Raw genomic sequence first — 72,089 nt, forward strand, 5'->3', positions numbered from 1 at the left:
CAATTTACAAGTCTTTTGTCTGTCCTTATTTTTCATCTGCCTTCTTCCCTTCAACATTATTTGAACCACAGCGTTTTCATTAGCATGAAGATCCTGAAAACTGCTTGAAGGCTTCCCTAAGGAGTACTGAACTATCTACTTAGATATTTTAAGGTGCTTTTAATTGGAGAACAGTGGTCTCTGGGTACCTGCCATATGTCATGTGGATTGGTGAAATTCAATCAGCTCAGGATTAACCTGAAATAATAATAATGATAATAATAGCAGTGGTAGTAACAATAATGCTAGTAATGATAGTAGTAGTAATAATTTACATATATTGTCTCACTGAATTCCTTTGACAACCTATACAAGAGCCCTTTTAAAAGATAAAGAAACTGGCTCATATTTTCTAAACCATACAGCTAACACGTGGTAAAGACAGGATTGAACCCAGGCCCAGCTGGCTCCAAAGTCCATGCTCCTAACTACTTCTTTATGTTGTTCCTAGAGAGACTGAGATCACACTCATTTGCATCCTGCACAAGTGCTAGGCTGAAACCACTGGACCAAGACTATTGGTGGCTTTACCTACAGATGGTCGAGCCATGGTTCATAGGGAAGCAACAGTACACAGGGCAGGCCAAAGCACTGATCGCAAAGAACCACACACCCCTGTGAAGCAGCGCCATGCAGCTTAGATCCCACCTCGTCAGGAAGACACATTGGAGAGCGTATGTGATAACTCGAGATAGACTGGCTCTGAGCAGAAAGCATTGGACAACTACTAGAGCAAAGGAGCAGAGCACAATGACAGGTGACATGCAGCAGATGGCATAGGTGTTATTAAGAATGTGGCACAGAGAGGTCAGGTGCTGCACTCATGGCTTTGGGCATTATCAGCAATCAGATAATTGTAAATAACACCCCTAATGTGTTAGCTTCTAGTTGATTTCACACAGATATTCTACATGCAATTGTAATAATGAATATTTGTTGTGCACAGGGCAGGTGGCTGTGTAGAACACAGAATAACCAATCTTTTAAAATTATTTAAATTAAACAATTTCTGCATGCTTTGTGTTAGATTCAATATGTTTCAGCCACTAGCCCCTGACTTTCAAGACGGTAGGATCTAGTGGGAGGATAAGCACATAAAAAGCCATTGGAATCTATTTAAAAACGTGTAAAAATTTTTTTTACTTCTTTAAGTAGAAAAAATGTTAGAAGTACTGTAGTGGAATTGTTTTTAAAAACAATTGTGTTAGGATTGACATACAAATAGCTGTACATATTTAATGGCTACAGCTTGATGAGTTAATGATAACTATACTATGCAGTCCTGAAACCATCACCAAATTCTAGCCACAAACCTATCTAGAACCTCCAAAAGTTTTTCCAAATACTTGTAATATCAGGCCCCTATTGATAGATTGGGAACTATATTTATTATTGGGGAGCACAAAGTACCAACCACAGCCCAGGGTAAACTTGCATTTATTCATTTATTTATTCAGCCGATATTTCTCAATGTCTCTATTAAATGGCAGGTACTATGTTAATCACTGGCATATACTTAAGGTCAATATAAAGTGGCAGGAACAGACATTTTAAAAATGCAGAAATCTGTGTTTAATTATAAATGTAGTTCGTGCTACAAACAAGTTCAGAATGCTATGGGACTACAATGTAAAGGGTCTAAAGCAAGCCTAATTGTGTGTCATTCAAATCAAGACTTGAATGAGAACTTGGCCTTTATTCTATAATGAAGAAGGTGGGAAGCCTCCAAGCAAAGAAATGGAATGTGCAAAGTCCCGGAAAAAGAAAGCTGGGCCTTCTGATGAATAGAAATGTGGCTATAGTGAGAAAAGGGAGAAAGAAGAGAAGTATCAGAGGAGGCTGGGGAGATGGATCATGTAAGACATTATCAACCATGGTTTGTATTTCAGACTTTATTCTAAGGGCACTGAGAAGTCACATGAAGGGTTTGAAGCTAGGGTGTGACTTAATAGTAACAAGTCAGGAATTTTAAGCACTTTATATATGTTAACTCTGCAATCCCATGAGGTGCATAATTGGAGAAGCTCACCTTAGAAAATTTCAGTACCTGATGCCAGGCAACCAGAAAAAAAGCTGAACTGGGAGTCACACTTACGCAGCCTGGCTCCAGAACACAGAGGTCACGCGGCCTCTGATGATTTGCTTTGTGTTTCAGAAGAGAGTGGGTGGGTCAGCATGTTCCATATATCAGTCATATCAGTTTACATTATAACATATTGTTCACATGAGTGAGTAAGAGTGGACTAAGCTTTCAAGAAGAAATCACTGGTCATCTATCTGCCTTGGGTATGTACAGCTGGAGGAGGCTTTTTGACAAATGTGAACATTACTGGTGGAAGTACTTTCTGCAGCTCTAAGACATCCTGCACTTAAGAGCCTCTCCAAAAATGGGAGGCAGTCCATATTTCAGCCACTTCCATTTAGCGGTCATCTACCTTCCCTGTATGTCCTGCCTTACAGCAAGCCTTGGATTAATCATAAGATCTCTTTACTTAGTGAAAGTACCCCCGCCCCCATCACCTGCCCAACCCTCCTGCATTCTGCTCCTGATATCACAGTCTAATAATTTTAATGTGAGATACACAAGGTCAAACCCAGATCTTGGGCCCTTGGGTGGCTGTGAATCATTTAGCAACTACAGCCAACCTTTAATGATGGCTAGGAAGTATTGAAAGTTTTCAGCTTTTCTTTCCCCCAAAGGATCTGTGCAACTAATCACGCTCATATGCAAATACCCCTTTGCTGAAATTCTAGATAAAACTCTGCCCCACCCAATTCCAGAGTGAGAAACAAGGAGAACATAGTAGCAAAAGCTAGTCATTTAATTTCATTTTGTGTATGCTTTTATATGGAAAATTCAAAACCTGTAGGTATAGAACTCCATAGATGTATTTTAATTGAGCATTTTAAGCTGTTGAAAGTGATTGCTTTGCAAAGCTTGTTTTTAAGTAATATATTCACAATACAAACACAAACACGATTATCCACTCATTTCACTAAAAATTATATACATACTTATGTACATATACTTGTGTGTATAGACATATGTACATAAAATTCTAGTTCCCCGTTCTTTAAGTGGAATAAATTGAGGCATATTCAGTGCCAAGTTTCTTAGGTCATTTAGTGTTTGCAGGACATTGCGTGTGTGAGCTGCATATACGATTCTATGGGCTAATGAACCTTGATACTATTTTGCCTATTATTAAACCGCTGGGAAAATTTTCTCCGATGTTAAATGTAGTCTTCATCCTCACTATTACTATTAATATAATTGGCTTTCTCGAATGAGGCAAAATTCTCACTACGCCTTAGGGTAGTGGGTTCAGAAGACAGAATGCAATAGAACACTATTCATTTACTTTGTTTCTAGTCTGCTCACTGCAGCCCCTGTTCATCACCTCACCTTCTGCAGCTAAGGAGCATTTTGCCCCTCTGGTGCTAATGAGGGACTTGAAGGCCTCCTGTTTCCCTCAAGCCAGTTTTCATGTTATTCAAATATCCATGATGAGAATTGAGCTGGGGGAGGAGTATAGAGTTTCAGAACATGTGCTCTGGAATGACACAGACTTGGGCTTGAATCTTAGTTCTAATACCTTTGAGCAAGTTACTTAAGCTCTCTGAGCTGTTCCCCGTCTATAACATGGAGGTTATCACACAAGCCTCATGAAATTTTGTTGAGGGTTAATCAAGGAAAGGCATCTAATCTCTCATCCCAGTAACTGACTCCTTGCCAGGCACTATTACCATTGATATTACATCAGCAGTATATCACTATTATGATTATCATTTGTAATGAGGAGAAGGTTAGACCTTTTTCTCTCCCTCCAACAGTCAGTTCAGTATCTCCTGTCTCCTGTCCAAGATTTGTGAAGGGATGTGCCAAGTTCAGGCTGTTATTGCTCTTTTAATTATTTAATATTCACTGGTTGCTGAGTTGGTAAAGCGGGGTTTGTGGAGGCACCGAAGGGGGTGGGGGGGCAGCCTCCCCCTCTCTGAGTGGGGCTAGGAGCATGGAGTTGGTGGGATTTGTGCAGCCAACACAGACCATCTGGACAAGTGCAATCAGGGCTCTCCGGAAACCTGGGGACCTCTGACTAAACCAAGACATTTGGCTTCTAATCAACTTAACATTAAAATTCTCCAGGCCCTCCTGCCTAAGACGCTAATTCCTCCTGAAGGGGCATGTGATATATAAGAGACCCTCTCAGTCAGGCTGCTGATTTTTCTTCTGCCTCCTCTTGCTCCTGTCAGCTGGATCGATCCACTGGAAACAGACTTTCTCCTTATAATACAGCAGAACCTTAATTTAAATAGGCATCACTGCCAAACCCTCACTTTAAGAGGCCTGAACACATTTGGTTCACGGCTCTGCCACTCCAATAGTACTTCTCCTGGAATTGAGGCCAGTTTCTCTTTCTTGTCAGGGAAGTGGACAAGCTTTTTGGAACCATCTGTATTTTCTAGAACCACCTCGTCTTTAATGTTCAACCCTCTTAAACCTGCCTGAAGGCCAAGGGCATCCTGAATTCTAGCCTAACATTAGTTCAGAAGCTGTCTCCTCGAACATGTAGTGATAGGACCCTATCCTAAGTCATGAAATGCATCCTGAGTCGCTTTCTTGACTTCATCACCCACTTCAGCCAGGCAAAAGGCATTCAGAGAAGTCTCACTGTGTCCACACTCCCACAGCAAGTGAAGCAAGACCTTCCTATTAAAACCCTGTATTACAGAGTTGGCCTACAAGGCTGCGAGAAACTTGAAATCAGACCCTTTGACTCCTTTTTCATTGCATTACCTTGAGTTCCCCAGATAGTGCCAGGCAAATAAAAGCCGCTCGGTCAATGTTTGCTGAACTGAGTACAACAGTTACTACCAGAAGAATTATTTCTCAGCTTCCACGGATTTTTATTTGCAACTTCACGGTCAAGTAGTCTTACAGGAAGACCTTGATAAGCAATTCTCCACAATGCAGACAAGCAAACAGTCAGTGTGTGTATAAGTGTGTGTGTTTTAGTTATGATGGAGGTCGGGGAGGAAGGGCAGTTACACTCCTATGGAAAGAAGTAAGTCTGTTGTACAATTTCTATAATATAGTGCCGTGCAGTAATATAAAATTATATTAATACTATATAATAATTATATATTGGTTTATATAATGGTTTAAATAATGGCTGGTTATATAATGGTTTGCAGTTTACAAAGTACTTTTGACTATGCTATCCCATTTGATCGTTATAACAATTGAAAGGAGTAAGAAGGGTCAAGATCGCTGGTCTCATTTTACTTATGGGGAGGCCGAACTCCAGAGACAACTATGACTCATTGACAGTGAAAGAACTGGCTCTGCTGATGCCTGTCCTGTTTTACTTCCACCAGTTCCCATCTGCTCCACTTCCTTAAGGGCTCAACCAGGAATCCATGAGCCGCATCTATATTTTAAAAGTTGGTGTATTCTATAATTATTCATTCAACAAACTATCCCATGATTACTTAGAGATGCTAGACACAGTGATGGGTTTTGGGAGAGGATAGAAAGACAAATAAGATAAAGACCACTGCTTCTGAGGCACTCAGTCAAATTGGCAAGGTCAAATTGTAAATAACTATTTTTGTGGAATATGACAAATGCCTACAAGGCAAAGAGATGCATAAACTAACTCTTCAGAGGAACAGAAGCCAGAAAAGCTTCAGAATGAGTCAATCTTTGGCAAGGCCTTGGAGGATGAATAGGAGTTTTTGTTTGTTTTCAGTTTTACTGAGCTATAATTGGCATATAACATGGCATAAGTTTACAGTATACAACATAATCATTTAATAAGTTTAGTTAACATCCGTCATCTCACATAGTTACACATTTCTTTTCTGGTGATGAGATTTTTAAGATCTACTCTCTTAGCCGTTTTCAAATATATAATATACATTTTATATATGTGTGTGTGTGTGTGTGTGTGTGTGTGTATCTATCTATCTATATATCTATATAGATAGATATCTATATCTATATCTATATAGATATATAGATATAGATATATATATAATACATTAGAATACATTATAGTCAACTGTAGTCCCCACACTGTACGTTGCATCCTCAGGACTTATAATTGGGAGTTTGTAGAATGTGAGATTTTAATGAGGAGGAGAGGAAAAGAGAGGGTATTTCAGGTCCAAGAATGAACCAAAGGACAGAGCCAGAAACCAGTATGGCCTACTTGCAAACAGATGAGAAGCTCCATGTGTTCCAAGTATAGGACACTAAGGAAAAGTGACAATAGGTGAACCTGGAAAATGAAAGCAGGCCAGATGACCCAAACTGAGGAGTCTAGTTTTTAACCCCACGTGTTATCATATTTTCATAATTTAATTTTTAAAAAGATAACACGATTTGAAAATAAGCAATTGTACCTAAGTGTTGGTTGATAAACTAAAATTCCTTCTCTGGGAAAAGATTGTCCCAGATCAGGTGTGGATAGGATATGGGTCTTGAATTCAATGGTGGGGATTGTCAGGGTACCATGGCTTTTCCGTGGTGTCTGCAGGAAGGAAAGAGACAACTCCCATAGACCCAGAGGAGAAACCCATGCCTTAAAAATAGAAGGAAGGAAGGAAGTGAGGGAAGGAGGGAGGGAGGGAGGGAAACAAACCCAACTATGGGTTTATTTTATTGTGAACATTTTTTAAACACTGGTGAAGGCAGATGGGAGAAAGGCCCCAAAGGAGAGATGCATCTCAAGAACATGGAGATGAAATTAGCTAGTCATCCAGTCCCCCACCTCCAAATGATTCTCCTGAAAATGAGCGGGGGCAGAAAATTACCCCAAATATAGTGCTTTGCTTTCTGTGTGTGTGTGTGTGTGTGTGTGTGTGTGTGTGTGTGTATGTGTAATAAAGAAAAGAAGGAGAAGAAGAGGGAGAAGAAGGAGGATGAGGAGAAGGAGAAGGAAATGGAGGAGAAGGAAGAGGAGGAGGAGAAGAAGAAAGAGAAGAAGAAGAAACAAGGAAGGGGATAAAACAAGAAAGAAGGAGGAATGGGAGGGGGAGGAGGAGGAGAAGAAGAAGCCTTTCTTTTCAAGGGATTTTAGGGTACTTGGTAAACTTTTGATAAATTCATTTGAAAATATGTTTTGCCAAAATAATACAAGCCTACAGAATTGCAACATGCTGAGCATCCATCCAGTGAAAACCTTTGCACTTACTAAAGATACAGTCCCTTACCAAGTCTTGCAGGGCTATCACCCATTGCAGCCCAGCCTGCCCGTTTTCCCTTAGCCTTGCTCACTAAGCTCAAGCACAGGGCCTTCTCTTCTTTTCCTCAAACAGGCCAAGTTCTTCCTACCTCGGGCCTGGGCACATCCTGCCCGCCCTTCTGTTTCCTCCATCACTTTTGCGTGGCTGGCTCCTTCCTGAAGTTCTGGCTCAGCCCAAATACCATCTGCTCAAAACTACCTCCCTGATTCCACGCTAGTCATTTCCATATCATCTGGTCTCATTTTTTTTTCTTACCTCTTAACCACTGTCTGAAATGTCTTCTTTAGGTCTCTATTTGTTTGTTTACTGTCCAGGTCCCCCACTAGAACATGTCATCACCACTCCTGGATCCCCATGTCCCCCACAGAACCTGGCACAGATTAGGCAGCCATTAATAAATGTTCGTGTAATAAGCAAAGTGGATGAAAAAGCAAAGGCAGTTTCAGGGCCACTTAAATTCTGACCTACATTTACATTAGTATTAAAATATCCTAATTTCTATTTGTGTGAAGTATGGAGGGAAGGGGCCATTATTATACTTGTGTCATATAATTTCAATGTCCTCCAGCCAGGACATGTATAATTTAGGAATATTGTACCCTATTATCCCCAACCTCTTAACCTTGTCTCTAATCTCACTCCTTCTGCATCCCACGCCTTCATTTTCCCAGTTTATTCTATTTCTGTACACAATAGGAAAGGCACTTAACGCTTCTCCCGTTACCTAGGATAAGGCCCCAGCACAGCAGACACTATGCTGAGCATTTTATATGCATAATCTCCATGCACTTTCCTATAAATACCCTCCAGGTGTTGTCAGTCCCTACCAATTTGCATCATAACTGCTCCACTTCTTTTATTTTTTGAAATTACTTTTCCCCTTCTATCTTTTCCAGTTTCTATTTATTTTGATCAATTCCTTAAAATAATTGTATATTGAATAGAATAAATCTAATTTTTAAAGGTCCTCTAATATGGGGCAGAAAATTTGTCTTGGCAGATTCCAATCCTTCGACTCTTCAAATAAGTTGGCTAATCCTTCTTTATAAATACCATCAGTGTGGTTTACAACTTCATGTTTGAAAAGCAGCAATCTATTTCAGAGAGAAGAAAACTTTTTATGTTCTTAGTCAATAGTATGTGCATGCTACCAGGCTGAGAGTGTCACATTAGTTACCTAGTGATTATAACAACCCTGTTATATAGGTGTCATCATCCCCATTTTATTGTGACAAACTTAATTCTGCTTCATAGTGTGGCCAAAATCATGCGGTTAGAAATATGTCTTGGGTTAGAACCAGGGTCAGAGTGAATCTAAGGCTAGAATTTCAGCACAGATATTGAGGTTGACAATGAAATATATGGAAGAATTAAAACACCTCACTATCTTGCTAATTACTACTAAGGTCTGCTAGGTAAGAATATGTTACTCCAGATTAGGTCATTCATTGAAAACTATGCTGTGCTAGTCCATCTACTAGGTGTTATTGTTCAAAGATAAATAGGAAAGGATACAGATTTTCTTCTTTCTCTTGGCTGAGTGACATTACATTGTACATCTACATCACATTTACTTCATCCATTTATTTGTTAATGGACTTAAAGGTTGCTGCCATGTTTTAGCTATTGTGAATAATCCCACTAGAATATGGGAGCACAGATATTTCTTTGCGGTCCCATTTTCATTTACTTTGGATATATAACTCAGAAGTGGGATTGTTGCATCATATTTTAGTTCTGTTTTTTAATCTTTGGAGGAAACTCCATACAGTTTTTCATAATGGCTGTACCAGTTAACATTCCCACCAACAGCATATAAAGGTTCCCTTTACTTCACATCTTTACATTTTAAAAGGTGATTTCTTATTTTGGTTTTGGTTTGCATTTCCCTATGATAAGTGAAATTGATATTTGCATGTCTTCTTTTGAGAAATGTCTATTCAGGGCCTTTGTTCATTTTTTAATTGTGTTATTTTATTTTTGCTATTGGATTTTAACTCTTTGGCAGGTGAAAGATTTTTAAATATTTGCTCCTATTCAGTAGGTTGTCTCTTCACTCTATTTCCTTTGCTGCAAAGAAGGTTTTTACTTTGATGAAACCCACTTGTCTATTTTTGCTTTTGCTGCTTGTGCTTTTGAGGTTACATCCAAAAATATTATTGCCCAGACCAATATCAAGAAGCTGGTTCCCTATGTTTTCATCAAGTATTGGGTTGGCCAAAAAGTCCATTTAGTTTTTCCTGTAAAATAAAAGACACTTTTTATTTTCACCAATAACTTTATTGATTTAAATATTTTGAATATGTCGGCTATCTCCCACTATAGGCTTCTAGTGCCAAGGGTGCTGCTAAACATCTTCCAATGCATAAGACAGCCCCACAGCAAAGAATTATTTGACCAAAATATCAATAGTACCAAGAAACTTTGCAAACCACTTATGACACGTTTGATCAGTCACAGCACCTTCTCTGTACACTGCACAAATCTTTTTTTGCATTTCAGTTGCATGTTTACCTTTCTTAAAATAATAATGCATAATATGCTGAAAATGTTGTGTATCTTCTTCCATCTTCAATATCAAAATGGGTACACAAAAAATCATCAATTTTGATGGTTTTTCTTTAAACGCACGCTGATGTCACAGCTGTCACAATACAATCTAAAAATTCTTTCAAATGAAGTTAAAAACAACTAAGTAGTACTAGAGCCACCATATGGAAAAAACTAAATGACCTTTTTTGGCCAACCCAACAGTTTGACAGTTTTAGGTCTTACCTTTCAGACTATAATTCATTTGTATTCACTTCTGCACATAGTGTGAAATAAGGGTCCAATTTCATTTTTCTGCATGTAGACCTTCAGTTTTCCCAACGCCATTGATTGACGAGACTATCTTTTTCAGTTCTATGTTCTTGGCACCTTTTCAAAGAGCAGTTGATCATGGATATATTTTGGGGATCTCTATTCTATTGCATTGGTCTATATGTCTATTTTTATTCCAATACCATACTGTTATGATTATTGTAACTTTGTGGTATATTTTGAAATCAGGAACTGTGACACCTATAGTTTTGTTCTTCTTGCTCAAGATCACTTTGGCTTTTCAGTGTCTTACAAGTTTTATATCAATTTTAAAATTGTTTTTTCTATTTTTGTGAAAAATGCCATTGGAATATTGATAGGAATTACACTGAATCTGTAGATAACTTTGGGTAGTACAGATATTTTAACAATGTCTTTTCTTCTAATCTATGAACATGTAATATCTTTTCATTTATTTGTGTTTGCATCAATTTCTTTCATCAATATCTTATAGTGTTCTGTGTGCATATTTTTTAACCTTCTGGATTAAATTTACTCCTAAGTATTTTATTCCAACCTTTCTGGCACTAATATTTTGAACCCATCTAACCCCCAAGTCACTGGCAAATATTCACTCTTGCACAATGAGAGGCATTGATACCTCAGTAACTGGAGAAAGAAGTAAAGTGAAATTCTTCACCAGTTTCTGCAGGAAATGTGACTAACTTAAGAATTGACTGAACCTAAGCAAAAAATAAATATGAAAAAATATTATATATATGTATTTTATATATATGTAAAATATATATATATTTATATATATATCATCGGCAGCCGTCCGTCTCGAGAGAGAAGCAATGCAGATGTGTTTACATCTCAGAGTTGATGCCTAGCATGAGTAATAGAATATTTTTCCCAGGACCTCCATGGTTTAGTTATTCAGTCACCTCTTAATCCTTGATATAAGTAAAAGTCTTGTACAGCAATATAAATATATATAAAACAATATTATACTCCCTGACTCTGTGTCTGACATGTAGTTGATGAATAAGTATTAGAAAAATTAATTGAAAAATGAGATAGATGAATTAATGAAAAGTCTCAGAGTAAGAGATTAGAGGTTTCTTCAAACTCTCTATATTGAAGTATTTCTACTGTTGTGCAAATTTTTATATCCAGATAAAACATTCTACATTGTTGAAGTATGTACCGCAGGAGCCCCAAACTGGAGAGCTGGTCAAGTGTTTGTGATATTCAGAAAAATACCACCCAGTGGACTAGCAGATATGGACATGCCGGTCATCACTCACATTACGGGGGAGAGTACCAAGAGAGGTGGGTCAGTGCCAGAGAGACTGCACCCCTCCAGTCTGAGGCTCATTATAAGGGGTCCCAGACAAAGGCAGCATGGGTCCAGGTTGCACAAACTTACATATGGCCTGGAGCTACATTACATCAGTGCACACGTGCAGAAGGAAAAGGTCAAGAAGCAGTCACAGGACAAGCAGCCGCTCCCAAAAGGAGATAAGGAGTGAGTTACAATGCATTCCCAAAACAATACGAATTCCTTCTGGCCCGGGGTCCCCTGGGCCAGCCCTCACACAGGTTGTGGGAGAGCCATGTATTGACCCCACAGAGTATAAGCGGTAACTTCCAGTATATTTAAAAGCTATCAAAATAATAATAAGAAGGAGGAGGAGGAACAGGAAGAGAAGAAAAATAATTGCATGTCCTCATCAGGTGTGCTTGATCATGTGCCTCCCTCAAATTTTTTCTTTATTTAGCATAAATTTTATGTCATCTAAGACCCTGAAAAATCTTCTCCGTGGTTATATGTTTATAAATGATTAGAGAGTGAATGGAAAAAGAATCTGTTTCTTAGTTCTTAATTCAGAGCTCACTGAGCCAGGGAAATCTGAACTGTCTTTTCCCCATCCAGATTCCTACAAGGTGCTGAAGTGTACGAGAAAGTGGAAATCAGAAATAGAGGCTTCATCTTTCTGGGCCATTAATTATTCATAGAAAGTATTGCTCTAATGGAGTGTCAATACAGGGTTCTATACTTTTCTGATCATGGACTTCTGCCATGTTCAGAGAAAAATTTGAAGTGGAGAATGGGATAGTAACAGAAATTCTTGGTAATAAATCCCATGTATTTGCCACATAAAAATGCCTCCTCCCTCCCCCCGGCCCCGTTCTTCTCTGATAAAATAGGGAAGGGGATGGAAAAGAAACAGGAACTTAGTAAACTAAGTTCCTACTGATTCCCATTTGGAGAATGCAGTTCAACTTCAAGACCAAAATCACATCAGACTCCGATGCTGTTGTACAGGCTAACTCGCCATGTTTTATAATATCTTTAGGACAGCTGGCATTCTTTCTTCTTTGGTAATCCGTATCCCAGAACACGCCTAAACACTACAGACCTAGGGGAGTAACATTTGCAGTAGCATTAGACTGTGCATGTAATGGCTGCAAAGGGGACAATTATGTTTTCGCCAAATGGCTACTCCTTTGAAGAAAGGAAACACAAGGCAATTGATACATGCCTCTTTAGGCTTGACTGACAACTCTTTGCTTCTCGGCCTTTATAGGTGAAGAATCACAAGCTTGTTTGTGTTTTACAACCACCAAGGGCTACATACTGCCTCTCACCACCATGCTCTTTCCCCACTGGGGTTTTGTAACAATGACCAGGATGATGTCAAAAGTGCCCTGATCACCTTTGATCTCTCTTAAACCAATCTGCTCCCAAAATGGGTTCTTCCTGCTAAGAAAAGATTGACAGTGGAAGAGGATATTCTTGTCACAGTCCTGATTGGTGTCACGAGAAACATTTTCTGTCATGATTTTATTGCACAAAATTTGACAACTTAACCCAAAACACTCTTTCCTGATTTTGTTGTACACAACACACTTTAACATTTTAAAATAATTTAAACAGGTGCCCAGTAACAGAATGACAACCGTTAAGTGTGAAATCTGAAAGTTGAGAAACTGAACCACATATGGTCACCTTTTTTTTTTAACATCCGCCTTCACTGGACTGTTAAGTGATCTCATCACTGTCATGCCAAGGAGTTCTTGTAAAACCTAGAGGTAGGCATTCACAGGCAACATTAGCTTGGTGCCTCTAATGACGTTTGTAATTTGTCATTTGAACAGATTGCCGTGTGATCCAAAACTGGGAATGCAGGAAGATAAGCTGAGAAAGTCATTTCCTGGAGGTACTTTAAAGCTAATTGCAGAAAACGAGGCTTGTCTTTTTGCAGGATTCTCTGGCTCTTATTTCGTTGGGTGGGACTGGAGCTAGGGAACAACATTCTCTGACAATCTATAAAATGTGTCTGCTCAGAAGCACTTTTTTTTGACACTAGAGAGCTAAAGGCCTTTGTTGGCTTGCAAAATTTAACACATCAGTAAGTGATCCAAATATGAATTGACAATTTAGAGATCAGGAGAGGCACCAAGGAAGTGATATTTCACAGAAACAGGGGGATCCAGGACTCTGCCTTCATTGAACCGGACAGTTATATGCTGTTAATGCACTTTGAGTAACTAATTCAGCTTTTACTTCAGAGATAAAAGTAGAATTTTTCAGAGCACGTCAGAAAGGGACTCAACTATTTTAATGAATCCACGACTCCCTCCCTAGGTAACGCTCTCAGATAACGGCCTTTATCTCAGCAAGCCTCAGTTGCTCCCTGTTTGGGAAAGGGCTGTGTAGTTCTTGCCCAATCATTTTCTCACTCCCTTATGAGAGTTATGTTGATGACTCAAAACCTTTTAGAAGTTTGGATGATATAAATCTTTGTGTTTGTGCACACATACACACACACACACCTTTGCTTAAATACTTAATATTTACTGAGTGCTAATGCCATGTTGTACACAAGTCCAACCTCTTTAAGTCTCCTAATGTGTTAAATTCTCCTACCTCTGAATAGGGAGGTTTTGCTGATTAGGAAACAGAGAGCCAGAGCATCTTAAGCAACTAGCTCAAGGTCAGAGAGCTAATAAAGGAAAGAGCTAAGATTTAGACTCAGGCAATCTAACTACCGAACTGATGTTCAAAGCACAAACCTTCTTTCCTTCATGTCCTTCAACATTCCCATTCCCCATCTGTAACCAAACATATGGAACCCATAAATTTCTTTTATGGGCCCTAAGATCACTGTGGAGCCCGAGATAAATGTTGATTGGGTGCTGGGTGACAGAGGAGCATATTGTGGATAGAGGGTGGCGGTAAAGTTGGTTGATTTCAGTATTCTGAAGGATAAAGCGTGTTGCTTTGAAAGACATGAAAGATCACTAATGTTTTGATGGCCATAGGAATACACTGCCATGAAGCTGAGAATTCTACTACACTCTCCCAGTATAGCAGTTCTGAAGGTTGGAAAAGAGAGAAGCCGACCTTCAAAACTAATGTCTGGTGCATAAAGCCCCTTGGTAGTATCTTCTCTTTCATCTTACACCCCTGAAAGCCCTATTGCAGGTTGTCCTGTGTTTTATCACAAAAACATTTACCATCCAGAGTTTTCAGTCTAGCCAACTGAAGAAGTAGAAGCTCAGGGATATAGCACAAATGGAGCTAGGGGCAGTTCCTTAGGTTGACATACAAACCCCCCTTCCTTATGACTACTTGGCATTCAGTGTGTCTCTGACATAAAATTAAAGACAAACATGGTTTCAAAAAGAAAGCAGAGCAAAGGATTAGACTAGAACTCGCATGTTTGCAAGGTCATCTGGTCTTCAGGGATCTGTCCTGCACAAAATAGGGAAAAGCAAAACCATCCAGTGGCCCTTGGGACAGGAGAAATGATTTGGGGTGGGCTGCCTTGTCCACGTTGAGAGCCATCTGAAGCAGGAGACATTAGGAACCTGAGTGGCTCTAGTGCTGGCCGCCTAATTCTCAGCGCTTACTGAGGTGGCAGACAAGTCTATTTGTCTCCACCGAGCAGGGCAAGCTGTCAGCAGAATGCTAAGTAGCTATTTCAGCAGCGTTGATTGATTTGCAGAGATGGCACAGATGTGACCTCCTTAGTCAAAGTCAATGTTTTCTTGGCCCTCAGAATTTCAGAAAAATACAAATGCAAATGAAAAATAATGACAAGGCCCACATATCGCCCCAGAGTCATTGCCTCAACAATTACTAATGCCTGCTGGGCTTCCAGTGTCCTGCTAGGTACTGACAATGACATAAAAATCATCATCGAAGATATAACTCCTGCTCTCGACAACATGAGTAATGATAAAGTAGCCAAAGTTATGTAGTTGTAGAGATCACAGAGTTTTAAATTTCCTTTGCCATATGTGTTCTGCTTTTTAAATAAAAACTAACAAACAGAAGCATGGCTTGCACATAATCTTTTCATCTGGAATGCCCTCTTGTTTATCAACCTGGAGATCCTCCACATACCATATGAAGTCCAGCATGGCTGTCACCTCGATGGCATGAAGCCTCAGTGGCCACGCCCACTCTATAGTCCTCATCACTTCTCTGCGCACCCCCATACCTCTATTCACACCATTGCAATGCAAGATAGAATTGTAAATATCGGAGTGTGCGTCTGAAGCCCCCGCTCAGTGGGGGGAATCTCCTTTGGTAGAGGTTCTTCTAGATTCTCGCTGTTCTTTAGAATCATCTCTGGGTATGTTAAAAAAAAAATACAGACGTTCAGGTTCCAAACAAGACCATCGGCTCAAGATTTCTAGGGTATAGACCTGCACATCTGTATTTTATTTTACTCTCCACAGGTGATGTTGATGTACAATCAGGGCTTAGAAGCACTCACTGTGCCTGATCCCTGTTTATAGCTCCAATGCCAGGAGCAAAGCCTAGCACGCAGCAGGTACTCAGATCATGCTTGCGGACTGAATGAATTCCTCACATTCACTTTATGTCTCTTTGTAGGTAAATATTTAAATTATACATGGCACCAACTGCTGGGATCAACTCCGATGTTTTTGCAGGTTTATCTCGCAGATCTCTGGGTTTCTACAGCTGCGTTCTTTGGCTGGTCCCAATGCTTTAGCACTCAGATAAAGCCAGTTATCTGAGCTGGAAACATGTATTTTCTTTTGCATGAAGTTTTACAATAGAAAAGTGAGAATTTAAAGATACAATAGAAGGGATTTATTACCATAACGGGACAAGGAAATAAATATTCATTGTAAACAGCCTCTCTATATATTCATACACATGTCCAGACTAGAAATAAAATCCCAAGATTAAGGTCTAGACCAAATTTCTAACTGCCCAATAAATGTTTGTACATTTTGATAACATATTCAAAATGGAAACTTACTAATTCTTCCTAAGGATTTCATTCTCCTTGTTGGAGGTAAGGACTGAAGTTTAAATGATGTAACATGTTATTATATGATCAAGGATTCAGAATGAGAAAATCTGGTCTTGTCACTTGCCCATCTTCCCCATGGAGAAGAGACGTAGCCATACAAAAATAATAGCAGAATACAAATCAAAATATCACATCACTAATATGTGAGTCGGGATCCTATAATCCAGTGAAATACTTCATGGTTTAGAATGGACTGCTTGGGCTAGATGCTGAAGTGAGCCATCCATTTCTTTTCTACTATTTAAATCAAAATCTTGAAAGCAAGATATTCAATTCTCCCTGTGCAGAGAGGCAGTAAGAAGGAGAGACGGGAGGTGCAGAGAAGGCCTTGGTCTAACTTACCCCCTCAGCTCTGTGTTCAGAGGAGCTGGAAGGGAAGAGGGGAGAGCCATGCATGGACCTGGATCAAAGAGACACCCTCTGCCTAGATTTACATATCAAGGGGGCAAGAAGAGAAAAGAATGAGAGCATGTGCCCCTAGCTGTAAGACACAGTAACCCTGTCTAAGAGGAAAACATAGTCCAAAACGTAGCCCTTGATGGAGGACCTGGAAGGTGAGCAGAAGTGGCCCTGGAATGAATGGAACAGCCTTCAGTTACTTATAATCCCTCTGGCTTTTTGTCAAAATATTGCCACCTCAAGCTCCAAGTCTTCATGCCCCAATCCTCTGCAGCAGAGAATGACCCAGTCTAAAATATCGATAATGCTGAGGTCCAGAGAGCCTGGATTGAAAAGAACATTTGTCGAGCACTCACTTTTATCACATATAGAAACTGTTCTTTACATTTATTGTCTCGTGTTATCCTAACAGAAACCCCTTGATGAAAAATCTTGAATATAATCCCCGTTTTTAGATGAGGAAGCTGAAGCTCAGAGACAGTGAGGACCGGCTCAAGGCCACAGATCTGGGAGGAAGCAGAAAGGGATAGTTTCTAACTCCCTGTCACTTGCATTTCTCCAACAGCGTTCCCTACATGCCCCTCGTCATCCACATCTGCCTTTCATGTCCCCGGTGTCACCAGCATAACTCAGGTTTCCTGGGGGCAAGGTCTTTTGGCAGGTCAGCCCACGACCATTTCCATTAGTTCAGGTTTCCTCTTTCCTTAGCCAGACTCCGTAGAGATTATATAAGTTTAGTGCTTCCTAGGAGAGTCTACGTTAAGAAAGCACTGTCAGTCCTCGCTTTGAAACTCAGGAATTTTTTCATCTCATTCTTCTGAAGAACATAGACTCATCTTTTGCATGCAATTCTGAAATAATGGTTCATTGTCAATGCAGGTTACTTGGTCAAAAAGATTGTAATAACTATATATGGGGTCAGGTGAGTACTTAAAATATCAGGGGACCACCACTCTGTAAAGTACATGATGGTCTAATGACTGCACTGTATGTCTGAAGCTAGCACAGAGTAATATTGATTGTAAACTTAATTGGAAACAAAAAAGAAATAGCAAAAAAACAAAAGTGTTCAAAGACAAAACATAGATGAGATTTTGGATAAAATAGATCTGGGTCTCAGCTACTTTCCAACGTGAACTTCCTTATCTCTCCTGTTTTTTGTTTTTGTTTTTAATTCTCACTTAGCGCCTTCCAGCACGAGGCCCTCCATCAGTTCCTCAAATGCACCAAGTCCTTTCTTCAGCGCTTCCAGTCATTATCTTGCACCTCAAGAATCAGCTCCCTCCTACTTTTCATTTACTTATCACCCACTTCTTTGTTCAGTTCTCAGCTTAGAAGCTATTTCTTCTTAGAGGCTCTCCATTGACTGCCCACAATATAAATCAGCCTCTCTTTTCTCTTATCACTTGTCACTATTGGTATTACAGTCTTGGTGGTGTCCAGTGATATTTATTAGTGCAATGCCTGTCTCTCCCACAAAAGGGAAAGAACTCTGTGAAGGCAAAGGCCATAATAGCTTGGTTCACCAATGCTCAGTCAATAGCTTGTCTCAAAAATATTTTTGAATGAATGAATAAATGACATAGTTAATTTACTTAACCTGTATGAGCCTTATGTCCTTACCTATACAATGATGGTATTAACTATAACTTCACAAAATTATTAGAATGAAGCGAGGTGATAAATCACCCAGTATAATACCTAGACAGTTGTCAGTGCTCCATAAATATTATTCAAGACCTGTTAGTTCTTAATTCTCTGATTAAATTATTTTCCATGTGACTTGGGATAAGTACTCTACCTCTCTTATGTCTCCTCATTTTCTTTTATTAATAGGTCATACCATATGAAAACACCCCAAAACAGTAATTTCATAATTTTTAATTTGTACAGAATTCTTTTACAGAGAAGTAAAATATAATCCAATAGTTTCCGACATATTAGAACATTACTTAAAAGTAAGATGAAGAGAGGGCATTTCTACCCCATTTAGTGAACAGTGATGTTGATAGACAAGGATTCAAAAGAATTGCCCTGCTTCGGCTGGTGTGGCCAGTTGGTGGGAGCCTTGCCCCATAAACTGAAAGGTCGCAGGTTTGATTCCCAGTCAGAGCACATGGCTAGGTTTATGGGTTGGGTCCCTGGCCGGGGTGCGTACCAGTGAATGTTTCTCTTCCTCCCTTTCCCCCTCTCTAAAATCAATAAGCATATCCTCAGGTGAAGATTAAAAAAACTTGCCCCAAATCATGTTACCATTTGACAACTTGGTGGAAAAGTCAAGTTCTTAAGAGGTATTAGGCCTCCAGATTCTCTTTTACCTCTGACTTGGATCTTCTTATTTTTGCTTCTCAGGTTTTGGGAAATTTTTGTGACTCTTTTCCTTGCCACAGATTCCTGATCAGACTTTCCTGAGTTCATTTTTACTCACCCTTGGGCTGTGCCATTGAAGGGCAATGAACTTTTTATTGCCTGTGGTTACAGACAGCTGTTATTTCAGCCTCCGTCAGGAATGACCTACATACACACTCCTGAAATTGAACACAGCTACGGATGAGTTGATAATCCAATTGATTGGTGAATCTAAATTCATCCTATTCATGGTGGATGGAGCTAAATAAAGAAGTATAAAATGTGCACTGTATTGTATTATCAATTTCTCAAACTTCTTCCTTTGGTTCTTTATCTTTTATGTTCTAGAAAACTGCAGAGCATCATTTAGTGACCCGTAACACTTGAGATACTGACAGTGTGACTGAACTAGTCCCGGGGATCTTCACAGAAAAGGCAGTTGGAGTCCTGGTCGTCTGGAGATTCCATCTGAATGGTGAGTGAATGCAAAGGGAAGCTATTTCCGAGGGCTTTGGCAATCTCTCTCCGAACACCCTGGCTGTCCCGGCTGGCTGCTGTTGAAAAGGAACCACAGTGAGACTGGCATTGATTGACACACATAGTGACTACTGAATCTCCAGCTTCAAGTACTTTGTGGGCTGGGGCACAGGCCAAGTGCTCAGAAGGAGGCAGGTTGGCTCTGACAACCAGCTACATGCACATAAACAGGGCAGGGGGGGAAATTCTAGTGCAGCAAAGTACCCTGTCAGTATGGGAGCTCTTCCTCAGTTTTCTCTGGGGTCTGGCACTCCTAGGAGCTGCTTATAGAAGAGGAAATGAGCCCTGGAAAAAGCCAAGACAGAACTGTTATTTCTTATACAACTTTGCTCACCAGTCCGCAGGGACCTCTGGGTTACAGCCCTTGTATCTAATCAGAAGCTATGTCAGGACTAGTGACAGGAGGCAGGAAGCATTTAGGGCTCCCCACAGACCTTTCTTAGAGCAGCGGCCCTCGCTCCATCTTTTCTCTTGTCCCCAAAGGTTTCAGGAGGCTCTAAAGCTCCCTCCATAGCAACCTGATTACTAGATTATTTCATTTGCAATAAAATATTGGTGTAGTGGATGCTGGAAATTCCCTGTAGCCAGATCTGAGCCTCTCAAAGAAGATGAGAATGTCGAAAAAAGCAAAGTCCTCAAGTGACTGTCACCGATGTGCCTGTCCCCTGTCCCTAAGTTCTTGAGTTATTTCTTAGCAGCCTAATGTATCATACTTGGCCTGAGCTGTCTTGTGAGGCAGCAAGACTCCTCCCACAGCCCAGTTTCTCAGCCCTCGACATGTCATGGACAAAATCACCTTCTACTTAAGAAAGTAGTTTTTACAATAAACGTATAACATCCTAAGAATTATCTCACATGGTTACAGACTTTCTAACCATTCGGTAAAAACAAATCAAAAACAAACAAACAAAAATGCATCATTAATTCTTACTAGCATGTTTTTTAGGTTTTTGGAACCTTAAAGATGGGGCCTGTGTGTCCTTCATCTTTCTATCTTGAGTGATAGGCAAAGCATCTCATACACCAGAGAAAGTTAATGGAGGTTTATTGTTGAAATCATCCCTATTATTTAACTGTTTGGGTGCCAAGTCCAACAGGTGACGTCTAATTTTTCAGATCCTAAGGTCTTGACATTTGGGTAGCATTTTACCCCTTTGTTCTACTCTCTACCCTCTTCAATTGACCTCTAGGGATGTCATCACTATCGCTGTTGCCATGACAACATTGACAGGAGGGATGGTTTTCAAAGGCCCCTGGTAATACAAAACACTTCACAGTTGTTTTGACAGGCAGCAGACACTAAGAGCAGCTCTACAAAGAGGAAGAAAATTACTGAGTTTATAGAACAAGGGCTGAATTTTGTCCAGGGTGTTTACAGAACTCACTGACCTGCAGCAACATGCGCTGAGAGAATCACCTGGTTCATTGTCAGGGACCAGATGTGCAAGCTGTGCACAGACACCACCCCATCCACTGCTAAGATGAGCTCTTTCACAGCGTTGTAGTTCAGGTTCCTTGGCACTCCTGACAAAAGGAAAGAGTGGGAGGTTGCTGCTATTCAACTGAATATAGCTCATTGAGATGGCTAAATGGGTCTGCAAGCCCTCACCCAGATAGCAACATGTGCCCTCTCCATTTATGGTTTCTTATTTCAAATGTGTACAAATCAGATTCACCAATGGCAACAGATTTACCATCCATCAAAAGCTCGTGAGACATATTTGCAGATCTTATCGTGCAATAAACAACAACAGTGATCATCCTTCATTTCCAGGCTGTACTATGAAACCAACTGTGCTTTTCCCAATGGTCTTTGCATACACTCTGGAAGGAAAATGAAGTGACATGGGATTTGGTATAAGATAATCCTGGGTTAGCATTCTGAATACAACTATTTTGAATTTACCCAAATCTTGGAACTTTTCAAATTTTTAGCATCATTTGTAATAAAATAAGGGTGATAAGAACAATATGTAGTTCACAGAGTTCTTTGAGGAGCATATCAGAAAATAACTGCCCTTTGTAAGCTGCCATGCTATGCAACATTAGTTATCCAACAGGTCACTTTTAGTGACCTGCATTAGTAGGTGCTCTTAACATTGTAATACCATTTTATTACTCAGTATGTAAAATTTTAATAAACTTTCTAACAAAATAGAAACAGACTCATAGAGACAGAGTACAGACTGACAGCTGTCAGAGAGGAGGGGGTTGGGGTGCTGCGTGATAAAGGTGAATGTATTAAGAAAAAAAGCTCATAGACACAGACAACAATATGGTGATTGCTAGAGGGAAAGGGAGGTGGGAGGAGATAGAAGATGCTATAGGGGGATAAATGGTGATGGAAGGAGACTTGATTTGGGGTGACGGACACAATACAATATATGGATTATGTACTATAGAATTATACACCAAAAATCTGTATAATTTCATTAACCAATGCAATAAACGTATTCATTTAGATTCATTAGTTAGAGTTTAAAGTTCAGGTCACAGAACGTAATCATTTAATGGTCATCCTTGTTTCTAAAGGAACAGAGTGGAGCCCTCAGGAAGGTAGGTGGTCTGACAGGCAGCCAATCAGCTATTCTCTGGGGCTGAAGGAACTGGGGTGTCTCTAGCCTGGAGAAGAGCAGGCTCAGCAAGTAGGATCATCTGTTTCAAATGTTGCAGAGATTGTCAAAAAATAGACTAAAGGGTATGAAGTTTGAAGTCACTTGCTTTGGCTCACTAGAGAAGGAGCCAATGGTTGGTTAGCATTGTACAAGATATCAGTTCAACCTGCACAACAATGAGAAAAGCCATCAGATGCAGTAGTTAATCCCTGTCAATTGAAGACAGTCCAAAGAAAATGCTGTAGAAGAGATTTCTAAGGCTGACCACCTTTTAGCCTCTACTTCAATTGTATATATACCACACCAACACCTGATGTGTTTGTTCAAAATAAGTATGCCTCAGTTGCATTCCCATCCTCCTGAAGAAAATTTCTGTAGGTGAGGTTCTGAAATCTATGCATTTCCAAGTGGCTTTCAACCTTGGATGCACATTAGGATCTCTGGAGGAGATTTTAGAAATCCTGTTGACCAGGTTACGTGGAAGACCAATTAAATCAGAGCCCCTGGGGATAAGACCCAGCATCAGTATTTCCAGTGCTCATTTAATGGCTATAACACAAAGTCAATGATGAAAACCATTGTACTAACATGTACAAGCCACTGGACAGTGTTTCTACTTTGCAGTGGTTCTCAAGCTTGGCCACGTGTTAGAAAATATCAAAGCCAGTCCCCCCACCCAAGTCAGTTATATCAGAATCTCTAGGTACGGGGCCTGGGCCTAAGTATTTTTAAAAAGCTTCCCCTATTGTCAAGAACAGCAAATTGAAAAGCATTTACTTAAAAATATATAAGGCATCCTTAACTCTTCTTTCTCAGGAGTTTAGTTTAATCCCAGTTCGTATTGTTGCATGGAAGTAAAAAAAGAGATGGTTAACATGACTTTTACCAAATGCGCTGCACAAAGCTCAGGGTACCAGAAACAAAGGAGTTTTTGTCTCAGATGAGCCATGGAATGTGTATGGAGTTGTGGGTGAAGTTGTTATATTGTAGTAGTAGTAATAATAATAATAATAATAATAATAATACACCTTTATTGAGAACCTGCCATACGTCAAGGTTTGTGCTAAGCACTTTATTTATAGTGATTATTTTATTTAATATTTACAAGGCCTTTAAGAGTTAGTTATCAATGTTACAGTTGCTATTAAACTGGAGGAAAGGAAATTGGGAGACAGAGAAGTTAAAAAGCATTGCCAAGGCTTCATAGATAAGTGGGGTGTCAGAGTTCATGCTCTGAGTGTGAAGTATTATGCAAATGCCAGACTCCATGTATTGCAACCCAGAGTTGACTGTTATGCCTAGTGTGTCATCTCTGGGGAGTTTCCTTTGACTCTCGAAGACCTGCTACCATTCATTTAGGACCCTTGAGATGAAATCGTGATCTCATTACCCTTCGTCCGTCTTCCCCCCTTATCTCTTTATGTTTATGGAGAACACAAGTCCACTATGACTTACTTTACTCTATGAAACAATGTTGACAAGCACGAGGACGTGCTCTCACTGACCTCAGTGCTCCATCACTTTCTAGAAACCTTTGTCTCTCCAAGGGAGAGCCTGTAAAAATACTAATGCATCCAGGAAAATACTCACATGCATGTGTAAAAAATATTTTCCCAGACTTAAAAATGTATGTAAAAATCACTCAACATAACTCAAAGAACTGAATGTGAAATCAGTAAGATAAACAAGTTCACCTATCAGAAGAGGGTCAGCAGTTTGATAATACCCAACAGTGGTGAACATGTGAGGCATGGGCATTGTCATATTCTGTTGGCCAAAAAGAAATCGACGTAGTATCTTTGGGAGCAATGGCAATATCTGTCAAATTTTAAAATGCATAGAACTTTTGAAACAGAAATAACATTTCTAGGAATTATTCCACAGATATACAAGTGCTATAAATATAAGTACAAGAATGGTAATTATACCATTGTTTTTAATGACCATCAATAAGCAAGTACATGCATACGGTGGCAAGTACATGCATACTTTGTAGCTATGTAAAAGAATGGGGTGCTTCTATGTATGTACTAATATGGAAAGATCTCCAAGTGAAAAAAACAAGTGCAGAATCCCATTTGTTTAAAAAATACATACATACATATACACTGTACATATATACTTACATGTGTGTATATATAACATGTACATGTACAAATGCATAGTTATCTTTCAAAGATGTACGTCAACTTATTAGTAGGCATTACCCTTGATGAATGGGACTGAGAATTCAAAGGTGTAAAAATGGGGAGACTTTTTAAAAACATTTTTACTTTTCCATATTATTTCAATACTTTACCAAAGATAAGTTTTCTTTATGCTAACCTAATTTGAAAACCTAGTTTAAAAATTAAGTATCAGCCAGATAAGCATTATCGGAAAGTTTCAGTGATTAGCTGTCCTTTCTTTAAAGAAAATAAGAAAGATAATCACTGGGGAAGATTCATACTGAAAGACAGGGAAAGTGGAATATAGTCATCTCCAATTGCGCACCAATTTGTCTTTTTTCCCCCTTTCAGTAAGTTCCATTATAGCAACAACAGCGCAGCTCAGCACATGGTTCTCAGGAAAGGAAATAGATGTATTTATGACTTGTCAAACCAAATATTGTCACTCCCAGAGCGAGGAAGTTCACCGGTTACTCAGTGACGTTTGACTCCACTTGGTTTCACTACTGTCTACATTATCATCTGCCAACAATTCCAGTGCCCACTGAGAAGAGGACCCTTAAATGTAGCCTTGGCAGCAAACACTAGAAATGTGAGCTGTTTTGAAGGCAACTGCCCTCAAAGACAGTGTATACCTTGTATCACAGTATGCTTGGCAAAAAAGAAAAGTTCAGCCAATATCCAGATATTTTTGATCATCTGAATGTTTGATATAATGCAAATCTCTCAGTGTGGTTGAATTTTCTGGGTGTTGTTCACAGTCCCCTCTTATAGAAATCTCTTTAGTGATCTGAAAAGACTAGTCCTGGTGTTCTCAAAGTGTGGTCTCTGACCAGCAGCATCAGTATCTTGTTAGAAATTCAAATTCCTGGGCCCTACTCCAGACCTTCTGTCTCAGGAACAGGGGGGTGGCCCAAGCAATCTGTGTTTTAACAAATCCTCCAAGTGATTCTGATGCCACTGGCCTTGGAGAACCACCAGCCTAGTCTAACCAGGGTTTGAGGCAAGTCCTTCGCAATAGTTACAATGTTGCTTGAAGGACACATCTATACAGACTTTCTTGGGTCTTTTCCATACATTTAGGGATAAACTAATATCTTTGCAATAACTTCCTCCATGTTTATCTGTAGTGTTTGTTCATATTGTTTTTACTGAGCCATATCATTTAACATTTGTTGAAGGAAAAATAGAAGCCAATACTTTTTACCTGTTCCCATCTGAAAGCAAATCATAGTGTTTGTTTTTCCCCAAATTCCTTATCGGTTTAATTGTTCTCTCTGATGCATATTAACAGTCAGGCCACCCCCCTTTGTTGTCATAGGGGAGAGAAAACATGGATCCTAGGAATAATAGGAAAATCACTCCTACCTTCCAAGAGTAAGATGGAGAAGTCCTTTAAGATGGTGATGGTGCTGGCCAGAACCAGGACGGAAAAGACAAAGGTGCAGATTGGGTCGGCCATTTTATAGTCTGGCTAGAAAACACAGGGACTTTGGTTAACTGAATCTGTGTCTCCTTGGCAGACAGCCTGATCAATAAAATAAATAAACCTCCCTGTTCCCTTCCCTTCCCATCACCCTCCACCCCACTGACAGCTCAGAGACAACACTTGCTGAAGACTTAATCCTTCTTTTAAACTCTAAACAACCAGTGACAGAAGAAGAAAGACTACAGGACATGCTCTCCCATAATTTAAGAAGTAAAGGGAAAGGTATCCTTGAGTGTTTTCTCAAGAGGCCTGATTTAACTTCTCTGAAATTAAGAGAAGTACAGAGTATGTGTTGGACTGATTTGCACAGTACCCAGTGACTTTTCAGCCTTACTTTTTTACGAGAAGAAAGCATGTCATCTGCTCAGAGGTTGCACATGACCGAGGCACAGCTGGAGCAGTGGCAGACTGGGGGTACTTTGTTTTTTCCCTCCCAAGTATGGCACATCCTCAAGGCAGGCATCCGTGATATAGTCCTAAGAGGACAAGCTGAGGCTTCCTTCTTGCCTCTACCACTGCAGCCCTGAGCCTCAGGGCGAAACACCTGCTATTCTGCCTCTGATGCAGTTTCATGCCACAGAAAAGTCCGTATCTCATTATCTCTAAGAAACTTGGCATCAACATAACCTTTACAGGAATACTCTCAGACTTCACTAACCCATATAATTTTGAAGTGTTTTGCCTTAAACTTAAAGCTTTCACTGAGCATTTGCTCAACTGAAGTCAGATATGTCTTGGTAATTTGTATTTACATGTTTTTATTTTTTAATAAAAGCAATGTAGAGTCCCCGCTAACTGAACAATCGTGATATGAACAGAGATAAATGCTCTTTTCCTCTATTACCCGCTACCTCCGTTCTAAACCACCCCTCTTAGTTCTTGGTACTACCAAATAGAGATCTGTAGTGAATATTTCCTTAGGGTCAGAGACCCACCCAGATCCATTCCGACTTTCCATTAACACCCTGCCTTTTTGGAGAGCAGATACCTCTGCCCCATTGTGGGTGATATTGGTGGAACAGTCATTCAGGTGCTATACCCTCCCCCAGCCAAACAGCAGGTACAAGACCCAAACTAGGTCAATTAGACTCCCTTTCCCAGAAATATGACTCTTCAGCATAATGACAAGAAATGGAAAAAAAATCGGTGGGGTCACATTCATTTTAGCCTTGTGTCTGGGACAGAAGTTGGATAGTTTCTGAAATCTAGATACCAGAAGCAATCCTTATTTGTACCTTGATTTCTGTCTGGGGGTACATCCAATGAATTTCAGTATATATATATATATATATATATATATATATATATATTTTTTTTTTTTTTTTTTTTTTCCTTAAGTGAGCTAGAGATCTTTTCTCTTGCTTAAAACACAAGATCCCTAAGGTATTCATGGTTCCATTGTGGTCCATATTGACCCCGTGACAAAAGGAACTACTTTCTTGAAAGGCTGGAAGCCCTACAGTTAAAGACATAGCTTCTAGGAATTTGGAAAGTCTAAGGTTTCAGGTTTTGAAAGTTTGTCTGTTTGCTTAAAAACTTGAAAACTTGCATGGTAGTTTGTTTAGGGGAACATAGTCTGGCTACCTTCATTTAAGTTAATGTTGGAAGATCCATTTCTGTACAGTTGATCTACAAATTACTATGACAACGGGTTAAATCAAACACACTCACCTTAAAGTAGATAATGAGTGCACTGGTTAACACACTGATGCTCTGAAATAGGTCTCCGAGGGCATGTACAAAAGCCGCTCTGACACTGGCGTTAGCTTGCATTTTCCTGTGGTTGTGCCCAGGGCATTTCTGGTGCAAAATCACACTTAGTCTGAACAAGAGAACAACATTCTCAGCACACATGAGATTAACCCTTAAAAGCCGACACACTGTAATGGAAGAGTGGACAGTAGCATATATTATCTAGATTGGCAAATAATTGAAATAGTAATGTTCTAAGATACACTATTTTGGACTAATTTTGAACACAAGTGGATCATAGCATTAAAATTTTTTCACACAAGGACAGACAATGAATATTTGCCGCAGTTTTCCCTTCCATCAACTTGATGCCACTATTTCACATTAAAATTGGAAAGCATCACTTCTTAGATGAAAGCCAAGTGTTTGACAGTGAGGAAGGGAAATGTCACTTACTGATGGTCTGCTACATGTCAGGCACTGGGCTAGGCTTAAAGCTGAGTTTGGGTGGGAACTTAATGAAATGTGCTGGTTTCAAATGCAAAAAGCAGCAGAAAGGGATAAAACAAAATAAGTAGTGAATTTCATCAGGGTTAGATATTTTATTTCACTTAATTTTGTTCACTTACATAAGAATTTGAAATCTGAATAATTTTCTAATGGCTAATGATGAATATGCTGTGCTTATGTACATGTAGCTATTTATCCAGAAACTAAAATATATTAAAATATTATAAATGCATATACAGATATAGTTACATATGTGTGTGGTGTAAATAGGTATATATGTACATATATATGTAAATATGGTAAAATTTAACATTTCCTATTCACATCAGAGTTACGTGGTAGTCATTATAAATTATGTACCTGTGCTATTTATCTACAGCTTCAAGAGGTATTAGACCAAAGGTAAAATGAGGACTTTTTTTACTGATGGCCAATAAGGATTGTTTTGCCAAGAAACTTTTTCTGTACACTTTGTTACAAAGGTTTTAAAAATTATTGTTTAGTGTCTTGTACCTCTATTTTCAGTAAAGTGTCTGTTAAATCTCAGGCCATCATCACAAAGTGAACTGACTGCTCTCCACCAAAATTTGATTATTACATAATGTACATTTTTTAGATTGTCAGTGTTTGGGCAGAAATTAACCTTCAGTTAGGAGGTACCATTTAAGATTCTTCAGACAGTCTGCTATGGCTGGCAAGTAATAGATACTCTTTCTAGGTCTTCCATGTGTGCTCACCACGTTGTCATTCATTCTTCACTCATTTTATTTTTAAAAAATCTTGCTTAGGGACCAGTGTATGCCAGGCACTGTTAAATGTTTGGGGCATAAGTGAGTGAAACAGACATGGTCCCTCCGCATTGTGGCTTTAAGTAGGAAGGAAATGCAGAGAACTGAAGAAGAAGACACACACAAACACATGGAAAATTCTAATTATAGCAAGTGTACTAAGAACTGCTGCTACAGACACTCAAACCAGGGAGTCTGGTTTAGTTAGCAAGACAAAGCAATTGAGTTGGACTTGAAAGGTTAGAGTTAAATAGGCTAAGAGGGGAGGGGATGTTTCAGGGAGAAAAAATTTAGCATGCAATAGCCTTAAGCCTCTGTCAATAATTTTCATCCTAGAATCCCTTTGCAACCTGTATTACAACTTTCTGTCTTCATTTTGAGTCCCCAGGGAATAAATTTATTCCCAAATTACGGCTTTGATGTCTCTGTTCAGACAACACAGCCTCTAGCTGCACTTGAAACCTGTAATCCCATTTCTGTGAGAAAACATTATAATCACTCGGCATACTTATCCATTAATAACTTCCTGCTTGCACAGGGAAGTTAATGCTTTTCAATTCCCTTGTCTTTCTGGACACTTGAAAATTAAGGCCAAAGTTCAAAAGCAGTTGCAGTAAAAAGAAAATGTGGATGGTATCTGTTTAGAAGTCAAACACAATCATTGAGGGTTCAGATTTATGGGGTCGTTAGTTAGGGGCAGCCTTCATCTTTGTGCAGCATTGACACAATTTATGTGACATATGACTCAGGAAGTTGTGAGTGTCTTTATACTTCCTGCTGCCTTGTGGACATATTGTTGTCCTACACAAAGATGATGTCATTGACACCCAGTCAGGAGGACATGTGCTCTGGCTTGTCTCCTAATGGTGACAGATTTGCATTGATCTCCCCAATGCCAACGTGAAACACCTTTTCAGTAAAACTGGTGGGGGGAGGGGAAGCAGGGGTGGTGGACAGGGATCTAGTCAGTAACAGCAAGCGAAATACCACTCTTCTAATTGTCTAGCTCAGAGATTTTGAGCCATGGTTTGCAAACTAAGAGGTGAGGAGCAGGGACAGGCACAAGGTAAGGGTATTAAAGTGACCTGAGGAGCTTTTTCAAAGTGTGCATGGTCAGGTTTTCCTACAATATTAGAGATTCCACTGTGCCCTCTCTTTAAAAACACTGTTTAAGATGCTATTCGTCTATCACTGTTTTCTTCACTTTCATGTATAAACCTACCGCATTAGTGTGTACCATGTTGCATTGCAAGACAGACAAAAAGATGATGCATTGATAGTGTATGAGTCTCTGAATGCTGCTGTAACAAATTGCAACAAGCCTTTCTAGCTTAGGACAAGATAAATTTATTATCTTATAGTTCTGGAGGTCAGAAATCTAAAATGCATGTGCAGGACTGCATTGCTTCTGAAGGTCTAGGGGAGAACACATTTTCTTACCTTTTCCAGCTTCTAGATATCACTTACATTCCTTGACTCCAAGTCCCTTCCTCTATCTTCAAAGCCAGCAATGCAGCATCTTCTCTCCTCTCTGACTTTATACTTCCCCTTTATAAGGACCTTTGTGGTTACATTGGTACTATTTGAATGATCCAGAGTAATTTTCCCATGTCAAGATCCATTCTTAATCACATTTTAGAAATTTCTTTTGCCATCTAAGTTAACATATTTAGAAGTGCCAAGTAGTAGAATGTGAAAATTTTTGAGGGGCCATTATTCTCTTTACAACAGATGATAGATAGTTAGACAGACAGACAGATACAGTTTTGAGTAGGGTTGCCCAGAATCAGGGCAACCCTACTGAAATGGAAAGGTGCAAATTGACCAAAAGGATCAAAGCCCTGCCCTTAAAACCCCATTGTCATGCACAATCAAGTAGTTGATAGGGGGAAGGGCAGACAAATATATCCATGATCACATGTCCCATAAGAATGATTTAGACTACCTGGTTAAAAGAATGGACCAAAGGCAGAAAATATGGAGTAGCTAACAGAGCTTAAGGAAGAATTTTCATGTAGTCAAAATAATGCAAAGATAAGATAGAGTGCTTTTGAAAGAAATAAATTGTGTTATTGGTTCTGTTAAAATATATGCAACTAATGACCATTTTATGGGAATGTTGCAAAAGAGAATTCAAAAGCAGGACGGGAACTGAAATAAATAAAATTTAACATCCCTTCCAACCCAGCTCTCTGGGAACCCATGATATGTTCCTGAAATAAAAACCAAATAGGAGTAAGTCACATTCCATATGGAGCCATCAATATGCATGAGAGAGCAGAATGGCCGGGACCGGATTCTGAGTGCCTAGATTCAAATCCTGGCTCAACACCACCTCCTTGGCAACATATTTAACCTCGCTGAGCTTTAGTTTTCTGATCTGTATAGTAGGGATGTGGTGAACATTGAGCTTGGCAATGTAGATTAAAAGGTCTTAGCACAGTCCCTTCCACATACGAGCATTCAAAATGGTAGCTATTAGAAGCCAGTATTCAAGCACTTAAACTAGTCCAGCCAACTTGATTTTCAGTCAGAAAGCCAACTGAACACTCTGTCAGGTCCCTACCATCCTCATCAGTGGAGGAATTAAACAAAAACAAAACTCACAGCGACAACAAACACACACATCTATGTCCAGGCAGGGTGAAAGATGAGCTTCATGGGCAGTGTTGGGGGGCAGGGGACTCACACAACATTGGCTGCCACTGCACAGCCTGAAATGATGATCATCATGGTTGCCTGGATCTGGTAATCCGGGTACAGGAGCCGCTCACACGCCAGGTACACCAGCACACCTGTCACTGCCCAGACACACAGGACGGACAGCAGAGCACCGAGGATCTCTAAGGACGTAAGCACACACAGACAATGTATGACTCACCTTCATGTTCCCAAGAGTCATAAGGCATTAATGTTCCTTCCCCCAAAAAGAGGTTTCAAACCAGTTCCCTCTGACTCCCAAGTTTGGAAGGATTTTAGCACTAAGACAGGGTAGTTTTATATTGCATTTATAAAACACCAGCATCTGAGTTCATTATGCTCCATGTTACTGAGTAATTTGCAGCAAATTTTTAAAGCATATTAATTGCTGCCTACCCATGCTGTTTTCCTCAGGGATTTTAATTTAAGCAGGTGCTAAAATGATTGAAACTTTTTAGGAGATGAAATAATGAGACACAAAGAGTATAAGGTATTTATAAACTCTTAATTTTGCCATAAAATGTTCACAACGTGCCAGCACCAGTATCTTCTGTGGATTAAAGTAGTAGAAAAGGAAGCCTTCAGAGGGTACTTGAAAAATGAGTTCCATTTGCCAACCCAACATACCATCAGCACAGAAGTAAGTTCAGAGGTATATCAATACTCTTGCTGCATTTTAAGAGCAGCAGTGAGGAAAAGAAGCATCAGAATGAAGACATTTATATTATTATTTAAAGACAAGACAGTGTTGAATCTGCCCACTAAGTAAAGGACATTGCTCACTCAGGAGTTCCTTAACACCTCACCTTAATTTGTAACTGAACCTTGTAGATGAATTCCAAAAGCCCACAAGGATCTAGAAACATCCTGAGTCAGTGGTCAGGCACATTGCATAATTTTGGCCTCCCCCCTTTGATGTGGGACACTGTAACATATTTTCCATTGTGGGACATGTTCCCCAAACTTTAGTCACTTACATACAGTTGTCATGATTTTTGCCATATCCACCTGCCACCTGTCTCATTAGACACCTAATATTCTCCTTAAATGAATTCACATTTTATACTTAGCTTCTTCCTTAACAAAATTATCCGTGAAATTATGTGTTTGATGTTCTAGCTGATTTCCACCTCTGTGTCGCGGTACTGCCTAATACAATAGCCATCAATCTTCTGTGGTCGTTTAAATTGAAATTCGGTAAAAGTAAAAATCCAGTTCTTCAGTAGCAGCAGTCATATACTAAATTGTTCTAAGGCCACATGGTGCTCTATATTATAGAACATCTCCTCTGAAGCAGCTCTCTGTTGAGTGGCCCTCGTCTTCTGGCCTGTCCCTGCTCATGTATTTCCATGGCCAGGACCAGGACAAGCAGCATTTGAAATTCTGAGTCCTCCCCCGCCCCCCCCATGGTTATAAAACATCCTATGTTTACAGAACATCTCTGGACAATGGTATCAGAAAAGGTAAAGTAAAAGTAATAATTCAGACAAACGAATGATTAGGTGCCCAGCCAAAAGTACATGGTTTTCCAAAAGTAGCTCTGTCGAGGGACTGAGAAAGCATCTTTGGGTCACATTGTCACAAACTCTTTTTATCCATGTTTACTGCCTTTTCTGTCTCAGTGGATGAAATTAGAACTCCCTTTTATTCTAAGCTTGCAAAACTACTGTCTGCAGTTGCCAGTGTCTGTCTGGCAGCGCCTTTCAGCGAAGCCTGGCCATGTCAGCATGTTGCCCACCCTACTCTGCTCAGTTCTCTTCCACTTTCTACTCTTGCTCCCCTGTGAGAAGTTCTTCCAGCTCTACAACATTTTTGTGCTCTCTGTGTCTGACTTTGAAAAATGGTAGGAGCTTTACCACCCCCCCCCCTTCTCTCCCAGATGTAGAGAAACTTAATGAATGGCATTGTGGCTGTCGCCACCCATGAGCCTCTGGGGCTGGGGTGACTGCCAAAGTGATCCATGTGTTTCTGTTGCCCTCCTGGAGTAGGTGTAACCTGATTAATCTGGCTTTTAGCTGAATTAACACAAGAACACATGTTCCCATGTTCATGTCTATTTTATCCTGTGCACACGCGATGTGCCTCTGAGAGACTTTTGAACAAGGCTTTGCTTTGTCCCTTTTGTCTTCATCCTCGGTTTGACTCTGACTCTGAAGCACTACACCGCCATGAGTGCTCTGTCAATGAACTGTACCTGCTCGATGCCATCCAAATGTCAGCCGCTTGGAGGGAGGCTTCGAGGACAGCCACAAGGAGAAGAGGCTGAGCAGGAAGCTGGTTAGGTCAATTAAGAGATGGGCAGCATCTGTGGCGACAGCAAGACTCCCAGCGATGCAGCCACCTAGAGGGTGCAGAGTATCACACATGTTGCATGGGCCCCCGGACTACAGCTGTATCCATAGGCCTGCTTACCAGAGTTGGCGAAGATGCCACAGCCTCACAGAGCTTTAGAAGAGAGACTAGCATTGGTTCAATCCACCTCTTCTTCCCAATTTGACACATAAAGAAACTGAGACCCAGAGAGTGGGTAGGATCTAAGCATGCAGAAATGACTTTCGAAGGCAAGGCCATTGCTAGGGGAGTAAAGGTACAGAGATTGGAAAGTGTGGGCATTCTTAGAGACTGTCCCTGTTAGACTGGGGCATGAGGATTCAGAAAGGGCAATGCAAAAAGGTGAGGACAGAGAAGTACAGGCCAGATTTGAAGGGTCTCACACTCCACACTGAGCATCTGGACTTCTGTCTGTAAACCAGATGACACAATAGCCCACTGATGTGTTTTTATTTTCTGACTTGTAATTTTACCACAGTCCTTACCACGTTTTTCTTCTCTACTAATTTGTATGGTCCACCTGGGTTCAAGACTCCTGTTATAAATAGTGGGGACGGTAAGGAGAAGGGCGCGCACTTTCCAAAGGGATTCCTGAGCGCTACAAGGCAGTGAAGTGCAGGAAGAGACCTCAAGCCCTGAGGTCCTGCCTGGCTTTTCTCTGCATTCCCTCCAGGTCCCTTTTGAGAAAACACCTCCGGCCTCTGAAACTGAAGTCAAAGGAAAACCTTGTCTCTTCCTTCCCAGACAGGGCTTGTTGTTCGAGGGCAATAACCTTTATTACTCTCTCTGCGTCTTCCCAGCAACGAGCTTTGCTGACTGATAGTCCTCCCAGCGGCTGTTTATTGCCTTCTGTACTGAAAAGGAACGGGGGCTGTCAGTCATCACCCCTCCATCATCAGACTCACCTTGTCGACTAATGATTTTTAAAAATTACGTATATGGCTCATAATTGCAGTAATCCCCCCGGACTGCTGGCTCTAGCTGCAGTTAATAACTGGTTTGTCGAAGTTTAATGGTCGGAAGCAAAGTAGTCTTCAGGCTTGTTACTGAGCTGTCAGTGCAAAAGTCGCAATGATTCATTAGCCAAAAAGCAACATTTTGCTAACAAATCAGCTGTCCTTCCAATTATGCTCTAATGTTGCTCTGTCTGCCAAACCGGGGCCTGATAATGAAGCTGTGTTAATAATACATTATTTCTTGCCCGGGAAATGACTATACGCAGATAAGCCGCATGCCACCATCTCAGCAATGAATGATGATGGTGATTCTATGGGCTGAATTGAAATCATGGCCTAAGTCAAGGAAATGAAGTCTCATGGGGTTTCTAGACTCAGCTGAGTCAGGAGGAACTGAGAAAGAAAAAGGGCCTGGCTATAGAGGCCCATGAACCAAGAACCCTTTTGCAACCATCACAACTACTTTTAAGAACCACCCAAAAAACTGGGCAATTATGCTGAGTGACTACGGAGCAAACTTTTTGCAAGAGGTAGTTTGCAACTGAACTTGTATTTGCTTCTGAACACATGGGGTACTACTGACAATTAACCCAATCATCCAGCCAGTATTTATTGAGCCCTTACTGTGCACAGTAGAGGGATAGGATATACAAAGATAAAGTTAAAAAATCACATTCACTGTCTTCAGCCATCTCACTGTCTAACATTCGCTGTACAGAGGACATGCCTAATGGGCTGAAAGACTAGAAAACCACTCTTAGTGGGAGTGCTTAGGAACTTTTCAAAGGAGAGAAGGGTAAGAATTAGCTAGAAGAGAAGGGTTTTTCAGGAAGAGGTAAGAGCAGGAACAGAAACAGACAAATAAAAGAACATGGAACTTTTGTGGACAAGCAGAAGGAGTGGAGTGTTGGAGGAACAATGGAAGGTCAGACTGGAAAGGTGGGTTGGGGACCCTTGTGCGGGGCATTATATGTCATGCTGAAGAGTGGGAATGTTATCCTATGGCATAAGGGGATCTACTGATGATTTTGAGGCAAGATTGTGATATGTTCAGACCTGTATCTAAGACAGAGATCTTTGCCAGCAATATGGAGGCTCACTTGGAGACAGAAGAAGCTGGCAGTTAACACAGAATGGGAATAGCCGAAGGAAATGATGATAAGGGCATGAAGTAAGGTGGCAGCATTCATGTTTCTGGATTACTTGGCAAGATGTAGTGAGCAATGCACGTATAAAAGGCAGGAAAGGCACTAAGGCCTATGTTCTGGAAACAGACCCTCCTTAGGGCCCGTGGGGTGAAGAGAAGATCAGGAGAGCTGCTGGGCCTGGGTCTCGTTTTCCGCTCGGATCCAGAGTCCACGTGGTGTTTTCTGTGGGGAGCAGAGACATGCTGACAGCACTGAGAGAAGTAGGCGCTTCTCTGAGAACACTGGCCTTCTTTCCCTTTACACGGCTTCACCCTTGTATGCCTCTAACCCATGTTTTAAAAATTCTCTAATAGCGTGATTATCCTATGTAGCTTGTTATGTCAAAAACTCATGGACTTATTACATAACAAGTATTCAACACATACCGCAGTTTGCATAGGCATATTTTGACATTTCTTAAAATTTTAATACCAGGAACATGAAGAAATCTAAGTGGTGTAAGCTGCTGAGACACCCTGGCTCTGGTAGAAAGTAAGTTCCCTTATCAACAAAGCTTGTGGCTATCACACTGCCCAGCTGTATCTTTTTATTACTAAGATTTCTTTTTTAACTCCAAAATGCTCACCATCTTCCCCAGCCTGCTTCCAGTTCTGTATCTCTATCTAGCAATATAGTGCCTCCTCCATCCTTACTTCATTCTCAGTAATCCTACTTCAGGATGCCTTTCCTGACCACTCTCAATTTCTTCCAGTAATGGCCATAGCTGAGCTTATTTTCACGAGTTCTCCGTGCCTGTATGCCCATCTTTTCAAATTAGGATACATGTTTACATCTGCACTGAAATTCATCTCCTCATGGCCTTACTACAATTAGGAATTTTCACGAGCAATCAGAGAGAGTCCCAGTTCAAGGGCCCATTAACAAAGGACACATTGACACTCACAGCCTTCTTTAATTTCTTCCTCCCATCTGTTCTGAGAGCTGAGGCCAGTTCTCTCTCTAAACACTGCTCTGTGACCTTGTTCCCCTCTGTTCAAAATGTCAGTTATGCCTCCAGGTCTGCAGAATGAATGAATCCAGTTCCCCAGCCAGGCCTCTTGGTCCTTGAACTCCTAATGACCGTTCCAGTTTTATTCTCCACTAACCATGCTTTACCCTACACCACTGCCTTAGATTGGTCCTTTCATTTCTAAGTCATTACTGCTTAACCCAAGCTAGCTGGAACAGCAACAACAACAAAATGATAATTTATTGACTCAAACAACTTAGGACAGACCTGGGTAGGATTGGATTGAGTGCAGTCTAAACTAAGATTCCAAAAATGTTATCGGGGCTCTACTCTGTCTCCAACTATTGCTATTTATTGTCCTACTAAAGTCACACTTCCTCCCTGTCAGCAAGAAAAGTGGGCCTCTGGAAGCTCCAGCTTCATGTCATTTCAGCGTAGTATTTGTAGAGTAAACAGAAGAAGCTCTGTCCCCGAGCCTCCCTGCATAAAGACCCAGAGGCTGATTAGTCCAGCCTGGCATCTCATACCCAGCCTTGTCTATGAGCATGAGGTACACGGGCCGGGAGGACCAGAACTGCAGCCAGTGCGTTGAGTGTCAGAAAGCTTGCTTATCAGTCCACTACCAACAGTGGCCCCCAAATGTGACTGCATGTCAAACTCACTTGAATTGCTTCCTAGGGATGCATATTTCTTGTCCTGTTGCAGACCCACCCACTCAGTCTCTCTAGGCAAGGCTGATATTTACTACCTCTTGGACTACAGCTGCTGATTCAGGCTTCTCCCTCTGAAAAGCCCTTCTCATCTCCCTCTTAGCCACCTCTCAATTTCTACCCATCCCTCCAGGCTCAAATTCTGTATTCTGCAGGAGTGATCTGAGAATAATAATTGTTTTCTCTGACATGATCAGAATAACTTTAGGAGGTGAGCTGTGGGTTGGGCTCTTGAATCATGGCCAGGGTTTTGATGAGTGTGGGGGATGAGGAGAGAGATTTTTCATTCAAACAAAAAACCATAAACCAAAGCTATGAAGACATTCAGGTACAATGATTATTATGCGTTCAATGAATAAACGGCTGAAACAGAAGAGCTGTGTAGGCAAGTGTTGTAAGAAGAAGACTGCTAGTTTGGCAGCCAGAAGGAGGAATAACCTGAAAGCCAAAGTAAGAATTTTTTTATTTTGTCCAGGATGCTAGAGCTTTCAATATATTGATCTTGCTCCCTTGGGGCAGCCAGCGGGGCCAAGCCTCTTCTGGCCACGGGCATCCTCGCCAGTTTACCCCAGTGCTCAGTAACATTTCCCACATCTGTCACAATGGGGAAAAGGCTGTGAAGGGCTGCACTAGGCAGAGGGGAGCCATGGAAGAATTTTAAGACAGAATTAACATGATAAGAGGAATGTTTTAGGAAAATCCGCTCAAAATAAATACAGGTCAAGTTCTAAAGGGCTGTCTGTCGGTATCCATTTAATTCCTTTACTGACAACATCACTTTCCTCTGACCCTAAAATAAAGTCAGATTAGGACTCACACTAATTAGCAGAAACAAGAAGGAAAGGAGAAGACTGATTTGCTCACTCCAAGTGAATAACTTCCCATTTACCCCTTAAAAATAAGTCATTTTAAAAATCAACGTGACAGGGCATTAAGAAAAGGTACAAGGAGAAAAGTGAGTTTTGTAAATGGAAGACCATGTCATTTCAGACTATTGGTTAGACATTAGCTGGGAAGAAGATGCCACCAATTCTCAGCATTCACATGGATTCAGGGAAAAGCAGAGGAAGAAAGCAGTGGAGGAACCCAGCCAGTTTCTACCTCTTCCTGAGCTGTGTTTGCATGGGATGGTGCCAGGATTTTGTTTGGGTGGCTGTGAATTTCCGGAACATCGCCTTTTCAAATCACATTTCAAATGGATTCTGCTTTTTAGATTATCCATTTTTTCCATCTGTTTCATGAGCAATTCAATATTGTCCACAATCTTATGAATTTCAATAGTAAAAAAAGAATACCCCACTGGCAAAGATGTCAGAGGGTTTCCAAAGGGTGTTTTCCAGATTGGAACTGCTAAAAGTAAATTATTTGCAACTCCACCAAGCTATTAAGTCAGTTCCTTCAAAAGACGTGGCCTGACTCTAGAAATTGTGTGATATCAATTATTTTTGTAAACCAACTGGGAGAAGGTTATTAACAGCCCTGGATTTATCTTGGACTGGATAGGTCTAAGTTCTTTTCCAGTTTTGAAAAATCTATAAAAGTCTGAATATGTAGACCATAAGACTCTATTACTTGAAGAAACCAATTAATTCTGATTGCTAGCTATTATAGTTCAAAAAAATAGCTTAGAAGATTCTATTTCCTTCCACTCTCATATTATTATTAATTTATGCCACCTTTTGGGTAATAGAGAAAAAATGAAGCCAAAATGTTGGTAACAGAATGTAACAGGTAACAATGTAGTTTATTTAGTTTTTTGTTAAAAATTATTTTTGAAAAAATAAATAACATTGCATATCAAAACCTTCAGACTAAGTTCATAGCTGCACATAATTTTATTAAGAAAAATGAAGGATAACCCTACTCCTCTGGAGTGCAGGAGCAGCTCCCACTCTTCCCTGGACTCCTGAGCAGAGATGTATCTTATTTTAGGACTTCCAGTAAAGATGGAGGCATAGGTAAACACTGCTCGCCTCCTTGCACAACCAGAGCAAAAATTATAACTAAACTACAAAACGACTGTCACCCAGAATTGTCAGAAAATCGAGCTGTATGGAAGTCCAACAACCATGGAATTAAGGAAGTCACATTCATCCAGATGGGGAGGAGGGGTGGAGATGCAGAACAGATGGTCCTGCACCCACGTGTGGTGGATAAAAATCAGGAGGGATACTTCAGGAATGAGGGATCCCAGCCCCACACCAGACAATCCAGCCCAGGATTCCAATGCCAGGAAGGTAAGTCCCCACAATGTCTGGCTGTAAAAACAAGTGAGGGTTGGGGCAGCAGAAGAAAGTCAGGAGTCTTCTCTTAAAGGGCCCACAGTGGACTTAGGACTTATGCAGACTCACTCCCTCTGGGCTCCAGCACTAGGCAGCAGCTGGAAGGGCCCCAATGGCATATAGGGAGAAATTGAAGTGTCTGGCATAAGGGCAAGTGTCAAGGACAGATTCCTCCCAGACAAAACTCCAGAGGCCAGGCAGCAGCATTGTCCCCTTCCTGAGCCTTCCTTTACACAGAGCCAGAGAGCCACAGAGTGGTGACACCATATCAGAGACTCCATCAACCTGGTTCATGTGGGTTGCCCCGCCCTGGAGATTAGCTAAGACTCTGCCCCATCCAACTCATCAATGCACTTTTCTACAATAGGCCACGTTACTGAGACTAGGAGTCAAAGCAGCTCTACCTCATACATACAGGCAAGTACAGGGAGGCTGCCAAAATGAGGAGACAAAGAAGTATGACCCATATGAAAGAACAGAACAAAACTCCAGAAAAAAGAGCTAAATAAAATGGAGATAAGCAAGCTGTCAGATGCAGAGTTCAAAACACTGGTTATCAGGATGCTGTAGGAGCTCATCAGGTACTACAACAACATAAAAAAGACCCAGGCAGAAATGAAGGTTACACTAAGTGAAATAAATAAAATTGTACAGGGACCAGCAGTGGAGTGGATGAAGCCAAGAGTCAAATCAATGATTTGGAACATAAGGAAGAAAAGAAAAAAGAAAAAAAAAAAAAGAACAGCAAGAAGAAAAAAAGAATCAAAAAAAAAAAAAAGGATAGGCTAAGGAGCCTCTGGGACAACCTCAAACATACCAACATTCAGAACATAGAGGTGCCAGAAGGAGAAGAGAAAGAGCAGGAAACTGAAAACTTACTTGAAAAAATAATGAAAGAAAACTTCCCTAATCTGGTGAAGAAATAGACATACAAGTCCAGGAAGCACAGAGAGTCCCAAACAAGCTAGACCCAAAGAGGACCACACCAAGACACATCATAATTAAAATGCAAAAAGGTAAAAGATAAAGAGAGAATCTTAGAAGAAGCGAGAGAAAAGCAGATAGTTACCTACAAAGGAGTTCTCTTAAGGCTGTCAGCTACTTTCTCAAAGGAAATTTTGCAGGCAAGAAGGGCCTGGCAAGAAGGGGCTTTGTCAGGATTAAGGAAGATAATGCAATGGAAAGTGCTCATCACAGCTCATGGCGCAGAGTGAGCATTAAGTAAATATTAGTTATTAACACCATAATGCCAGAAATACAAAGATCACATTATAATAGGAAATCTACTATTCACATAATACACATCCACAATGCATAAAATTGTTTTTAACAGAGTAAATTTAAAGGAAAATATATTTGATAAAAGTCAGCACTCACCCGTGATCATTGGTTAATCATTAAAAAACTAGGACAAGAAGAATACTTCATTAACATAATAAAAATGCTTAAACCCTTAGAAAACATTTTATGTAACAGTTAAATAGTTGAACATAGGACTTGATTTAGCATAAGATATTATTTAACATGATAAAAATATGAAAAATACAAAAGAGCTATCTATAACTATTGAAAATAAAAATATGGTTTTTGCACAAGAAAGGGTATCTCCAGGGATAATGGGGGAGGGAATGGATGAGAGAGGAACCAGGAAAATGGACTGCGATACACTTAGAATGATATTTCAAGTATATACAAATATGTATACTGTTGAGTACAAAATTAAAACTTTACAGAGTGAAAACTAACCATCTAGAGAACAGTACAGGAGAAAAAGAAGACCCCCCACTCACCTCTAGAAAGAACAAACCAAGCACATCAAGTAACTATAACTCTAGCAAGAAATAGGCTGCCCCTGTTAAAAAAAATAAAGAAATGAAACCCCCAAAACTTTGATAAAAGTTGTAGAGTATTTGAATAAACAGAGAAACATATAATATTCCTGGAGGAAAAATTGAGTATTTTAAAGATATTTGTGTTCCCAAATTAATTTATATACCAATAAAATCATAATGAGATTTTGGAGGAAACTGAACAAAGTTATTCTCATGTTTAATTAAAATAATAAACTGAAATAACTTTTTTCTATTAAAGAATAATCAGGAAAGAATAAGAGATTTTATAATATATAAATTTGCGTTAATTAAATCTGTTACTACTGACAGACCAGCAACACAGATCATGAAATGCCTTAGAACCAAACCCTATTGTTTATAAAAATTTGATAAATGGTAAAAGAAACATCAAAAATCAATGAAGAAAATAATTATTCTATAAATTACACTGAAAAGTTTGTTAGCTCTTTAGAAAAGAGTTTTCAATCCTTGGAGCATATCTAATTTCACATTGACTTAAAAATAAGTGTAAAAACCTGAACAACAACAAAATGATATTTATCTTTTCAGTAGCTGGGGAAAGCTTGCTAAGCACTACAACAGTGAAAGAGTGGTAAAAAAAAAAAATCAGCTAAAAATAAAATGTTTGATACAGTGATGTATATAAAATTTAAAACTTCCCTACATCAAACCAAAAATTAAACAAAAAGTAAAAAGTAAACAGCAAAGTGAAAAACTACTTCTAACAAATATAACAAATGTTTAATATCCTGATATATAAAGAGTTCCCAGGGATCAATATAGAGAATTACAAATGATCTAAAAAAAAAAAGACACTATGAGGCAAGCAGTTAATGCATTTACAGGGAAATACAGATCACTAATAAGCATGCAAAAAATATTCTAGTGGAAAAGAATGTTAAAATAAAGCATATTCGTTTATACGTTAACAGAAGTTTTCTAAAGAGTAAAATAAGTTCTGATAAAGATTGGAGAGAAATCATTCTTATGTAAACTCGGAAGACACATGAATTGTTTTAAGCTTTCTGGATAGCAGTTTTGCAACATGCGTCAAGAAGTAATAAAAATATTCATGTCCTTCCACCAATTATTTCCACTTTTAGGACTCCTTTTGAAGGGATTAACAGAAAGGCAGGCAGAGTTTTATTCAAGATTTTTTTACTGAAGCATTGTCCCTGAGCAGGAAAAAAAATATCCCTAAATGTCTAACAATAGAGAAATGGTTATTTAAATCACAGTGGAGTGTATATTGTTCAGGCATAAAAATGTTCTTAAAGAGTATTTGATGGCATGGTCAGAAGCATTCAGCATGCTCTCAGTTATGTTAAAAAACAAACAAACCTGAGCTATGAATAGAAAATATATTGTACAGAAATATTTCATAATTTTATTGGAGGTTATCACCCAAATGTGGGACAGGGATGAATTTTATTTTGTTTCCTTCTATTTTACAACTTATCTACAATGAGCACATTGTTACCTCATACTTACAGAAAATATTAACTCTTACTTTAAAAGGAGAACCTAGGTAACGCTCCCATAAGGATGTAGGCTTTTGTTTGCCTATTTAAAATCAGAGAAGACTTCTGGGGAAATACTCACCCACGACCTCTGCAATCATGAAAACAAAGCATATTCCTGAAGCAGCACAGAGTTGCCACTTGGCATAGACTTGCTCGTTGGCCCTGTTCTCCGTGGCCTTGGCATTGCCGTGACAGTGATAGATAGCTTCTGACTCCCGCTCCGGTGGCTTCTCTCCAGCACACCGATCTTTATCCACGGGTTTCTGCTGAAGATCTAGGCTATGGTCAAGTTTGACAGAAACAAGAAATGAACGTGGTTGCAAACACCACTGACAGCCCTACCCATCCTCTGAGCCACTATCAGGACATTTGCTGCCTAACTAGGGAATCGTAATTCACAGCTCCTTCTACTAGAAATATCAAGTGCAAGGAACAAGCAAGACATTTCCATCTGAAGTCTCAACTGCTAGAAGTTTTGCTTTTATTCAATCAAACTCTATTCAGTCTCTACCACCAGCAATTAAGAGCTATCAAAGGAACGGGAGAAAGGAAGCCGATACACTCCGATGCATTTCCTTCCCAGTTACTTCATTTTGAAAAGATATTGGACACTGTCCCACAAACTAAAAAAGGGAGTGGGAACAAGGTTGGATATGTGTGGATGAGCCAGCCTGATGCTTCAGATACCCACCGTTGCATGCCATTGCATGTCTTCTCCACAACAACATTGTTGATGGCTTGGAGCACTTTTCCCTGCTAAGTCCCTATGGACCCTCAGAAACCTTCCTAACACAGCGTTGCATACCACCTCTCCCAATCCATGGAAGTGGCAACTTACTTATACTTCCTATACCAAGTAGTACATTTCAGTTCTGCTCAAGTAGAAATCATCATTCAGAGCCATTTATAGAATTATAGAATTTCATAGATGGAAAGAGTGTCGTAACATTTAGTTCAGCCCCATAGTTTCTAAGCTGAAGTAATTAAGGTTCAGAGAGGTTAATTGCCTGAGGTCAAGTAGCCAGGAAATGGCAGAGCTGGGATGCCAAGGTCAGCCCACTTTGCTTCCTACCTGAACACAGTACATCTAAAACCATTTTTTACTGTTGTAAATGTTGCTGTTGATCTTGAGCTAATCAGATTTGAATTTTTTTTTTTAAATAAACTTATTAGAATGCAGTAATAAGATTCTTAGAATTAAGAACTTTGTTGAAGCCTCCAGTTGAAGAGCTCTCTCATTTGTCTTATCACCATCTGGAATTAAAGGTCTGCAGGCTTTAGCTTAGAAGATAATTTTGATTATGACTCTAATTATCATTACACTTCTTTTCTGACTAAAATAATCTATTCATTATAGAAAAGTTGAAATTACAGAAAAGCACAAAGTGAGGGGAAAAGTCACAGGTAAGCTTACTTGCAAGAGATGTTTGTTGTTTAGCTTTGTAATACACAAACACACTTTGTATCCATAATTAGAAACTATGTTAATTGGGATGTTTTTGGTGGCAAGTACAAAAAACAAAGCCTCTGCTAGGTTAATTAGTAAATGGGGATTTTTGGTTCTGCAACTGAAAATGTTTGGTGGTATAAGCTTCAGGCTGAATTACCAGGACTGCAGATCCATTGCTTTGCAGTTCTAACTGTGATTCAATCTCAGGCTGGTTTTCCTCATGGTAGTGGATGTTTGCCCAAGGCAGTCAGGGCTACATACTTGCTGTTTCTTACATGGGGAGCAAAAATGTCCCCATTTCCAACCACTGAACAAGTCCTGAGTTGCACGCGCTGATTTGGTCAAATGGGAATCGACCCTCTAGCTAGGGGAATATAAATGGGCTGATTGGCTCAGACCTTGTTCCAGTCAGAGGATTGGCTGAACCCAGCCATCCTGACTCTGAGAGCTGAGGATGGGGTAAATGCTACCTAAATCTTGTGGTTGTAACTCAGTGGGGATGGCCCAAGATGAATGTGGATGAAATGACAGTGTCACCATAGGGTCCTACCAAAGATACTGCTTTGGAACCTGATTCTTAGTTGTGTATATTGTTAACATTTTCTCAGTTTATTAAATATTTTACAGTATTATTTTTAACATATAGAGATTATTATATTTAATATAGATATATTACAACATGCTTAATTGATTTCCTATTATTAAACAATATTAGACAATAATAATAGGAAATAATTTTCTAATTATTTGCTCAGATAAGTACCACTGTGATTCATATTCTTATAATCTTCGCTCAATATATCACTATCTCTTTAAAATATAACTCTAAAAGGGAAACTGTTTGGTCAAAGAGTATCTATATTTTTAAAGACGTTGATGTACATTGCCAGATTGACTTCAGAATATTTGTACCAATGATGTTAATAGCACTCAGGATTTTGAGCGGTTCCAAATAATCTTCATATTGAAATAAGAACCATTTGGCAGAAAGCACATCAAACATTTAAATCGATACATTTTTGCTTTTGTAATGTGATACATATGATAAACAACCATATAATGTAGTAGTGTGGGTCGCCAGTGGTTCTCAACTCGGGAACCTGAGAACTTAGAAGAGGTTCCCCCTTTTCTTGCTCTGAGAAGGCAGCACGAGGAAGGCAGGATCACCAGCTGTTCCAGCGCTGTTTGTGTAACGACTGGTTTACTGTGATCATAAGAGACTTTACTGTACTTTCTATTTTTCATAAATCTTATGGCCAGAGAAACCCAGGTGGTGAGTGACCAGGAGAGAGAACTTATCCTGGAACAGTTTAGAAGGTGGATCAAGGCAGGAATTCCACCGGGGCATGGCCTGCGGACAGTGCCACAAGGGGAAAAAGGCAGGAACCGTGACCGATTTTGACTTTCAAATACTGTTTCCCTGTATACTTCTGATCAGCCGATAGTGCTGTACTTTGAACTGTGATTGAGCTTGAAGCACAAAAACAGATGTCCAAAAGTGGGCTTCATAAGGTCCATTGCCATTGGATGTAAAGTGTTCCTATGTGTGTCCATGTGTGCTTTATGGGGGCAAGGCAGAGTCCACAGGCTTCTCTGGGCTCCCCAAAGAATCTATGATTCCAAAAGAAGTTAAAAATCCAGATTAAAATACATTCCCCTTTATCTTACTAGAGTAAGGTAGTCTGACTGTCCCTAGATATGATATAGGCTCTTGAGCTGAAAGATAATGGTGAATTCCAAGAAGAATTTTTAAAAGAAATTTCAAAAAAAGCAATTACTATAATGCATCAAAAAATTAAATGTAAATGTTCTGCCAATGAATGTATCACCATAGATTCCCAAGCATTCTAACAGGTTTGAGGCTCTGAAGAGCTGGAACAACACACCAAAGAAATTTACAATAGCATCAAAGAGAAAAAAATGGGGAGGAACATGTTTCTAACTGGTAAGGTAAGGTATCAGGGTAAATAATCTCTCCGAGGTTTGATTGTTTTTATTTGAAAAGAATATACAAACAAGTTTGACAGTTTTGATCATCACGTGTCCTGCAAACTAAACCCATTTATGAGGCAAATGAGACCCTGTAACTATAAATCATTGGTTTTATGTGCGTAACAGAACGCTAATGTTCTATTTTAATGGGAAGGGAAATACTGTTATTTTAATAATGTAGAGATGTGCTGTTCATAGTGTCCATAGTGTTGACAATGTGTTGTACAAAATTTCTCTGACCTAACATGAGGCTTTAGTGTTTATGATCGCAATCAATCACATCTAGTACTGATTTCTAAGAAAAATAATTCTCATACGGTGAGGTAATAGATGTGCGCAAGTCTTTGTCATACATTTTCAAAGCAAAGTTATAAATATCCTAAGAGAAAGTTTTTCTTCGCAGTTGTTCAGGCATTTGATTCTCTCCAACACAATGTTGCTACTCTTTGGGATATTAATTTGGTTCCATGAAACAAACATCATTACACATATTATTAATGGATAATTATTTTCTTAAAATCTGCTCCTACCATGAATTTATTTCAGATTTTCATTCATTCATTTATATGTATTGTGTTTCTCTTTGCTCCCCACTTGGATTGAATTCCCCAAACACACAGAACTCTTATTCTTACAGGTCTCTGTCTTTACTAGGCAATATCTCTGTCTGAAAAGCTTTTCTTAACCCTATTGCCTGTGTAAGGTTTCCCTAACCTTACTCCAGTTCTCCTTTATTTTTCAGTTCTTGACCTGTCACTTCTGAAAAGCTTTCTCTGACTGCCATAGTCCAGCTAAGACCTAGGATTCCTTGAGATATTCTCATCAAACACCTCCCAGAATGACACATATGCTGTTTCTGGAATTAACTTTTTCTTATATGTATTTCACGTAAGACCCAGAGTTCTAGAGAACAGAGATCTGGGACTAGGAATCTTTTCTTCTCCATTATATATCCAGGTGTGTTCATTCAATAATTTTTAAATAAGGGAAAATGAATGAATATATTGCACATGGCTCTGTGGGAGATACTCAAAGGAAGCAGAACTCTGTAGAACATTAAACTCAGCTATTTTTATTGTAGGTGTGTATTTTTTATAATGGTAGTAGATGATTAAGAAAATAGCAAATAATTTAAAAATCAACATAACCACAATTTTGTCACATAGCTGAAAAGCCTTAATTCTTTTAAATATAAAAAAAATTATTCCAAATATAATTTAATAAAATTTACTGTCTTTTAAAAGTAGGAATAATTGACAAAAAGAAAGGTAAACACATTAGATTATATATGTCTGTTTTCTGAAAGGGAATCTACAAATGGAAATACATTCATAAAGTGTGTCCTTCATGCTCTTAGGATATTTATGAATCAAACTATATAGAGTATTTTGTGTTTCAGCATATGAAATACACAAGCCAGCGAACAGTTTATATACAATTTTACAAAATGCCCAAAGTTGCACAGCAAAAGTTTCCAATTTTGAAGCTGTGGGACCTGGGGATTTATTGAGTATTGAAGACAGAAAATTGTGAGGCAGAAACAGATGTCTGTTACCTGTCTAGTGTGAAGGCATACATCTTGGCAGCTTTGTTATTCACAAGATAAGTTCTTTCAAGAAACTCCATGGTGGCCGGGATGAGAGTCCTTGCCGCTGCTGTAGTTACTCTTGTTATTGTTGTTGCTGCTGCTGTTTAACTCACTGTCCAGTTTTGGAAGCAAAGCAGCATTACAAGTATTCACACACTTTCCAAAGGAAAAAAATCAAAAGGCTTCCAGGACTTAATATAGCAAGCTTCCTACATCCGTGTTCTTGGTGGATGTGCTAAAAGTACAGCCTCCTTGGACTATCACCTGGTCTCATTCTCTCGCCCATGGAAACTCCTTTTCTAGAGAGGCTTGCAGGTAGGATCATGCGAAGTGTGTGTGTGAGTGCACTTCCCATGCTATCTGATTCCATTGTGCTTTTTAAGGGGTAGAGGAGCTCAGGGTTTCCTCCTTGTAATTGCTGATGTAGAGGTTTGGTCTTTAGAGCATACCTGGGTGATCTGCAAACAGCTACCCTTTTGTACAATAATCTCATTTTTAAATTTTATTTCCCTTTCCTTTTGGGATCTCTCTCTCTCCCCCCCCCCTCTCTGCCCCGCTCTCTCTCTCCCCCCCGCTCTTTCTCTCCCTTGCCCTCTCCCTCCTCTCTCTCTCTTTCTCTCTTTGCATTTCTCCTGACATTTAGTCCTAAGATGACCTCTAAGCAGCTGTAAGGATTTACTTCCCTTCTCCTAGGACCATTTTGGGATTTCACTACTGAACAGAGGACATGGGTCATTAGTTACTGAAGTCTGTAGTCTGAAACAGTTCCTGGTGCAGCAGCTTTGAAACCATTTTAACAGACAGAAGGAGGGCAGGCTCAGTTTCTAAATAAATAAAAACCCTCACCCGTGAAAGAACCAGGAGGATCTGTGCTCTCCCTGGGCTGGGCACGCTCTGCTAAGGATAAAAGACTCACACCCACGGAAACCCTATGAAGCAAACCTATCACAGCTCTTAAGAATGGAGTTTTCTAAGCTGATCTTGAGATCTTCAACCACAACCTCCTAGGAATTTACTTTTGAGTTCATTACAAAGAACTTCCTTTTCCAAATAAGAAAAGATATGATAGGCCAAGGGGAAGAGCATGGTCAAAGGACAGGCGTTTGTGCGGGGGCTGACACATGTCCAACCAAGGCTTGTACAGGTGCTTACAGGGGTGGGCAGTGCTGAGTGGAAGAGAGTGTAAACCAGACCACTGAGTGCTTTGTCCCTCTCCCTCTGTCAACACTCACTTCTTTGTGAGAAAACTCAGAGTAGTCTGGAAGAGCCCAGTGGCCCAGCATCCTGACAGTTTGTCCGTCTTGATGAGCAGAAACCACAACCACCTACTAAACTAAGTGTAAAATAAATATTGTCCCCAGAAAGAGAATGGGATGCGGGGCAATTGCAGCAGGCAGCGAGGGGGAGAAGTCATCTTTGCCAAGAGTGAGAATGCAGGTCTCCCATCACATCTGTGGGCGAAGCTGCACCTCTTGGGTAAGGTTTCAAACACTGGAGTATTAATTCTGTGGTCTTTTCACACGGGCGCATTGCTAAATGGTTATTAACTTTGCTCTGACACACGGAAACCAGAGAATGGCCCGGGGGTTCGGGTCGTTTTCTTTGCAGGAGAAATTCTGGGTCTTGCGTTAGCAGAATGAAAAAACAAACTAATTCCTTCTCACGTACTTAACTTTGCAAAATAACACCTTGTTCTGGAGAGACAAAAGTAGGAAGCCAGAAAAGAATTCCTAATCCATCCACATGTTATGTGGCCACACATTACAGCTTGACTCATTTGTGAGTAATTGCAAGCACATAAAAGAGAAATAAAATTCAAGTGAGAGAATGTCAAAAAGGGAGGAAGCTACTTAAAATTGGGGTGAAATCCATTAAGGGGAGGTGCAATGAAGAAAAGATAAGCATTATTCAAATGTAGGAAAGAGACTATTTGGCTGCAAACAGGAAACAAACAATCTGGAAGTTCAAGATTTCATACAGAGAGTTGTCACTAGCACATATATGGATGCACAGAAATACTTACATCTGTTCGTGATTCTGAGAGTGTGGAGATACAGACTGTGTCGTTAAAGTGGGTTGCCCGTGGAGGCAAGGATAGCGGAGCATATATGCAGGGGGTCGGATAAGGCTGACGTGGAAATGGGAAAAGAGGGAAAGGAACCCAAGTAAAAAAGACAAGAAAATACTACACGAAAAAAAGTATGCTATCACCTCTCTTATTTATTTGTTAGTTGAATTATATAAAATTGCCAGTTTTCTAGGCACAGTACGACCTACAACAAGCAATTTCATCTGATTAGACTTAAATATATATGCACACATATCTACATATCTGTAAGTGTATATGCATACATGTATTATGCATTTAACACATTGCGTACGGGTGGCGAGAATTCTCGTCATTTCTAAAAGGCATTTAAATATTCCGATATGCAACATGTTAAAAAGAAAAATAAGTGGGCATATTTTAAAAGTACTATTGGGAAACTAGGTACTATTTTCATCAAAGGTTTGTGAATTTCCAAGCGCTGCCCTTGAGGGTAACTATAATATTTTGCTATAAACCAAAGCTTCTGAGGTAAGTAGCAGAGAAGTAGGGAATAAGTGGTGATGGGAAATAAACTTTTATGTTAAAAAAAAGTAGGCTTTGCTGCAGTGAACTTAAATGTAGATCAGTTATGATCAGAACTCGCCTGCATGTTACATTATGTAAAATATTAATCTGCAATCACCTTATCCGCTTACACACTTATTGTAACTGCACCATTATCCACCTCGCCCCAGCGTGTTGTCAGCACAATGTTTGTGAAACATCTCCTGTACTCCTTGATCTACCTTTGGGGTGCCCAAGGGCCCACGGCCCTAATCAGACTCCACAAGAGGCACGAAATCTGTGCTTGGAAAGCAACACATCATAAAAGCGCTTCCCCTCTCTTGTAGACAGTTGGTTTGGGTGGGCATTATGCTGCTATCCCAGTTTCCCGGGCAACCAGCTTCCAAACCATCCTGAATTACAGGTTGTCCTCTCCGCCCACTCTCTATCACAAGTTTATAGCAACTGAAGGGGCAAAATGCACTTTCTAACAGTTACCTCTGGGAATAAATATCTTGTCAGCCACAAGCACATGTCATCTCTGATACGACTAAGCATTGTTTGGGGTCCCCAGTGCTGGCAGTTGTTGGCAACAATTCCTTAATAGGGTTTAACAAGTGGTAGCTCACGCTTGTGCAAAAATAATTTACGGAAGTGTCTTACACCTTGCTTGATATTTCATTTGCAGAAAGGATGTGTGTATTTGTGCAAAATCACTTGATCAGCCCCAGACGTTAAAGTACCAAGTTCTCATGATTTGCATTCATGAAATTTAAGCTCATTATTCCAGAAATACTTCATGTTGCCATTGTTTGCATGCAACTATCCTTTTAAAAAAGACATGAAAATGTGCTTGTTTTAAATAATGTGGGTTTGTCATCCTGTTGGACTGTTGTTTGTGTGGAGAGGCAGGCAGTCTAGTGAGGTAGCTTAATGTACAGGCTTTCAAGTTAAACTTAGCTTCAGTTTCTGGTTTGACCACCTTCTTATATGTGTCACCTTGAACAAGTTACCTGACCTCTGTGGTTTTCAGTTTCCCGTCTGTAAAATGGATGCGTTAACAGAATCCATCTTGGAGAGTTCTTGTGAAGAGTAGGAGAGGTAACGTGTATAGAAGTTCTTAGCATCGGTATCTGGCGTGTAAGACATTTTATATACAAGTGAGTTGCTACAGACTTAGTTTTGTCTAAGCGAGATGTCTTGGCTGTCCCTGAGAAATTGGCCCCAGTCTTAGCAGAAGACTAAGAATTACCCAGGAATGGAAGGACCCAACAAGCAAGTAGAGGTTATTGGAAAGAAGACCTGTGGATTTTAACCTGCCGTCAACCATATGGCATGGGTAGATTCCCCACACGTTTTGGGCTCAGCTTTCTAAAATAGTAGATCTGTGCCTGCTTCATACTACCTGCTCAGGCATTCAAAATGTATCCTCATTACTGACACAACAGGAGAGGAAATGCAAACTCCATCAGTGTAATCACCTGCTAAAGAGTCTGTATTCGGGTATCTCCACACAGACTGTAAAGATATTGTTTCCAAGTTGGGTAGCATTTCCTTCGGAAGGTGGTTTTATGGTTATTACTACACTGTGAGGTTTTTCAAAAGTTCCATCCAAGAACTTGAAAACAAAGACATTGGAAATTTAATTGGATTGTATTTTAAAGAGCATTATGAAAATTTCATTTTAATCTAAAGTCAACATGTATAAAACATAAACCATTCCCTGATATTTCATACCTTACTTGAAAATGGAATGGAAGTCATCTGAATTTTATTTTCTTTTTGATAAATTGGTACTATACAACTCTTCTGTTTTGCCATTTTGATTTTTAAAGAGATTAAGCTGTAGAAATGTTCCAGTGCAAATACAATTTGTATCTGTTGAAAAAAGAATGCCTTGATAAAATATTGATACTAGAACAGTAAAAGAAAGATTTTATTAAGCCTGATAGATGCAAATAAATAATACAAAAATAAACTAGCAGGTTTTGGGTGGGGGAAAATATTAGGGCTAGGCGGTTAAAATGTTTATGAAGTATATATTTGATTGATTAGTCTCCATACCCCACACTTCCTTTTCCAGGCACTCTGCAAACTTAAACTAATTAACCCCTAAATGCACCCTCTGAGCTAGATACGCTCGCCTATGCCTGGCAACCTCCACAGCGGTCTTCTGCTGGCTTCACATTTCCACAGCCATGTATGTCTCTCCTCTTTATTTTATCTGCATTGGCAAGGAAGAGAGGGTTCAAAGAACCTAAGCAGAGATTTTGAGGCATTAGAATAAGAAACAGAAACAAAAACCCACTTTGAAATAGCCCACGTCCTTGAAGTGGAAATGCACGGAAGGATTTTCACAGCAAGGCCCAGATGAATGCCCAGAGGGCAGAGGGGCATGCTCCTGTTCTCCATGGATGGATTGGAGGCTGACAAGGCTGCCTCTCGGGAGAGAGTCCAGGAGACAAGACAAAAGCCACCCAGAAGCTTTCCTCTGAAAGACCAGCCATTGCTTTTCATGTCAAACCCCAAAGCATCCGGGGACTGCAACTAGGTTTTCTGCTTGGAAGAGCAGCCACCAGGAAACGTAACTCATTCATCTCTTCTTTTCGTGTTAACGAATGTGCTTCCACTGAGTCTACTTTTTTTTTTTTAATTTTATTTTTTATTTAATCTTTATTGCATGTTTTTCCATTACCATTTAGTCCCCTTACAGCCCCCTTTCCCTATCGATCACCACACTGTTGTCCAATGTGAAGTGCTAATCCAATTGTAGCAAATCTCACCCCCACCAAGGGGGGATGGATTTCTTCAAATTTGTATCCAACCCCAAACAAGTGAGGTTTCATCTTCCCTTTTGTATCCCTAAACTCTCCACTCTGTCACCAAGGTACTGGTCGGGGAGGTGGTGGGAGCTTCCATTTTCCTCCCATCAGCTAATTCCAAAGGAGAAGAAAAATATGTACTTAATTCTAGCAAGTGAATACAAAACACACTATTGAAAATATATTTGCAACAGATTTTTTTAAAGCTTCATGTGCCTAGGATAATATTTCTCTTGACCCTTCAGAATCTAAAACTAAGATTTTTCTCAGCGCCTTTACCAGAATTGTGATCCTTCATTACTCACAGAATCAGTTTTATTTTTAACATTATAAACATTCAGATGCAACTGCTACACAGATAATATCCAAGACACAGACCATAACAATGTCCTCCTGTTTTTTTATGTTGGGTTGGGCAAAAAGTCCATTTAGTTTTTCCATAAAACAAAAGACACATTTTTCATTTTCACAATTAACTTTATTGATTAGGATATTTTGAGTATGTCAGCTATCTTCCACATGGTATAACGTTGATTGTTCGCTATCAACTTCAACTAGTCTACTCAACCATGGAGCATCATCCAGAAAAAATTCTCAAGCAAGGAATCTCCAGCATGAAATTTAGCAAATCATTTTTGACACATTCGATCAGTCACAGCACCTTCTCCATACTCTGCACAAATCTTTTTTTGCATTTCCACCTTTCTTGAAATAATAAAGCATAATTTGCCAAAAAATGTTGCGTATTTCTTTCATCTTCAATATTAAAATGGCTACACAAAAATTCACCAATTTTGATAAGCTGTTTTGAATGCACGCTGATGACAGCTGTCACAATACAATCTAACAAAATTGTTTCTGATGAGGTTAAAGACAACTAACCACTACCAGAGCCATCATACGGAAAAAAACAGAAAACTTTTTGGCCAACCCAACATGTGCAACAAAAACCCATAGTACAAAACCGTAGGAACAGTTTTTGATAGAAGTTGTTAAGAATAGGATTTGGCACAAACTGCCCTTCCTAGGCATGAGTTAGTTTCAAAGAAAGCTGATAAATGATAAACTCAGATGACCCTTGGCCATTTTCTATTGAAGGAAACAGAAGGAGAAATCGATTCTATGATTACTGTAATGTCCCAACGAATATTAAGTCTCCATCACTTCTTAGAATCATCATTATTATGGATGTTACTTGTCAGTAACTGAAGAATAGGCCTTTTTAATCTGCTATATTCGACATGGTCATTTCTTCTTCACTTTTTAATAAAATTTGGGCCCCAACTAAAGTGAGATTTACTGATTAGTCCTAAGGTTTAAATACATTGGACTCATTGTCTGCTCAAATATATCCTTTCCACTGTTGACTGGCCAGATTACAGGCCTTTGGGCATTCCATTCTAATCCACCTACTCATTTACTACTAATTCTACCTCTTTGCCAGGTAAATCTGATTATTTAATTTCTACTCACTAGCTTAGACAATATGGTATTCTTCTGTGTATTAAACAGGCCTATGAGGGTATTGTGCCTCAAGTCTAGCTTATTTGACCCCTGAATCCAGCCTGACCATCGTTTTAACTGGTACAGCCACTAAATTGACTGCACTGTCATGCTAAATGCAGCCAGTAGCTAAACTAGGGGCTGCAAGTTCTGAATCTGTCCCTTTTTCTGATTTCCAGTGTGTCAGTGAATAAGTTTGCTTCCTTCTGTCCTGATTTCCTAACCAGAAAAATTTGAATGACAGTATTCAGACAATTCAGAAGACTGCCATGAGTAAAAATAATCCTCTTTATCCTCCAGAGGTCACAAAACATTTCCCAAGATTTAATATTGTTAAATACATGAATACATGAATTATTGAGAAGTCATTTATGGATAAAATACATAAAATGTACCATAAGATAAATACCACCTAAATAAACCTTTTTGGCATATTTTTAACTTAAAAAGAAACACACACACACACAGCAGAATATCTTTAAAATTCAAAAAGTAGATAGTAAGACCTAGGTTAAGACCAAGGGAATGAATCCATTTTAAGAATATCCTGAAAAGCTTCATGGAACTCTTTGTGCATTTATGGGCATGCATTCGCACTCACACATACTTTTTTTTAATAGTCCGATTTAATGTGTACTTTAGGAATGACTTATAAGCCTGTCAACAGTTAATTACTTACATGTCATTTCTTAATTATTAATAGACTTTATTTTCCACAACAGTTTTAGGTTCACAGAAAAATTGGGTGGATACAGAGATTTCCCATATACCCCTGTGCTCCAATGCATGCATAGCTTCCCCATTATCAGCATCCCCACCAGAATGATACATTTCTTAAAATTGATGAACCTACATTGATTAGCATCACACCCAATGTCCTTACATTCGGGTTCATTCTTGGTCTTTGGACAAATGTATAGTGGCATGTATCTATTAGGTAGCAGCTAGGAATGAGTGCCAGAGGGGAAACAAAGGCAGGGCCCTTGCCATTACACTTCAACAACAACAACAAAAATGAATACAGGAGGCTAGAAGCAAAAGGAAGACATGTGTCACCAATTAACTTGGCATTCCTGAGCTGGGTTTGATAAGGTTACAAGGTGTCCCGAGCATTAGAAGCAAAATAGCGCAGGAGGAGGGGAGAGTCCTTGAGACTCTCTCTGCAGAGAAAAGGAGCTTCTGCCACAATCTCACTAAGCTTGCGGGTGTTCTGAATATCACAGCAGAATTGCACAGGAGGAAGGAGGGACCTATGCTGGGAAAGGAGGCCTCTGTAACAATTTTACTAAGACAAAAAGCCTTTGCTAACTGAGAAAGAAAGCCTTTGTAGCTGTACATTGTTCCCAAGATTTAGAAGGGGAGAAGGAGCTAGCTAAGCTGTATGACCCCTGAACCCAATAGGCAGTGTACTTAGATTAGGTAAGTACCCACTTGTAGCCTCGGCTCAAGTGTATAGAACAAACCCACTAACTTACTAACAACTTTCTTTCCCATATACGTGGGGCACGTAGACTAGCTGGGTGCCTGCTTGCAGCTCTGTGCTCGTAGGCATTTCATAAATAAACTTGCTATCTCGTTTCCACCACATGTGTTTGTTTCTCGCTTGAATTCTTGTCTTGCGAGCTCGAGACAAGAACCCAGGTCGGGGAGGGAGCCTCTTGACTCGGGTCTCTCTCTCCCCATCTGTAACATATCCACGCTTATAGTATCATACGGAATATTTTCACTAATCTGAAATTTATTTCACACACACTTTTTAAAACCAAATTTTGTCCAGTTTTTATGAGGTTGCATCTGGCAAATCCTAAGGTAGCATCGGTAATGAAGCCATTTTCTTTCCTTGTGCTCTTGCTGGGAGACTCTCAGTTCGCTACCTACTGGACCAAGAACACTTGATGGTTGCGGCCGCTATTCTGCATAACTCCCCCAAGAGTCGGCACAGGCAATTCCATGTCCTGCCTCATGTCTGGTTTACCAGCAATTGAACAGGGTAACGTTCACAGAAGCTGTTACAGAAACAGGGGAGTCCAAAACAAACCCCAGAGTGTGTGGCTGAGAGATAGGGAGCAGGAAGCAGCTTTCAGGATGCCCTTGCATGCCTGGAGCTAGTGGCTGAAAACATTGTTGCAAAGATCCACTTTACTTCCAAGACTCAGGAAGATGGGAGGGGTCTTGGACTGTGGGCTGGTACAGAAGAAGCAGACAGAGCCTACATAGGGTTCTGTGAATGGTCAGGACGGTTTGCAACACCCACTGTGTGAGAGGACGCAGGGGGAGAGAGGAGACAGGGAGGAAGAGAGGACCTGCGGACATTTTGGGCTGGCTCTGGCTCTAGGAGGCTCTCTCTCTCAGGCTCTCTCTCTGGCTCTCACGCCCTGACTCTCTGGCTCTTGTGGGCTCCCTCCATGTGGCTTGGAGAAGGGGTTCTCCAGGCTGCTTAAAGAAGACGCTCTCGCCAGGCGGTTTTGAGAAGGAGAGGAGATCCACGCGGTTTACAGTAGGAAGAAGGCAGTTTACAAGGAGGCTGAGAATCCAGGCGGTCCTGCATTGAGAGCTGGAGGGCACCACAGCACAGAAAGGACCTCCCCAATCAGAACTGAGTGATTGGCAGCTACTGGTAAAGCTGAACTGTGCCTAGGAAGTAGGGAGGGGGAGGCAGGACTATGTGTAAATAAACAATTCTTTTTCTTTTCACCAAACTCTGGTATTCAGAGTTATGATTCTGGCGGCGGGCAATCAGACCCCTAACTAAACAGCCCGGGGGTTCTGTTTCAATCGGAGTAGCCCAAGGGTTCTGTTACAAAACTGCTTTTCTTTAGGATAAAAGTGAAAGTAGAAAGGAAGATGCCCTCAGAGACATGGCTCAACCCAACAATTGGCACATCAACTCCATCCTCCTCTTCCTCCCAAGCATCGATGAAATCCTACTGCTAGTAGCTAAGCTCCAAGCTCATGCTTTAGACAGACACAGTCCCTGTTCCCTGAGAATTTACACTGTAAGAGAGAATTGCTTTGAAAAGCAATTCGTTTGGTACTGGGTGACATACCATAGTCATCACAAACTAGCAAACATGTCACGGTACTGCCAACATATTCATACTGGAAGTATGTCACATTCATTCACAAAACCTAAACAGACTGAGCGGCCAAGTGGATATCATAGCCTCCGTTATCTACGATGCCCACACTAGAAATGAGAAGCTCCTGTCTTAGCCCTTTGGATTATTAGATCGGACTCTGTCAATCAAAAGCAATATCACATATCACACATTATCTTATACTTTCTCGTGGCTTTAAAAAGAAAAGCTCACTCTCTAGAGCCTGAAATTAGAGACACCAGCGCTTATAACGTTGTTCTGAGCAGTTAGGCAGCTTAAAATGAAACATTTACTTTGTCATATGAATCCAAATATTTTCTTGTCTCTCAGAGAAATGTCACATGGAGGTGAATCTTTTCTGGCTCAGTCTAATAAGTGAAATAATGACAGTGCACAAGAAATACTTTCTCTTCCAACACCCTAAGGGCAAAATTAACCTTGTACTCTGCACTGAACATCTCTTTCACAGAGAGTTTCAGTTATTAGCCTTCAGCATAGTGTTTACAAACACTCAACAACTTATTAATCAGTAGATGAGAGGAAATGGGAAGGCTACCAAAAATTTTTAACTAAAGCACTAGGTCATGCAAAAAGGCTAATTAGAAGTGTCACTTGCCCATAATTTTGTCCTAAGAACTTCCAGCTGAGACTTCTTTCTCCTAGGTTTCAAAAATAAATGTGGTACATATTATAAATAGAATTCAGAGTTTGGTTGTTTAAACCTAAAAGGAACATCTGGAGAATGTAATAGGAGCCTTAATGCCATCTACAAAAGCCACCTCTGGTCCAGTGGCCTCTCTCCTAGAAAGCAGCATAGTATATAATGGGTTGTAGCTCCTCTCCGCTGAACTAGCTGCCTGGTTTTTGAAATGGGCACTCAAAAGTGTAAGCACCCATTACCTGCCAATGGCCCTCTCAGGTGCCTCCCCATTACTGCCTCCTCCTCCTGGAACACTTCTCCCTCTGGCTGTGCGAATGGGTGGCCCCTTCTCATCCTGCAGCGCTCAGCTCAGGTAGCCCCTCCTCGGAGAGCCCTTCAGATTTCCCTGGGAAAAGCAGTGTGATTGATCTCAGCCATCCAGATCCAGCTTCTCTCCTGCACAGTGCACCCTCCATTCCTTTCCAAGCCCGTAATCACCTTCTGTGTTACTCTCTTTACGTTTTTGCTTCTAGTCTCCTCTACTTGTACAAGAGTGCAAGCTCTTGGTGGGCAGAGGCATTGCTCTTTCACACTGTTGCGTCTCCAATTCTTGCTAGAGAGTATCTGGTATCATATATGCTGGGTAAATACTACAGTTTTTAGAAACCAGTCAATGAAGGAATGAATGATTGGATGGATAGATGGATGTACAGATCGATGGAGCATACTGGTGAGAAATTATTACATAGTGATCCAGAGTAAACCTTTTTGACCTCATGAAAATTTGGGTATGACTCTACTCACTAGCTGGGTTGTCATAACCTTTCTGAACCTGTTTTCTTATCTGAAAAATTGGATAATTTTTTATAGATTGTTATAAAGTTTAAATGTAATGCATGTAAAACGAATTTCACATGTAAAGATAATTTCTGAATACTGTACATAAAATATGTGCATATTAGTATTCATATACAAAACCAGCCTGTAATCAGATAGGCAATTATGCCTGATCCAGTATGGGGGAAAAAAATCACAGAGGACTTTGAGATCTAGTTGTCAAGTCAACTAAGATGGAGGAAAGGCTATACAGGATGGACTTGTATGCCTTAAAAACTAACAAAAAACATTTGGAGCTGGCAAGCATATTAAGTTTGAAATTACCCTGCTAACTGGCATGTCTTAGCTGTATCTGTGCTTCCAAAGAACAGAGAACATTGTGCAAGCTGTTTCATTACGGAAGCAGAAAAAGCTCATAGACCGAGCCAGAAAAGATTCACCTCCTTGTGACATTTCTCTGAGAGACAGGAAAATATTTGGATTCATATGACAAAGTAAATGTTTCGTTTTAAGCTGCCTAACTGCTCAGAACAACGTTATAAGCGCTGGTGTCTCTAATTTCAGGCTCTAGAGAGTGAGCTTTTCTTTTTAAAGCCACGAGAAAGTATAAGATAATGTGTGATATGTGATACTGCTTTTGATTGACAGAGTCAGATCTAATAATCCAAAGGGCTAAGACAGGAGTTTCTCATTTCTAGTGTGGGCATCGTAGATAACAGAGGCTATGATATCCACTTGGCCGCTCAGTCTGTTCAGGTTTTGTGAATGAATGTGACATACTTCCAGTATGAATATGTTGGCAGTACCGTGACATGTTTGCTAGTTTGTGATGACTATGGTATGTCACCCAGTACCAAATGAATTGCTTTTCAAAGCAATTCTCTCTTACATTGTAAATTCTCAGGGAACAGGGACTGTGTCTGTCTAAAGCATGAGCTTGGAGCTTAGCTACTAGCAGTAGGATTTCATCGATGCTTGGGAGGAAGAGGAGGATGGAGTTGATGTGCCAATTGTTGGGTTGAGCCATGTCTCTGAGGGCATCTTGCTTTCTACTTTCACTTTTATCCCAATGAAAAGCAGCTTCTGTGAACTTTAGCCTGTTCAATTGCTGGTAAACCAGACATGAGGCAGGACATGGAATTGCCTGCACCGACTCTTAGGGGTGTTATACAGAATCGTGGCCGCAACCATCAAATCTTCTTGGTCCAGTTAATTAGAAGACTGGGAGTCTCCCAGCAAGAATGCAAGAAAATAGCTTTATTATCAGTGTTTCGTTAACTCTGACATTTACTAGTTAAATTATTACATGCCTAGATCCTATATTATTTTTTTCTCTCAAGGTACAGAAACTTATTGCATACAGTGTATTTCTTTTGCTAAAACTTGGAGAATATGCTGTATTCTACTGCCATTTAAATTTAAAAGTACATTTTGGACAGTATAAGTGTGCATTTTATAATATATGTGGAGAGAGCCAATTTATTATAAGACAGGCAGAGTTCTGCATTCTTTTTCATTGGTGCAAAACTAATTGGCTTTTCCCAGTCATTGCACAAATATTTATTTTTTCCATTTTATCATCCTTATAATGGCAGCTGAAATTAGAAGAGGGCGCATCCACCTGGCAAAATCTGGAGCAGGAAGCCTTGCACTTCCAAGCATCCCAGCCACATTTACTTTCCAAGCCTCAAGTACCATTGCTGGTAAAGGCCCCTTTCTCCCCACAATGCCATGCCATTGACGGCCCCAGTTACTCATGCGTTTCTCCATTCACAAGAACATTTGGTAATTTTTTTTCCCTTGGGCTGAAAAGAAATTCCTACAATATATTGGCTATATAAGGACCCAGAAGTAGGATAATAATTGGTGGCAAGCACCCCTTGCTTCTCCACTTACTACATCAGAGTTGTGCAAATGAGGCGGAATGATGAAAAGTATAAGAGAATGGAAAAATTAAAAAGAAAAGAGCTAAAGCCTATGAAACCAACTTAACTTTTCTAATTTGGGCACTATACTCAAGAATCTCAATAAATGCAACGAAGAACTTTCCTAAACACCCACATTTTCTATCCTGATAAAAATCTTGGGTATATGCTAACATAACTAGCTGCAGATCTTCTGGTCCTTTGAGATATTTCACTTTAATGCCAAATCCCATGGTCTATGAAAATTCAAAGTCTTCCATGTATTTTACAACTTCCTAGAGGAACAGAGAGGGTACAAGGAGCAGAAGGCGGTCTGCCTTCATGCCCTACTTCTATGTAGCAATGTACTAAATCAGAAAAGAAATTCTCCTTCAGTTTTTCACAGAAAAAGTCTATGCACATAGTGCATTGATAAGTGTAGCTGACTTCCTCAAGACTGAGGGCAAAGATGAAGGAGGAAGTTAAATTGCACCCATGTGGAAAATCTGAACTAGAACTATAGTCATCATTGTTCTGAAGATACTTCGATCTTCTTACTAATAGGCTTAAGTTTTTCCCTGGTCTTTCATTCACCTGTGTCGGTCTTACTACCCTGATGACTTCTATCTATTCATTCTTTTAAAATTTTTTTCTCTTTTCCTCTTGGAATGATACCAAATTTTTAAACATAATCTTCACTTGCCTGGTTAGTTAGCTCTCAACCCTCGCAGTAAGATGTTTTTCAAGGTATTTTCTCAAATGAGGAGAGTTCTCTTACTGAAAAGAATTTTCATGCTAGAATTTTTCTATCTTGATCTGGTCCCCTCTCATTTCATTAAATAACACTATATATGTGGCAATATTTATTGCCATTCACTGATGTTTATATCTCCTCTCTTTCTAGACACAGGAGAGAACTTCTCTGCCCCACCCCCTTGAAACTGGGTATGGTCATGCTTCTAATTCTGCCCAATGGGTTGAGGGTGAAAGTCACATTAATTACTTTTTGGTTGAGGTATTTAAATGCAAATATGAGATTCTCCCAGTACTGATTTTGCCTTGCTATGGCTAGAAAGTGAGTCTACTTCAACCTAACTGACAACAATGAATAAATAAAGCCTTTCTATTGACCTGCACTGGACAGGGGAGACAAACCTTTGTTGCTGTAAGCATCTGAGATATGTGCCTTATTTGTTTTTGCAGCATAATCTAGCCTCGTCTGACTAATAGAATATTCTGATCACAAAGGGGTGACACAGTTTTCCTCTTCCTGTGGCAAAGGTTTGCATCCCTTTGGACCAGGTTTTACTCTCAGGGAAATGAGCACTTAAAACAAGTTCTGTCCTTTGATAATGTTCTCTGAGTCTCTAGGCCTGAAAAAGCACAATTTTTAGAGACATTAGTTCATGACGATCAGTTGTCCTTCTGCTCAACTGGTCCCTTTCCCTCCTTTGCCTCTGCTTTCATCATTGCCTCTCAAGAGCCTATCAGGTTGAAACAAATCAGGCACTTGTTTCTCAAGTGCAAACAGAGAGCTGAAAAAAGGGGAATTGTCCCAGAGCAAGTCAATACACAGTTGTACCAGCTAATACCCAAAGCAGGTTCTTTGTTTAGTCTTTTCATCAATATTTCCCAATGTCTTCAGTGTCCTTTCTGTGGTTTGTACCATCAGACCTGAAAATCAAATGAGACATTAAAATAAGCAACTCTCTTGTATGTGAGGTACGTTAAGAATCATATACTGAAAACAAAATATGAGGACATTGAACAACTATGGAAATGTACTAAAAATCTTTGAAGTGTGCACATAAAAAAGTGATTGTTACGGTAGGCTAATTATACCTAAAAAATCTTTTTAAAAGGGCAAGTGAAATATATTATTGCTTTAAATAAAGTATAATTTTAAAAACCAAATATAGCTTTATGTTATGAAATTTTCATATTACTCGGCACAAGAAGATACCATAAACATTTATTTCAGTATTTCAAGAATATGATCATTGCCCCAAGATATTAAAGGCTAGTGAAATTAGTTCAAGTTTCTAATTAATGTTACATTTAAAGGTTCCATCATGTTATTTTAATATTAATAGCCTGTTTATGTAAATGTCATCATTAGTCTGATTCTGATGCCTGTTTATGCATTGCATAAGATCAGGGAGATGATATTTTTAAAATCTGAAGGCCAGGAGAATAGACCTTTAGTCTCTGTGTCATCTGAGTAAATGGGAAAGTTTATACATTCTGTCTACTTTTGTGTTAAAACTTGGTCCCAGAAAAGGGTGGTTAATTTCCCAGTGGCAAGGAGCAAACAGTGAAGGTAGATGGGATGGAGCCCAGCCTGAGGTTTGCCTTCTTAAGTTAAGACATAAGGTACAGAAACTTCCCATTAATTCATTCAACAAATGTTTGTTGCATGCCTACTCTGTGCCAAGCAACGTGCTCAGTGCAAATGCTGCAACGGTGACCAAGTCCAATAGGTCCCACTCCTATGGGTGTATATTCTAAACATGGAGAGGAATGGCCAGTACAATGTCAAAAACTATGACAAACTCAGGCATGCTTTGAGAAGCAATTGACTCAAGGATTTCCATATAGAGGAGCACAGCCCCATGGAGGGGAATAGAGACTGAGATCCTCTGTGGAGTAAAGATAATGTGTGGTCATCAGGAAGGACACTGCAAAGCTCCATGATCCTCATTTGTCAGAAAGGAGACGTAGGCTTCAGTGAGGAATCGGGCAGCTGAGAGGTTTTCCACGGAACACCCAGAGCTCAAGTGTGGTATAGACCCTAATGCCAGTGAGAGTAGGAGAATGTTTCAGATTGCTTGCTTTAACTCTGGCTTCACCTGGGGCCCACAGTGGATGTCAGGTCTCAGATGAAGAGTCTTTGTACGTGGTGACCCCATCTGTTGGGAGCTGAGAAGAGGACAGACAAGGAGAAGCTGTATGTCAGTGGTTAATGGTACGAGACCAGGGAGCAGAAAACCTCAGTTTGAGTCTTAGTTCTGCAGTTTATGAGCCAGGTAACTTTAGACAAGTGCTTTCATCAGTTTCCTTATACATAAAAGGTCGATGATTATAATAGCATCCAATTATTGAATTATTGTCATTAATAAGTGAAATAATATATGAACAGCACTTAGAAAATTGCCTAACCCTCCACAAACTCTCAAGATATATTACTATTATTAAAGGCTGCCAGGCCCTGGCCAATGTGACTCAGTTGGTTGGAATGTCATCCCATCACTGAAAAGTTGCGGGTTCAATTCCTAGTCAGGGCGCATACCTAGGTTGCAGGTTCAATCCCCGGTCTGGGCGCATGTGAGAGCTAACCAATCAATGCTTCTCTCTCACATCAATGAAAAAAAAAAAAAGTCCTCAGGTAAGGATTTTTAAAAAATAAAAAATTAAAGGATGCCAGGGCTAACCTTTGAAGCTACAAATAGGCTTTTAAATTTCATTTGCACGCATAAGATTCTACTATAAACCAATTACAGTGAGTCTACAGGCCATACGAAAGTCAATCTGTCACTGCTTCTAAGCATTAGTTAATAAGTAATTCGCTTGCATATAAATATCCAATAAAGCAGGTTCAAATGTAAATGAGCACTCTAATTCCATGGTTTCCTTTTCAGTAAAAATGCACATACCCTAGACAAGAACACCTTACATTTTCTATTACTATGCACTTTGCCTTCCCAGTACTAGAGTTTCTACCACCTTCCAACACTCTGGTCCCCCTGAGAGCATTGTAAGGATGGAGTCTTCCATGGTATTAGCCATGCAGAGTGAAACTTGACACTTAACAACCACACTTAGGACCATATCATGTGATATGGGAGTGGGGAGCCCTGAGGGCTGCAGCATGGAGAAGGGAAGAACGGCTGGATGGGCGGTCAGAGTGAGATGGTAGAATAATTCTCAGGAGATTATATTCTTCTCACACCCCCCCCCCCCTTAGCTTCCTCTTTGAGTGAAGTGGGTGTGGCAAATGAGAGAGAGATTTCAGCAGCCAGAGCCCTGGCTTTGACCAAGAGTCTTCTTTCTCCCTCCAAAATTCAGTCTAAATTGTGAAGATGGAGAAGAGGCAACATTGACTGACGCCCACAGAATCCTAGCCCAGAGTAGGTCTCAGATGTCTCCCTAGCACTGCGTGGATGAATTTAGGGTGTGGGAGATAAGAGCTAGAGTTTTGAATTGCTTTGTGACCACAGTGGAACTCGGAGATTATTGTTGAGAGAACGCCCTCCATGGTTAACCTCACGGTTTATCAGTATCACATTCAGCTTTCTCCTAGCCTCTAAATAAAGCCTGCCTGGAACTCCTTCCAGAATACTCTTACTAGTACAGGTAGTACAGGAAATCAAAACTTAGATCGGTCCTTTTCAAACTGGAATTTCTGTAGTTCTTGGCATGGAGGTCAAAGAAAAGGGAACCGCCATATTTGATTTCTGCCAACTCTGACGCCCCATGGACCTTAGGCTGTCTCAGAGGTTCAGAGGCATTTGCCTGATTTCCAATACCGCATTGTTGAGTTTCAGCTGGAACTCAATTGTTTACAATACTTTCTTTCTATAAATTCACCAACATGTTACCATCAGCTGACGGCAATGTCAAGATGAATGACTCAGATTGTTGTTAGGTAATAAAGACCGGGTTAATGAGTAGTTTCACACATCAAAAGAAAATGAAAATATCTTTAAAGTGAGGAAGCATGCTGATAGAAGGAACAAGATGTATTTAGAGACATTTACACTTGGGATGGCTGATCTTTTTAAATATATTTGTGCAAAAAATAAATAAAAGGGAGCTGCTGTAAAATATTAATCCAAGCCTAACATTAGTTTGGGCTGCTATAGACTTTCAAGTTCTGAAAATATGACTTATCTGGTTTGGCAATGCATTAAGAATGCTCTGTGGTTTAAAAAATATGAGCTATTGATCTTCAAAGATTTTAATTTAGATTAGTTCACTTAAAAGTGTAATAAATGGCAGGGCTCACATGTTGAATCAGAAAGGCAGCAATTATTATAAGAGCATCAGTCATCTGTGCTTCCAATTTAATCAGATCTCTTTACAGAGGATTTAGACAGTATTTGAAATAACCATATTACCTGTCTGTGAAAAGATATTTTGAGTTGTATGTCAAAAGCTAAAGAAAAATTAGAAAGACAACTTATAGTTTTAAAAGACCAATGATGGCAGATGGGTGGTTGCTTTTATTTTATTTGTGAGCAACTGTTGTTTTGTAAGAGTTTCTTTCCTTTTTCTTTTGAGGGCAAGAGAGAAAATTTTAAAAATCACCCAGAATGTTTCTGAGTTAGATTTGCAAAGGCCAGTACCTTTGAGAAGTTAGGATAGGAGCAATTACATACTCTATGTGAACTCTAGGGAATGAATTCTTGCTTGTGTTCTGAAGGAAAAGGCAAATATAATAAAAACAGAAACGATGAGAAAGACCCAGCTGTTAGCATGAACTTCCAGTTTTACCTGAGAAGCCAAGTATTTAGTGTGAAAAGCTTTTTATCTCTGACCTTTAAGATTTCAATGAAGTTTTCATGGTCTTGGTCCTGGAGATGCTAGCGGCTTCCTGCTGAGATGAAGACAGGAGGGCCTTCATCTCTGGAGCCAAGACCTTGAGCCCACTCTGAATCCTATAAAATTCTCATGTTGCCATCTTTTCCTGATGCCTGTAGATAAAGCAATATGAAACATGACAATATAAATGACATCTGAGGGATTTGCTGAAATTCTATTTCACTGTTTAATAATTAAAAGTTAAAAACCTCTCTGTTGCTTTCTTTATAGCACTCTCTAACAAGAATAGCTTTTATTGATAAGGCATACTCCTCCCCAACATTGGAAGTCATTGGCAATTTCTGCAGAAATGAGTTTAGCGATTAATAAATCATGTCCTCTGGGCTGTGGCCCCATGACTGAAGCTCTCGTTGAAGTGTTGTTCCATATTTCAGAATTCCCAGATATCCACCCATTTACAGGTGTGTGGACTAAGCACAGTGCCTCCTTTTTTTCCGTCATAGAATGGGGTTGAGCAATAGTATTATACTTACTACACAGGGTTGTTGCAAGGATCAAATTAGTTGAGATAAGCGCTCAGACCAGAAGTTGGCATACAAAAGACACTACATGTGTTGGCTGTTGTTATCGTTGTGACTTTTTTGTGTTATTCAGAAGAACCTTTTCTGCTTCACGTAAAGGAGACATTCTCAGAGGACAAAGAGGGTGGTAGCTACAAGTTGTTTTTCATTACTTTTTGAGTCTTAAATATTTCTAGAGTGCCACAGTGTTAATTTTCAAGAGCCTAGAAACCACCAACTAGTCAGGGGAGGGAACAGTGTTCTAAAATAGGATCCTAGGCAACCGTTTACGGTTGAAAAAGTTTCAGGAGTTCTGTGGGTCTCAAGCCTGACTCATACTTGACCTCACCCACATTTAAGCATGTGATACTCATGAACCCACTGCCCCCATTCAAATGCACATTTCTGGAAAATAAACATTTTAAGTCACTATTTCCCATAGACACTTGAGTGTCAATGAAACCATCAGAACTGTCCCAGTTTCACTGTAATCGCTATCAGAGAAGAGATTTTAATGGTGGCAAGAAAACAAGAGGGGCCAGGCTACCTTACCTGCCAGTTTGTGAAGTCTTCTGGGAGTAATGTGTAATTGACAATTCTAATATTTTTATGTAAAAAGTAAGGCAGATTTGAAAGTAATATCCATAACTATGTCACTCGTGCATTCTGGTATGGTTTTTTGAGGGTTTTGGGGGGCGGGGTGTCCCAGAGCAGAACAGAGAAGAGAGGGCTTGTAGCTAGGACCCTTGGCATTGCCTGTATCCCCCCCTGTATTGCATCTGAGCCACAGTCCTCATAAGCAGAAGTCACACACATGCCATTGGCAGGGGAAGCTCTTCCCCCCCATAGATGTTTCTACAAACCTTCCCTATGCCACTCACAATAAAAGCACACAACACACAAAGAGTGTGCTTGCTCTGCAAATGCAGCTTCTAGATATGTCCCAACCCCCCGCCCCCTTTCTATCCACTTACCCACAAACTCCTGCATTAAAAATAGGGACCCACCAATGGTTTCGTGTGTGCAGTTCCTCTGTCTGGGACAGCCCCTCTCCAGATATCAGAGTGTCTGGCCCCTTCCATCGACTGGGTCTCAGCCCATCTCCCGCCACCTCAATGGACACTTCTTCACCCACTCGAGAAAGTGGCTGGCAACCCTCAGCCCTGTCTTCAGGTTTCCTCCCTCCTGTCGCTAACTGAAGTGAACCTATTTCATTTATTCAGTTGTTTGACATCTACTTCCCTCGCCCAAAAGGAACCTCAGGGAGAGAAAGGGCCTTGCCTGTCTTCTGCCTGACACATAGTAGGTGCTCAGTACCTATTTCTGGAGTCAAACAAAAATCACAATCCTGAAAGAATATTTGTAATGTGAATATTTGCTGCTACTAAAAAAAAAAGGTAGCCTGATGAAGGGTGTGGGATGTGACCAGGGTGAATTTGGGGTGGAGAGGGCACAAGGGAAGGAGGTTCCCCTAAAAGGAACAAGAGAATTGGAGCGGAAGCCTGATGGCAGAAGGAAGAGCAGCCAACACAGCCTTTAGCAGTCTCAGATTGGCCTGCATCACCTGCTAACTAGAGCAGCGCTCCTGCTGGTTTTCCATTTAGAAAAACCAGGTGATTATCTTGGGGAGCCTAACATCCAGTTCTCATTGCTAAGACTGTTTGAGGCCCCTGTGGCAGTTGGCCGTTTTCATACAGCTGTGGAAATGTTCTAGGGCTGAGTGGGGAGCATAGGCTCCAGGGGATGGTCTTCTGTCCAACCACACCCCCCCCCAGCCTGTCCTCTCAGTAGCCCCCAGTCTCCGAGTCTCACGTAACTGAGAATCGGCTGCATGCAGGGAAGTAGGAATCCTGAGCCTCTGGCTCACAGAGCAGCCAACTCCTTCACTTTTCAAAATGAAACACCATGCAGTAGGAAGGCGAGGGATTTAAAGCGGACAGGGGTCAGCTTCACATTGATGGGGGAATTCGCTGTAGAGATTACCCCACTGCTTAAGTGTTCAGTAATAAAACTTAATTCCTGCAGATCGGTTTCCCACTCTCCATCATCACCAAATCGTTGCTGCTCCACAGAGTGTATTCCCCACTGGTACTCCGATGCTGTGTTGTGGGGTCTGAATAACAAATCAGAGGAGCACAGTGAAAGGGAGGCATGCCCCAGCGATGCAGGCCTTCAGGATGGTGCTTGCTCGTTGAACACTGATGTTGTTTTCCTCATCTAAAACCTAATCTAATTGCATCTCGCAATTGGCTCTACCTGTAGATGGGCAGTATGATAGCACTTTCCTGGAGAAAATTTATAAACCATAGGAGAAAAAAAAAGTCTCTTCCCAAGTGCTGTGTGTCTGAATTCTCAACTTTGGTGGCTGGTGGGACAAGGGGTTCATTCTCCAACACCTGTGGGTATTTCAGGATCAACTGCCCTGAGATTTTGCTAAAGGGGCAGGAAATAAAAATGTAGTCTCTAAGTAATCTTTTGTGTTTTTGTTTTAAAAATCTCTTGTGTTTTGCAAGTATACCCATGTCTTCATCATTGTCTGAGCCTACATGACTGTACCATGAATTATAATTAGTTTGTGCATTACACCCTCCTCCTAAAATAAACACTTGTGAGGGCAGGAACCAAACCTGCTGTACCCCATGGTTTTTCCCAGGAGTCAGGCTGACAATAGGTTTTATCGAAGTGTGTTGAATATAGAAAATGTCTTCCACAACCGTTTATGTGTACTTATAGCTAAGAAGCAGTAGAATCTCTTGAATGCTGGCATCTTAACAAACCCGTTTTTCACCTCTCTGAATCCTAGAGATAAGAATGCCTTAACACAGAATCATAATGCAGGAAATTGTTAAATCACAATCCAATTCCAGCTCCGGGGCAATGCAGCCAGGCACAATGTACAGAAATGTCTCCAAACCTTAAATGTTATAACAGCAATACCTTGCTTTTGGACGGTGCTAACATCTTTACAACTGTTTTCTCGTCTGTTCTTCACAATAGCACATGAGGGAGGAAGGGCAGATATTACTAGCTTCATTCTGAAGGTAATGCATTGAATCATAACATTGGTAAGTGATTTGCTCCAGTCCCATGGCAAGCGTCGGAGCACGAAAGTGGCAACCTAGGTTTCTAGACTATTGGTTCATTCTTTTCCAACTAAACTGCGCTGTGACATCTGCCTGCCTCATGCTGTACTTCTCATACATTTAAGTGCATGCACATTACCTGAGGATCTGATTAATACACAAATTCTGATTCAGTGTATCTGAGGCGGTACCTGATGTTCTGTATTTCTAACAAACTCTCAGGGATGCTGATACCGGTGGTCTGAAGTCCAGTTTGAGTAGTAAGGTGCTCGAGGGCAGTGACCATGCTAACCTACCTTTATATCTCCACTGCTTGGCACAGACTAGGTGCTCAGTAAATAGTTGTGGACTTAATGAAATAAGTCAACAAAGAAGTCAGCCCTGCTTGACCCACTGTTGGTATCTCCAGTACTGACTGACTGGTAAAGCACTCAGAAAATGAGTAGTGAATTAATGAACTAATCGAGCAGTCAATGAAATAAGGCAAGCACTAACTAGAATTCCATGGGATCATAGTGGATGGGAAAACTAAGGACTTCCGGAGCAGGAGGACTGTAGGGACTCACCCCAGTGTTCGCCCTGTGCTAGCTATTGCGTTCACACTAACACATTTTGCTTCTGTGTTTCCATCCATCAGAATATGTTCTTGACCCCATAAGTAATATGATGACTTTTTTCCAAGTACTTTTTGCGCCTTGAGGACATTGTGTCCCTCAGACTTCCTGCCAAGGCTCAATGAAGTAAACCGATTGCAGCATCCTCATTTTTGCTCTGGGAAAAGAAATCCAAATTTTTCCGGTCTCCCCAGCAGAGCTGAAATTAGAGCTCAAGCTTTCTGCCTCCCAGCTCAGATCTTGACACTTGGCTGAGTCTCAAGGGGTTTTTCATGTACACAAACTCCTTTATCTGCACAACGCTCCTATGTGGTGAATAGGGGTTTGTGCTCCAAATGAAATATTTAACTG

General features: G+C 40.1%; 1 protein-coding gene across 1 annotated transcript; it reads right to left on the reverse strand.

Annotated features, from left to right (window-relative positions):
* Positions 1 to 19,452: 19,452 nt before the first annotated feature.
* SLC30A8 (solute carrier family 30 member 8) lies at positions 19,453 to 48,581 on the reverse strand. Its single transcript, XM_090282748.1, has 8 exons — positions 48,511 to 48,581; positions 43,593 to 43,792; positions 33,896 to 34,042; positions 31,691 to 31,844; positions 27,683 to 27,833; positions 25,891 to 25,996; positions 21,129 to 21,263; positions 19,453 to 19,756 (listed from the first exon to the last, which is right to left on the reverse strand). Exons 1-8 carry the CDS (start codon positions 48,579 to 48,581, stop codon positions 19,611 to 19,613), a joined length of 1,110 nt encoding a protein of 369 aa, XP_090138874.1. The 3' UTR covers positions 19,453 to 19,610.
* Between the last annotated feature and the right edge of the window lie 23,508 nt (positions 48,582 to 72,089).

This window comes from Furipterus horrens, unplaced genomic scaffold, assembly GCF_987537825.1.
Source record: "Furipterus horrens unplaced genomic scaffold, mFurHor1.1.pri manual_scaffold_7, whole genome shotgun sequence".
NCBI classification, from domain to species: Eukaryota; Metazoa; Chordata; class Mammalia; order Chiroptera; family Furipteridae; genus Furipterus; species Furipterus horrens.

Bases quoted from the DNA above. Each gene is read 5' to 3' on its own strand.
- SLC30A8 (XM_090282748.1), bottom strand. From the start codon at position 48,581: ATGGAGTTTCTTGAAAGAACTTATCTTGTGAATAACAAAGCTGCCAAG. The intron at 27,834-31,690 runs GTGAGTCCCCTG...TCTCTTGTTCAG, and splicing joins GCAGTGGCAGCCAATGTTGT to ACTAAGTGTGATTTTGCACC. The intron at 21,264-25,890 runs GTAGGAGTGATT...TCCTTTTGTCAG, and splicing joins CTCCATCTTACTCTTGGAAG to GAGTGCCAAGGAACCTGAAC.